Here is a 70,914-nt window from a genome sequence, read left to right on the forward strand (position 1 = left end):
TAGCCACTTTCAGACATATGTGCTGCCAGAGCACTTGGTTTCCATGGCAGCGGGAAATGGTTTAGGCACTGAACTTGTCTTTGGCCGTGAAGCTTGGAGCGCCTTGAGTGAGGAGCTCCATGTTCGTTTTGTGTGGGTGCTCAAGCTGCTTGATTCCATCCCCCTGGGCTCAATGGGCATGGGACCGGAAGTGACCCAACAGGGTTTCCTAGATAGCTGCCAGGACAGCTGATGCTATGTAAAGTTCATGAGGCAGGTGGAGTTGTTTTTGCACTGAAAGAGCTGTGCTGCTGCTTCGGGCAGTTGCCATTCACCACCACACTCCCTTCCCTAGGTTTCATAGCCACTTTCAGACATATGTGCTGCCAGAGCACTTGGTTTCCTTGGCAGCGGGAAATGGCTTGGGCACTGAACTTGTCTTTGGCCGTGAAGCTTGGAGCGCCTAGAGTGACGAGCTCCATGTTCGTTTTGTGTGGGTGCTCAAGCTGCTTGATTCCATCCCACTGGGCTCAATGGGCATGGGACCGGAAGTGACCCAACAGGGTTTCCTAGATAGCTGCCAGGACAGCTGATGGTATGTGAAGTTCATGAGGCAGGTGGAGTTGTTTTTGCACTGAAAGAGCTGTGCTGCTGCTTCGGGCAGTTGCCATTCACCACCACACTCCCTTCCCTAGGTGTCATAGCCACTTTCAGACATATGTGCTGCCAGAGCACTTGGTTTCCATGGCAGCGGGAAATTTCTTGGGCACTGAACTTGTCTTTGGCCGTGAAGTTTGGAGCACCTTGAGTGAGGAGCTCCATGTTAGTTTTGTGTGGGTGCTCAAGCTGCTTGATTCCATCCCACTGGGCTGAATGGGCATGGGACCGGAAGTGACCCAACAGGGTTTCCTAGATAGCTGCCAGGACAGCTGATGGTATGTGAAGTTCATGAGGCAGGTGGAGTTGTTTTTGCACTGAACGAGCTGTGCTGCTGCTTCGGGCAGTTGCCATTCACCAGCACACTCCCTTCCCTAGGTGTCATAGCCACTTTCAGATATATGTGCTGCCAGAGCACTTGGTTTCCATGGCAGCGGGAAATGGCTTGGGCACTGAACTTGTCTTTGGCTGTGAAGTTTTGAGCGCCTTGAGTGAGGAGCTCCATGTTAGTTTTGTGTGGGTGCTGAAGCTTCTTGTTTCCATCCCACTGGGCTCAATGGGCATGGGACCGGAAGTGACCCAACAGGGTTTCCTAGATAGCTGCCAGGACAGCTGATGGTATGTGAAGTTCATGAGGCAGGTGGAGTTGTTTTTGCACAAAAAAAGCTGTGCTGCTGCTTCGGACAGTTGCCATTCACCACCACACTCCCTTCCCTAGGTGTCATAGCCACTTTCAGACATATGTGCTGCCAGAGCACTTGGTTTCCATGGCAGCGGGAAATGGCTTGGGCACTGAACTTGTCTTTGGCCGTGAATTGTGGAGTGCCTTGAGTGAGGAGCTCCATGTTAGTTTTGTGTGGGTGCTCAAGCTGCTTGATTCCATCCCCCTGGGCTCAATGGGCATGGGACCGGAAGTGACCCAACAGGGTTTCCTAGATAGCTGCCAGGACAGCTGATGGTATGTGAAGTTCATGAGGCAGGTGGAGTTGTTTTTGCACTGAAAGAGCTGTGCTGCTGCTTCGGGCAGTTGCCATTCACCACCACACTCCCTTCCCTAGGTGTCATATCCACTTTCAGGCATATGTGCTGCCAGAGCACTTGGTTTCCATGGCAGCGGGAAATGGCTTGGGCACTGAACTTGTCTTTGGCCGTGAATTGTGGAGTGCCTTGAGTGAGGAGCTCCATGTTCGTTTTTTGTGGGTGCTCAAGCTGCTTGATTCCATCCCCCTGGGCTCAATGGGCATGGGACCGGAAGTGACCCAACAGGGTTTCCTAGATAGCTGCCAGGACAGCTGATGGTATGTAAAGTTCATGAGGCAGGTGGAGTTGTTTTTGCACTGAAAGAGCTGTGCTGCTGCTTCGGGCAGTTGCCATTCACCACCACACTCCCTTCCCTAGGTGTCATAGCCACTTTCAGACATATGTGCTGCCAGAGCACTTGGTTTCCATGGCAGCGGGAAATGGCTAAGGCACTGAACTTGTCTTTGGCCGTGAATTGTGGAGCGCCTTGAGTGAGGAGCTCCATGTTCGTTTTGTGTGGGTGCTCAAGCTGCTTGATTCCATCCCACTGGGCTCAAAGGGCATGGCACCGGAAGTGACCCAACAGGGTTTCCTAGATAGCTGCCAGGACAGCTGATGGTATGTAAAGTTCATGAGGCAGGTGGAGTTGTTTTTGCACTGAAAGAGCTGTGCTGCTGCTTCGGGCAGTTGCCATTCACCAACACACTCCCTTCCCTAGGTGTCATAGCCACTTTCAGACATATGTGCTGCCAGAGTACTTGGTTTCCATGGCAGCGGGAAATGGCTTGGGCACTGAACTTGTCTTTGGCTGTGGAGTTTTGAGCGCCTTGAGTGAGGAGCTCCATGTTCGTTTTGTGTGGGTGCTCAAGCTGCTTGATCCCATTCCCACTGGGCTCAATGGGCATGGGACCGGAAGTGACCCAACAGGGTTTCCTAGATATCTGCCAGGACAGCTGATGGTATGTGAAGTTCATGAGGCAGGTGGAGTTGTTTGTGCACTGAAAGAGCTGTGCTGCTGCTTCGGGCAGTTGCCATTCACCACCACACTCCCTTCCCTAGGTGTCATAGCCACTTTCAGACATATGTGCTGCCAGAGCACTTGGTTTCCATGGCAGCGGGAAATGGCTTGGGCACTGAACTTGTCTTTGGCCGTGAATTGTGGAGCGCCTTGAGTGAGGAGCTCCATGTTCGTTTTGTGTGGGTGCTCAAGCTGCTTGATTCCATCCCCCTGGGCTCAATGTTCATGGGCCTGGAAGTGACCCAACAGGGTTTCCTAGATAGCTGCCAGAACAGCTGATAGCATGCGAAGTTCATGAGGCAGGTGGAGTTGTTTTTGCACTGGAAGAGCTGTGCTGCTGCTTCGGGCAGTTGCCATTCACCACCACACTCCCTTCCCTAGGTGTCATAGCCACTTTCAGACATATGTGCTGCCAGAGCACTTGGTTTCCATGGCAGCGGGAAATGGCTTGGGCACTGAACTTGTCTTTGGCTGTGAAGTTTGGAGCGCCTTGAGTGAGGAGCTCCATGTTCGTTTTGTGTGGGTCCTCAAGCTGTTTGATTCCATCCCCCTGGGCTCACTCGGCATGGGACCGGAAGTGACCCAATAGGGTTTCCTAGATAGCTGCCAGGACAGCTGATGGCATGTGAAGTTCATGAGGCAGGTGGAGTTGTTTTTGCACTGGAAGAGTTGTGCTGCTGCTTCGGGCAGTTGCCATTCACCACCACACTCCCTTCCCTAGGTGTCATAGCTACTTTCAGACATATGTGCTGCCAGAGCACTTGGTTTCCATGGCAGCGGGAAATGGCTTGGGCACTGAACTTGTCTTTGGCCGTGAAGTTTTGAGCGCCTTGAGTGAGGAGCTCCATGTTAGTTTTGTGTGGGTGCTCAAGCTGCTTGATTCCATCCCCCTGGGCTCCAAGGGCATGGGACCGGAAGTGACCCAACAGGGTTTCCTAGATAGCTGCCAGGACAGCTGATGGTATGTGAAGTTCATGAGGCAGGTGGAGTTGTTTTGGCACTGGAAGAGCTGTGCTGCTGCTTCGGGCAGTTGCCATTCACCACCACACTCCCTTCCCTAGGTGTCACAGCCACTTTCAGACATATGTGCTGCCAGAGCACTTGGTTTCCATGGCAGCGGGAAATGGCTTGGGCACTGAACTTGTCTTTCGCTGTGGAGATTTGAGCGCCTTGAGTGAGGAGCTCCATGTTCGTTTTGTGTGGGTGCTCAAGCTGCTTGATTCCATCCCCCTGGGCTCACTCGGCATGGCAAAGGAAGTGACCCAACAGGGTTTCCTAGATAGCTGCCAGGACAGCTGATGGTATGTGAAGTTCATGAGGCAGGTGGAGTTGTTTTTGCACTGAAAGAGCTGTGCTGCTGCTTCGGGCAGTTGCCATTCCCCAGCACACTTCCTTCCCTAGGTGTCATAGCCACTTTCAGACATATGTGCTGCCAGAGCACTTGGTTTCCATAGCAGCGGGAAATGGCTTGGGCACTGAACATGTCTGTGGCTGTGGAGTTTTGAGCGCCTTGAGTGAGGAGCTCCATGTTCGTTTTGTGTGGGTGCTCAAGCTGCTTGATTCCATCCCACTGGGCTCAATGGGCATGGGACCGGAAGTGACCCAACAGGGTTTCCTAGATAGCTGCCAGGACAGCTGATTGTATGTGAAGTTCATGAGGCAGGTGGAGTTGTTTTTGCACTGAAAGAGCTGTGCTGCTGCTTCGGGCAGTTGCCATTCACCACCACACTCCCTTCCCTAGGTGTCATAGCCACTTTCAGACATATGTGCTGCCAGAGCACTTGGTTTCCATGGCAGCGGGAAATGGCATGGGCACTGAACTTGTCTTTGGCCGTGAATTGTGGAGCGCCTTGAGTGAGGAGCTCCATGTTCGTTTTGTGTGGGTGCTCAAGCTGATTAATTCCATCCCCCTGGGCTCAATGGGCATGGGACCGGAAGTGACCCAACAGGGTTTCCTAGATAGCTGCCAGGAGAGCCGATGGTATGTGAAGTTCATGAGGCCGGTGAAGTTGATTTTGCACTGAAAGAGCTGTGCTGCTGCTTCGGGCAGTTGCCATTCACCAGCACACTCCGTTCCCTAGGTGTCATAGCCACTTTCAGACATATGTGCTGCCAGAGCACTTGGTTTCCATGGCAGCGGGAAATGGCTTGGGCACTGAATTTGTCTTTGGCTGTGGAGATTTGAGCGCCTTGAGTGAGGAGCTCCATGTTAGTTTTGTGTGGGTCCTCAAGCTGTTTGATTCCATCCCACTGGGCTCAATGGGCATGGGACCGGAAGTGACCCAACAGGGTTTCCTAGATAGCTGCCAGGACAGCTGATGGTATGTGAAGTTCATGAGGCAGGTGGAGCTGTTTGTGCACTGAAAGAGCTGTGCTGCTGCTTCGGGCAGTTGCCATTCACCACCACACTCCCTTCCCTAGGTGTCATAGCCACTTTCAGACATATGTGCTGCCAGAGCACTTGGTTTCCATGGCAGCGGGAAATGGCATGGGCACTGAACTTGTCTTTGGCCGTGAATTGTGGAGCGCCTTGAGTGAGGAGCTCCATGTTAGTTTTGTGTGGGTGCTCAAGCTGCTTAATTCCATCCCCCTGGGCTCACTCCGCATGGCACCGGAAGTGACCCAACAGGGTTTCCTAGATAGCTGCCAGGACAGCTGATGGTATGTGAAGTTCATGAGGCAGGTGGAGTTGTTTTTGCACTGAAAGAGCTGTGCTGCTGCTTCGGGCAGTTGCCATTCACCACCACACTCCCTTCCCTAGGTGTCATAGCCACTTTCAGACATATGTGCTGCCAGAGCACTTGGTTTCCATGGCAGCGGGAAATGGCTAGGGCACTGAACTTGTCTTTGGCCGTGAAGTTTGGAGCACCTTGAGTGAGGAGCTCCATGTTCGTTTTGTGTGGGTGCTCAAGCTGCTTGATTTCATCCCCCTGGGCTCAATGGGCATGGGACCGGAAGTGACCCAACAGGGTTTCCTAGATAGCTGCCAGGACAGCTGATGGTATGTGAAGTTCATGAGGCAGGTGGAGTTGTTTTAGCAGTGGAAGAGCTGTGCTGCTGCTTCGGGCAGTTGCCATTCACCACCACACTCCCTTCCCTAGGTGTCATAGCCACTTTCAGACATATGTGCTGCCAGAGCACTTGGTTTCCATGGCAGCGGGAAATGGCTTGGGCACTGAACTTGTCTTTGGCCGTGAATTGTGGAGCGCCTTGCGTGAAGAGCTCCATGTTAGTTTTATGTGGGTGCTCAAGCTGCTTGATTCCATCCCCCTGGGCTGAATGGGCATGGGACCGGAAGTGACCCAACAGGGTTTCCTAGATAGCTGCCAGGACAGCTGATGGTATGTGAAGTTCATGAGGCAGGTGGAGTTGTTTTTGCACTGAAAGAGCTGTGCTGCTGTTTCAGGCAGTTGCCATTCACCAGCACACTCCCTTCCCTAGGTGTCATAGCCACTTTCAGACATATGTGCTGCCAGAGCCCTTGGTTTCCATGGCAGCGGGAAATGGCTTGGGCACTGAACTTGTCTTTGGCCGTGAATTGTGGAGCGCCTTGAGTGAGGAGCTCCATGTTAGTTTTATGAGGGTGCTCAAGCTGCTTGATTCCATCCCCCTGGGCTGAATGGGCATGGGACCGGAAGTGACCCAACAGGGTTTCCTAGATAGCTGCCAGGACAGCTGATGGTATGTAAAGTTCATGAGGCAGGTGGAGTTGTTTTTGCACTGGAAGAGCTGTGCTGCTGCTTCGGGCAGTTGCCATTCACCACCACACTCCCTTCCCTAGGTGTCATAGCCACTTTCAGATATATGTGCTGCCAGAGCACTTGGTTTCCATGGCAGCGGGAAATGGCTTGGGCACTGAACTTGTCTTTGGCCGTGAATTGTGGAGCGCCTTGCGTGAGGAGCTCCATGTTCGTTTTGTGTGGGTGCTCAAGCTGCTTGATTCCATCCCCCTGGGCTCAATGGGCATGGGACCGGAAGTGACCCAACAGGGTTTCCTAGATAGCTGCCAGGACAGCTGATGGTATGTGAAGTTCATGAGGCAGGTGGAGTTGTTTTTGCACTGAAAGAGCTGTGCTGCTGCTTCGGGCAGTTGCCATTCACCACCACACTCCCTTCCCTAGGTGTCATAGCCACTTTCAGACATATGTGCTGCCAGAGCACTTGGTTTCCATGGCAGCGGGAAATGGCTTGGGCACTGAACTTGTCTTTGGCTGTACAGATTTGAGCGCCTTGAGTGAGGAGCTCCATGTTAGTTTTGTGTGGGTGCTCAAGCTGCTTGATCCCATTCCCACTGGGCTCAATGGGCATGGGACCGGAAGAAACCCAACAGGGTTTCCTAGATAGCTGCCAGGACAGCTGATGGTATGTGAAGTTCATGAGGCAGGTGGAGTTGTTTTGGCAGAGGAAGAGCTGTGCTGCTGCTTCGGGCAGTTGCCATTCACCACCACACTCCCTTCCCTAGGTGTCATAGCCACTTTCAGACATATGTGCTGCCAGAGCACTTGGTTTCCATGGCAGCGGGAAATGGCTTAGGCACTGAACTTGTCTTTGGCCGTGAATTGTGGAGCGCCTTGAGTGAGGAGCTCCATGTTCGTTTTGTGTGGGTGCTCAAGCTGCTTGATTCCATCCCACTGGGCTCAATGGGCATGGGACCGGAAGTGACCCAACAGGGTTTCCTAGATAGCTGCCAGGACAGCTGATGGTATGTAAAGTTCATGAGGCAGGTGGAGTTGTTTTTGCACTGAAAGAGCTGTGCTGCTGCTTCGGGCAGTTGCCATTCACCACCACACTCCCTTCCCTAGGTGTCATAGCCACTTTCAGACATATGTGCTGCCAGAGCACTTGGTTTCCATGGCAGCGGGAAATGGCTTGGGCACTGAACTTGTCTTTGGCTGTGGAGTTTTGAGCGCCTTGAGTGAGGAGCTCCATGTTCGTTTTGTGTGGGTGCTCAAGCTGCTTGATTCCATCCCACTGGGCTCAATGGGCATGGGACCGGAAGTGACCCAACAGGGTTTCCTAGATAGCTGCCAGGACAGCTGATGGTATGTGAAGTTCATGAGGCAGGTGGAGTTGTTTTTGCACTGAAAGAGCTGTGCTGCTGCTTCGGGCAGTTGCCATTCACCACCACACTCCCTTCCCTAGGTGTCATATCCACTTTCAGGCATATGTGCTGCCAGAGCACTTGGTTTCCATGGCAGCGGGAAATGGCTTGGGCACTGAACTTGTCTTTGGCTGTGGAGTTTTGAGCGCCTTGAGTGGGGAGCTCCATGTTAGTTTTGTGTGGGTGCTCAAGCTGCTTGATTCCATCCCCCTGGGCTCAATGGGCATGGGACCGGAAGTGACCCAACAGGGTTTCCTAGATATCTGCCAGGACAGATGATGGTATGTGAAGTTCATGAGGCAGGTGGAGTTGTTTTTCCACTGAAGGAGCTGTTCTGCTGCTTCGGGCAGTTGCCATTCACCACCACACTCCCTTCCCTAGGTGTTATAGCCACTTTCAGACATATGTGCTGCCAGAGCACTTGGTTTCCATGGCAGCGGGAAATGGCTTAGGCACTGAACTTGTCTTTGGCTGTGGAGTTTTGAGCGCCTTGAGTTAGGAGCTCCATGTTAGTTTTGTGTGGGTGCTCAAGCTGCTTGATTCCATCCCCCTGGGCTCAATGGGCATGGGACCGGAAGTGACCCAACAGGGTTTCCTAGATAGCTGGCAGGACAGCTGATGGTATGTGAAGTTCATGAGGCAGGTGGAGTTGTTTTTGGCACTGGAAGAGCTGTGCTGCTGCTTCGGGCAGTTGCCATTCACCACCACACTCCCTTCCCTAGGTGTCATAGCCACTTTCAGACATATGTGCTGCCAGAGCACTTGGTTTCCATGGCAGCGGGAAATGGTTTAGGCACTGAACTTGTCTTTGGCCGTGAAGCTTGGAGCGCCTTGAGTGAGGAGCTCCATGTTCATTTTGTGTGGGTGCTCAAGCTGCTTGATTCCATCCCCCTGGGCTCAAAGGGCATGGCACCGGAAGTGACCCAACAGGGTTTCCTAGATAGCTGCCAGGACAGCTGATGCTATGTAAAGTTCATGAGGCAGGTGGAGTTGTTTTTGCACTGAAAGAGCTGTGCTGCTGCTTCGGGCAGTTGCCATTCACCACCACACTCCCTTCCCTAGGTTTCATAGCCACTTTCAGACATATGTGCTGCCAGAGCACTTGGTTTCCTTGGCAGCGGGAAATGGCTTGGGCACTGAACTTGTCTTTGGCCGTGAAGCTTGGAGCGCCTAGAGTGACGAGCTCCATGTTCGTTTTGTGTGGGTGCTCAAGCTGCTTGATTCCATCCCACTGGGCTCAATGGGCATGGGACCGGAAGTGACCCAACAGGGTTTCCTAGATAGCTGCCAGGACAGCTGATGGTATGTGAAGTTCATGAGGCAGGTGGAGTTGTTTTTGCACTGAAAGAGCTGTGCTGCTGCTTCGGGCAGTTGCCATTCACCACCACACTCCCTTCCCTAGGTGTCATAGCCACTTTCAGACATATGTGCTGCCAGAGCACTTGGTTTCCATGGCAGCGGGAAATTTCTTGGGCACTGAACTTGTCTTTGGCCGTGAAGTTTGGAGCACCTTGAGTGAGGAGCTCCATGTTAGTTTTGTGTGGGTGCTCAAGCTGCTTGATTCCATCCCACTGGGCTGAATGGGCATGGGACCGGAAGTGACCCAACAGGGTTTCCTAGATAGCTGCCAGGACAGCTGATGGTATGTGAAGTTCATGAGGCAGGTGGAGTTGTTTTTGCACTGAACGAGCTGTGCTGCTGCTTCGGGCAGTTGCCATTCACCAGCACACTCCCTTCCCTAGGTGTCATAGCCACTTTCAGATATATGTGCTGCCAGAGCACTTGGTTTCCATGGCAGCAGGAAATGGCTTGGGCACTGAACTTGTCTTTGGCTGTGAAGTTTTGAGCGCCTTGAGTGAGGAGCTCCATGTTAGTTTTGTGTGGGTGCTGAAGCTTCTTGTTTCCATCCCACTGGGCTCAATGGGCATGGGACCGGAAGTGACCCAACAGGGTTTCCTAGATAGCTGCCAGGACAGCTGATGGTATGTGAAGTTCATGAGGCAGGTGGAGTTGTTTTTGCACAAAAAAAGCTGTGCTGCTGCTTCGGACAGTTGCCATTCACCACCACACTCCCTTCCCTAGGTGTCATAGCCACTTTCAGACATATGTGCTGCCAGAGCACTTGGTTTCCATGGCAGCGGGAAATGGCTTGGGCACTGAACTTGTCTTTGGCCGTGAATTGTGGAGTGCCTTGAGTGAGGAGCTCCATGTTAGTTTTGTGTGGGTGCTCAAGCTGCTTGATCCCATTCCCACTGGGCTCAATGGGCATGGGACCGGAAGTGACCCAACAGGGTTTCCTAGATATCTGCCAGGACAGCTGATGGTATGTGAAGTTCATGAGGCAGGTGGAGTTGTTTGTGCACTGAAAGAGCTGTGCTGCTGCTTCGGGCAGTTGCCATTCACCACCACACTCCCTTCCCTAGGTGTCATAGCCACTTTCAGACATATGTGCTGCCAGAGCACTTGGTTTCCATGGCAGCGGGAAATGGCTTGGGCACTGAACTTGTCTTTGGCCGTGAATTGTGGAGCGCCTTGAGTGAGGAGCTCCATGTTCGTTTTGTGTGGGTGCTCAAGCTGCTTGATTCCATCCCCCTGGGCTCAATGTTCATGGGCCTGGAAGTGACCCAACAGGGTTTCCTAGATAGCTGCCAGAACAGCTGATAGCATGCGAAGTTCATGAGGCAGGTGGAGTTGTTTTTGCACTGGAAGAGCTGTGCTGCTGCTTCGGGCAGTTGCCATTCACCACCACACTCCCTTCCCTAGGTGTCATAGCCACTTTCAGACATATGTGCTGCCAGAGCACTTGGTTTCCATGGCAGCGGGAAATGGCTTGGGCACTGAACTTGTCTTTGGCCGTGAAGTTTGGAGCGCCTTGAGTGAGGAGCTCCATGTTCGTTTTGTGTGGGTCCTCAAGCTGTTTGATTCCATCCCCCTGGGCTCACTCGGCATGGCACCGGAAGTGACCCAATAGGGTTTCCTAGATAGCTGCCAGGACAGCTGATGGCATGTGAAGTTCATGAGGCAGGTGGAGTTGTTTTTGCACTGGAAGAGTTGTGCTGCTGCTTCGGGCAGTTGCCATTCACCACCACACTCCCTTCCCTAGGTGTCATAGCTACTTTCAGACATATGTGCTGCCAGAGCACTTGGTTTCCATGGCAGCGGGAAATGGCTTGGGCACTGAACTTGTCTTTGGCCGTGAAGTTTTGAGCGCCTTGAGTGAGGAGCTCCATGTTAGTTTTGTGTGGGTGCTCAAGCTGCTTGATTCCATCCCCCTGGGCTCCAAGGGCATGGGACCGGAAGTGACCCAACAGGGTTTCCTAGATAGCTGCCAGGACAGCTGATGGTATGTGAAGTTCATGAGGCAGGTGGAGTTGTTTTGGCACTGGAAGAGCTGTGCTGCTGCTTCGGGCAGTTGCCATTCACCACCACACTCCCTTCCCTAGGTGTCACAGCCACTTTCAGACATATGTGCTGCCAGAGCACTTGGTTTCCATGGCAGCGGGAAATGGCTTGGGCACTGAACTTGTCTTTCGCTGTGGAGATTTGAGCGCCTTGAGTGAGGAGCTCCATGTTCGTTTTGTGTGGGTGCTCAAGCTGCTTGATTCCATCCCCCTGGGCTCACTCGGCATGGCAAAGGAAGTGACCCAACAGGGTTTCCTAGATAGCTGCCAGGACAGCTGATGGTATGTGAAGTTCATGAGGCAGGTGGAGTTGTTTTTGCACTGAAAGAGCTGTGCTGCTGCTTCGGGCAGTTGCCATTCCCCAGCACACTTCCTTCCCTAGGTGTCATAGCCACTTTCAGACATATGTGCTGCCAGAGCACTTGGTTTCCATAGCAGCGGGAAATGGCTTGGGCACTGAACATGTCTGTGGCTGTGGAGTTTTGAGCGCCTTGAGTGAGGAGCTCCATGTTCGTTTTGTGTGGGTGCTCAAGCTGCTTGATTCCATCCCACTGGGCTCAATGGGCATGGGACCGGAAGTGACCCAACAGGGTTTCCTAGATAGCTGCCAGGACAGCTGATTGTATGTGAAGTTCATGAGGCAGGTGGAGTTGTTTTTGCACTGAAAGAGCTGTGCTGCTGCTTCGGGCAGTTGCCATTCACCACCACACTCCCTTCCCTAGGTGTCATAGCCACTTTCAGACATATGTGCTGCCAGAGCACTTGGTTTCCATGGCAGCGGGAAATGGCATGGGCACTGAACTTGTCTTTGGCCGTGAATTGTGGAGCGCCTTGAGTGAGGAGCTCCATGTTCGTTTTGTGTGGGTGCTCAAGCTGATTAATTCCATCCCCCTGGGCTCAATGGGCATGGGACCGGAAGTGACCCAACAGGGTTTCCTAGATAGCTGCCAGGAGAGCCGATGGTATGTGAAGTTCATGAGGCCGGTGAAGTTGATTTTGCACTGAAAGAGCTGTGCTGCTGCTTCGGGCAGTTGCCATTCACCAGCACACTCCCTTCCCTAGGTGTCATAGCCACTTTCAGACATATGTGCTGCCAGAGCACTTGGTTTCCATGGCAGCGGGAAATGGCTTGGGCACTGAATTTGTCTTTGGCTGTGGAGATTTGAGCGCCTTGAGTGAGGAGCTCCATGTTAGTTTTGTGTGGGTCCTCAAGCTGTTTGATTCCATCCCACTGGGCTCAATGGGCATGGGACCGGAAGTGACCCAACAGGGTTTCCTAGATAGCTGCCAGGACAGCTGATGGTATGTGAAGTTCATGAGGCAGGTGGAGCTGTTTGTGCACTGAAAGAGCTGTGCTGCTGCTTCGGGCAGTTGCCATTCACCACCACACTCCCTTCCCTAGGTGTCATAGCCACTTTCAGACATATGTGCTGCCAGAGCACTTGGTTTCCATGGCAGCGGGAAATGGCATGGGCACTGAACTTGTCTTTGGCCGTGAATTGTGGAGCGCCTTGAGTGAGGAGCTCCATGTTAGTTTTGTGTGGGTGCTCAAGCTGCTTAATTCCATCCCCCTGGGCTCACTCCGCATGGCACCGGAAGTGACCCAACAGGGTTTCCTAGATAGCTGCCAGGACAGCTGATGGTATGTGAAGTTCATGAGGCAGGTGGAGTTGTTTTTGCACTGAAAGAGCTGTGCTGCTGCTTCGGGCAGTTGCCATTCACCACCACACTCCCTTCCCTAGGTGTCATAGCCACTTTCAGACATATGTGCTGCCAGAGCACTTGGTTTCCATGGCAGCGGGAAATGGCTAGGGCACTGAACTTGTCTTTGGCCGTGAAGTTTGGAGCACCTTGAGTGAGGAGCTCCATGTTCGTTTTGTGTGGGTGCTCAAGCTGCTTGATTTCATCCCCCTGGGCTCAATGGGCATGGGACCGGAAGTGACCCAACAGGGTTTCCTAGATAGCTGCCAGGACAGCTGATGGTATGTGAAGTTCATGAGGCAGGTGGAGTTGTTTTAGCAGTGGAAGAGCTGTGCTGCTGCTTCGGGCAGTTGCCATTCACCACCACACTCCCTTCCCTAGGTGTCATAGCCACTTTCAGACATATGTGCTGCCAGAGCACTTGGTTTCCATGGCAGCGGGAAATGGCTTGGGCACTGAACTTGTCTTTGGCCGTGAATTGTGGAGCGCCTTGCGTGAAGAGCTCCATGTTAGTTTTATGTGGGTGCTCAAGCTGCTTGATTCCATCCCCCTGGGCTGAATGGGCATGGGACCGGAAGTGACCCAACAGGGTTTCCTAGATAGCTGCCAGGACAGCTGATGGTATGTGAAGTTCATGAGGCAGGTGGAGTTGTTTTTGCACTGAAAGAGCTGTGCTGCTGTTTCAGGCAGTTGCCATTCACCAGCACACTCCCTTCCCTAGGTGTCATAGCCACTTTCAGACATATGTGCTGCCAGAGCCCTTGGTTTCCATGGCAGCGGGAAATGGCTTGGGCACTGAACTTGTCTTTGGCCGTGAATTGTGGAGCGCCTTGAGTGAGGAGCTCCATGTTAGTTTTATGAGGGTGCTCAAGCTGCTTGATTCCATCCCCCTGGGCTGAATGGGCATGGGACCGGAAGTGACCCAACAGGGTTTCCTAGATAGCTGCCAGGACAGCTGATGGTATGTAAAGTTCATGAGGCAGGTGGAGTTGTTTTTGCACTGGAAGAGCTGTGCTGCTGCTTCGGGCAGTTGCCATTCACCACCACACTCCCTTCCCTAGGTGTCATAGCCACTTTCAGATATATGTGCTGCCAGAGCACTTGGTTTCCATGGCAGCGGGAAATGGCTTGGGCACTGAACTTGTCTTTGGCCGTGAATTGTGGAGCGCCTTGCGTGAGGAGCTCCATGTTCGTTTTGTGTGGGTGCTCAAGCTGCTTGATTCCATCCCCCTGGGCTCAATGGGCATGGGACCGGAAGTGACCCAACAGGGTTTCCTAGATAGCTGCCAGGACAGCTGATGGTATGTGAAGTTCATGAGGCAGGTGGAGTTCTTTTTGCACTGAAAGAGCTGTGCTGCTGGTTCGGACAGTTGCCATTCACCACCACACTCCCTTCCCTAGGTGTCATATCCACTTTCAGACATATGTGCTGCCAGAGCACTTGGTTTCCATGGCAGCGGGAAATGGCTTGGGCACTGAACTTGTCTTTGGCTGTGGAGCTTTGAGCGCCTTGAGTGAGGAGCTCCATGTTAGTTTTGTGTGGGTGCTCAAGCTGCTTGATTTCATCCCCCTGGGCTCAATGGGCATGGGACCGGAAGTGACCCAACAGGGTTTCCTAGATAGCTGCCAGGACAGCTGATGGTTTGTGAAGTTCATGAGGCAGGTGGAGTTGTTTTTGCACTGAAAGAGCTGTGCTGCTGGTTCGGGCAGTTGCCATTCACCACCACACTCCCTTCCCTAGGTGTCATAGCCACTTTCAGGCATATGTGCTGCCAGAGCACTTGGTTTCCATGGCAGCGGGAAATGGCTTGGGCACTGAACTTGTCTTTGGCCGTGAAGTTTGCAGCGCCTTGAGTGAGGAGCTCCATGTTAGTTTTATGTGGGTGCTCAAGCTGCTTGATTCCATCCCACTGGGCTCAATGGGCATGGGACCGGAAGTGACCCAACAGGGTTTCCTAGATAGCTGCCAGGACAGCTGATGGTATGTGAAGTTCATGAGGCAGGTGGAGTTGTTTTGGCACTGGAAGAGCTGTGCTGCTGCTTCGGGCAGTTGCCATTCACCACCACACTCCCTTCCCTAGGTGTCATAGCCACTTTCAGACATATGTGCTGCCAGAGCACTTGGTTTCCATGGCAGCGGGAAATGGCTTGGGCACTGAACTTGTCTTTGGCTGTGAAGTTTGGAGCGCCTTGAGTGAGGAGCTCCATGTTAGTTTTGTGTGGGTGCTCAAGCTGCTTGATTCCATCCCCCTGGGCTCAATGGGCATGGGACCGGAAGTGACCCAACAGGGTTTCCTAGATAGCTGCCAGGACAGCTGATGGTATGTGAAGTTCATGAGGCAGGTGGAGTTGTTGTGGCACTGGAAGAGTGTGCTGCTGCTTCGGGCAGTTGCCATTCACCACCACACTCCCTTCCCTAGGTGTCATAGCCACTTTCAGACATATGTGCTGCCAGAGCACCTGGTTTCCATGGCAGCGGGAAATGGCTTGGGCACTGAACTTGTCTTTGGCCGTGAATTGTGGAGCGCCTTGAGTGAGGAGCTCCATGTTAGTTTTGTGTGGGTGCTCAAGCTGCTTGATCCCATTCACACTGGGCTCAATGGGCATGGGACCGGAAGTGACCCAACAGGGTTTCCTAGATAGCTGCCAGGACAGCTGATGCTATGTGAAGTTCATGAGGCAGGTGGAGTTGTTTTTGCACTGGAAGAGCTGTGCTGCTGCTTCGGGCAGTTGCCATTCACCACCACACTCCCTTCCCTAGGTGTCATAGCCACTTTCAGGCATATGTGCTGCCAGAGCACTTGGTTTCCATTGCAGCGGGAAATGGCTTGGGCACTGAACTTGTCTTTGGCCGTGAAGTTTGCAGCGCCTTGAGTGAGGAGCTCCATGTTAGTTTTGTGTGGGTGCTGAAGGTGCTTGATTTCATCCCCCTGGGCTCAATGGGCATGGGACCGGAAGTGACCCAACAGGGTTTCCTAGATAGCTGCCAGGACAGCTGATGGTATGTGAAGTTCATGAGGCAGGTGGAGTTGTTTTTGCACTGGAAGAGCTGTGCTGCTGCTTCGGGCAGTTGCCATTCACCACCACACTCCCTTCCCTAGGTGTCATAGCCACTTTCAGACATATGTGCTGCCAGAGCACTTGGTTTCTATGGCAGCGGGAAATGGCTTGGGCACTGAACTTGTCTTTGGCCGTGAAGTTTGGAGCGCCTTGAGTGAGGAGCTCCATGTTCGTTTTGTGTGGGTGCTCAAGCTGCTTGATTCCATCCCCCTGGGCTCAATGGGCATGGGACCGGAAGTGACCCAACAGGGTTTCCTAGATAGCTGCCAGGACAGCTGATGGTATGTGAAGTTCATGAGGCAGGTGGAGTTGTTTTGGCGGAGGAACAGCTGTGCTGCTGCTTCGGGCAGTTGCCATTCACCACCACACTCCCTTCCCTAAGTGTCATAGCCACTTTCAGACATATGTGCTGCCAGAGCACTTGGTTTCCATGGCAGCGGGAAATGGCTTGGGCACTGAACTTGTCTTTGGCTGTGGAGTTTTGAGCGCCTTGAGTGAGGAGCTCCATGTTCATTTTGTGTGGGTTCTCAAGCTGCTTGATTCCATCCCACTGGGCTCAATGGGCATGGGACAGGAAGTGACCCAACAGGGTTTCCTAGATAGCTGCCAGGACAGCTGATGGTATGTGAAGTTCATGAGGCAGGTGGAGTTGTTTTGGCACTGAAAGAGCTGTGCTGCTGGTTCGGGCAGTTGCCATTCACCAGCACACTCCGTTCCCTAGGTGTCATAGCCACTTTCAGACATATGTGCTGCCAGAGCACTTGGTTTCCATGGCAGCGGGAAATGGCTTGGGCACTGAACTTGTCTTTGGCCGTGAATTGTGGAGCGCCTTGAGTGAGGAGCTCCATGTTCGTTTTATGAGGGTGCTCAAGCTGCTTGATTCCATCCCCCTGGGCTCAATGGGCATGGGACCGGAAGTGACCCAACAGGGTTTCCTAGATAGCTGCCAGGACAGCTGATGGTATGTGAAGTTCATGAGGCAGGTGGAGTTCTTTTTGCACTGAAAGAGCTGTGCTGCTGGTTCGGACAGTTGCCATTCACCACCACACTCCCTTCCCTAGGTGTCATATCCACTTTCAGACATATGTGCTGCCAGAGCACTTGGTTTCCATGGCAGCGGGAAATGGCTTGGGCACTGAACTTGTCTTTGGCTGTGGAGCTTTGAGCGCCTTGAGTGAGGAGCTCCATGTTAGTTTTGTGTGGGTGCTCAAGCTGCTTGATTTCATCCCCCTGGGCTCAATGGGCATGGGACCGGAAGTGACCCAACAGGGTTTCCTAGATAGCTGCCAGGACAGCTGATGGTTTGTGAAGTTCATGAGGCAGGTGGAGTTGTTTTTGCACTGAAAGAGCTGTGCTGCTGGTTCGGGCAGTTGCCATTCACCACCACACTCCCTTCCCTAGGTGTCATAGCCACTTTCAGGCATATGTGCTGCCAGAGCACTTGGTTTCCATGGCAGCGGGAAATGGCTTGGGCACTGAACTTGTCTTTGGCCGTGAAGTTTGGAGCGCCTTGAGTGAGGAGCTCCATGTTAGTTTTATGTGGGTGCTCAAGCTGCTTGATTCCATCCCACTGGGCTCAATGGGCATGGGACCGGAAGTGACCCAACAGGGTTTCCTAGATAGCTGCCAGGACAGCTGATGGTATGTGAAGTTCATGAGGCAGGTGGAGTTGTTTTGGCACTGGAAGAGCTGTGCTGCTGCTTCGGGCAGTTGCCATTCACCACCACACTCCCTTCCCTAGGTGTCATAGCCACTTTCAGACATATGTGCTGCCAGAGCACTTGGTTTCCATGGCAGCGGGAAATGGCTTGGGCACTGAACTTGTCTTTGGCTGTGAAGTTTGGAGCGCCTTGAGTGAGGAGCTCCATGTTAGTTTTGTGTGGGTGCTCAAGCTGCTTGATTCCATCCCACTGGGCTCAATGGGCATGGGACCGGAAGTGACCCAACAGGGTTTCCTCGATAGCTGCCAGGACAGCTGATGGTATGTGAAGTTCATGAGGCAGGTGGAGTTGTTGTGGCACTGGAAGAGTGTGCTGCTGCTTCGGGCAGTTGCCATTCACCACCACACTCCCTTCCCTAGGTGTCATAGCCACTTTCAGACATATGTGCTGCCAGAGCACCTGGTTTCCATGGCAGCGGGAAATGGCTTGGGCACTGAACTTGTCTTTGGCCGTGAATTGTGGAGCGCCTTGAGTGAGGAGCTCCATGTTAGTTTTGTGTGGGTGCTCAAGCTGCTTGATCCCATTCACACTGGGCTCAATGGGCATGGGACCGGAAGTGACCCAACAGGGTTTCCTAGATAGCTGGCAGGACAGCTGATGCTATGTGAAGTTCATGAGGCAGGTGGAGTTGTTTTTGCACTGGAAGAGCTGTGCTGCTGCTTCGGGCAGTTGCCATTCACCACCACACTCCCTTCCCTAGGTGTCATAGCCACTTTCAGGCATATGTGCTGCCAGAGCACTTGGTTTCCATTGCAGCGGGAAATGGCTTGGGCACTGAACTTGTCTTTGGCCGTGAAGTTTGCAGCGCCTTGAGTGAGGAGCTCCATGTTAGTTTTGTGTGGGTGCTGAAGGTGCTTGATTCCATCCCCCTGGGCTCAATGGGCATGGGACCGGAAGTGACCCAACAGGGTTTCCTAGATAGCTGCCAGGACAGCTGATGGTATGTGAAGTTCATGAGGCAGGTGGAGTTGTTTTGGCAGTGGAAGAGCTGTGCTGCTGCTTCGGGCAGTTGCCATTCACCACCACACTCCCTTCCCTAAGTGTCATAGCCACTTTCAGACATATGTGCTGCCAGAGCACTTGGTTTCCATGGCAGCGGGAAATGGCTTGGGCACTGAACTTGTTTTTCGCCGTGAAGTCTGGAGCGCCTTGAGTGAGGAGCTCCATGTTCGTTTTGTGTGGGTGCTCAAGCTGCTTGATTTCATCCCTCTGGGCTCAATGGACATGGGACCGGAAGTGACCCAACAGGGTTTCCTTGATAGCTGCCAGGACAGCTGATGGTATGTGAAGTTCATGAGGCAGGTGGAGTTGTTTTGGCACTGGAAGAGCTGTGCTGCTGCTTCGGGCAGTTGCCATTCACCACCACACTCCCTTCCCTAGGTGTCATAGCCACTTTCAGACATATGTGCTGCCAGAGCACTTGGTTTCCATGGCAGCGGGAAATGGCTTGGGCACTGAACTTGTCTTTGGCCGTGAATTTTGGAGCGCCTTGAGTGAGGAGCTCCATGTTAGTTTTGTGTGGGTGCTCAAGCTGCTTGATTCCATCCCCCTGGGCTCAATGGGCATGGGACCGGAAGTGACCCAACAGGGTTTCCTAGATAGCTGCCAGGACAGCTGATGGTATGTGAAGTTCATGAGGCAGGAGGGGTTGTTTTTGCACTGGAAGATCTGTGCTGCTGCTTCGGGCAGTTGCCATTCACCACCACACTCCCTTCCCTAGGTGTCATAGCCACTTTCAGACATATGTGCTGCCAGAGCACTTGGTTTCCATGGCAGCGGGAAATGGCTTGGGCACTGAACTTGTCTTTGGCCGTGAAGTTTGGAGCTCCTTGAGTGAGGAGCTCCATGTTCGTATTGTGTCTGTACTCAAGCTGCTTGATTCCATCCCACTGGGCTCAATGGGCATGAGACCGGAAGTGACCCAACAGGGTTTCCTAGATAGCTGCCAGGACAGCTGATGGTATGTGAAGTTCATGAGGCAGGTGGAGTTGTTTTTGCACTGGAAGAGCTGTGCTGCTGCTTCGGGCAGTTGCCATTCACCACCACACTCCCTTCCCTAGGTGTCATAGCCACTTTCAGACATATGTGCTGCCAGAGCACTTGGTTTCCATGGCAGGGGGAAATGGCTTGGGCACTGAACTTGTTTTTCGCCGTGAAGCTTGGAGCGCCTTGAGTGAGGAGCTCCATGTTAGTTTTGTGTGGGTGCTCAAGCTGCTTGATTCCATCCCCCTGGGCTCAATGGGCATGGAACCGGAAGTGACCCAACAGGGTTTCCTAGATAGCTGCCAGGACAGCTGATGGTATGTGAAGTTCATGAGGCAGGTGGAGTTGTTTTTGCACTGAAAGAGCTGTGCTGCTGCTTCGGGCAGTTGCCATTCACCACCACACTCCCTTCCCTAGGTGTCATAGCCACTTTCAGACATATGTGCTGCCAGAGCACTTGGTTTCCATGGCAGCGGGAAATGGCTTGGGCACTGAACTTGTCTTTGGCTGTGGAGTTTTGAGCGCCTTGAGTGAGGAGCTCCATGTTCGTTTTGCGTGGGCGCTCAAGCTGTTTGATTCCATCCCATGGGGATCAATGGGCATGAGACCGGAAGTGACCCAACAGGGTTTCCTAGATAGCTGCCAGGACAGCTGATGGTATGTGAAGTTCATGAGGCAGGTGGAGTTGTTTTTGCACTGGAAGAGCTGTGCTGCTGCTTCGGGCAGTTGCCATTCACCACCACACTCCCTTCCCTAGGTGTCATAGCCACTTTCAGACATATGTGCTGCCAGAGCACTTGGTTTCCATGGCAGCGGGAAATGGCTTGGGCACTGAACTTGTCTTTGGCCGTGAATTGTGGAGCGCCTTGAGTGAGGAGCTCCATGTTAGTTTTGTGTTGGTGCTCAAGCTGCTTGATCCCATTCCCATTGGGCTCAATGGGCATGGGACCGGAAGTGACCCAACAGGGTTTCCTAGATAGCTGCCAGGACAGCTGATGGTATGTGAAGTTCATGAGGCAGGTGGAGTTGTTTTGGCACTGGAAGAGCTGTGCTGCTGCTTCGGGCATTTTCCATTCACCACCACACTTCCTTCCCTAGGTGTCATAGCCACTTTCAGACATATGTGCTGCCAGAGCACTTGGTTTCCATGGCAGCGGGAAATGGCTTGGGCACTGAACTTGTCATTGGCCGTGAAGTTTGGAGCACCTTGACTGAGGAGTTCCATGTTCGTTTTGTGTGGGTGCTCAAGCTGCTTGATTCCATCCCACTGGGCTCAATGGGCATGGGACCGAAAGTGACCCAACAGGGTTTCCTAGATAGCTGCCAGGACAGCTGATGGTATGTAAAGTTCATGAGGCAGGTGGAGTTGTTTTTGCACTGGAAGAGCTGTGCTGCTGCTTCGGGCAGTTGCCATTCACCACCACACTCCCTTCCCTAGGTGTCATATCCACTTTCAGACATATGTGCTGCCAGAGCACTTGGTTTCCTTGGCAGCGGGAAATGGCTTGGGCACTGAACTTGTCTTTGGCCGTGAAGTTTGGAGCGCCTTGACTGAGGAGCTCCATGTTAGTTTTGTGTGGGTGCTCAAGCTGCTTGATTCCATCCCCCTGGGCTCAATGGGCATGGGACCGGAAGTGACCCAACAGGGTTTCCTAGATAGCTGCCAGGACAGCTGATGGTATGTGAAGTTCATGAGGCAGGTGGAGTTGTTTTGGCAGTGAAAGAGCTGTGCTGCTGCTTCGGGCAGTTGCCATTCACCACCACACTCCCTTCCCTAGGTGTCATAGCCACTTTCAGACATATGTGCTGCCAGAGCACTTGGTTTCCATGGCAGCGGGAAATGGCTTGGGCACAGAACTTGTCTTTGGACGTGAAGTTTGGAGCGCCTTGAGTGAGGAGCTCCATGTTCGTTTTGTGTGGGTGCTCAAGCTGCTTGATCCCATTCCCATTGGGCTAAATGGGCAAGGGGCCGGAAGTGACCCAACAGGGTTTCCTAGATAGCTGCCAGGACAGCTGATGGTATGTGAAGTTCATGAGGCAGGTGGAGTTGTTTTGGCACTGGAAGAGCTGTGCTGCTGCTTCGGGCAGTTGCCATTCACCACCACACTCCCTTCCCTAGGTGTCACAGCCACTTTCAGACATATGTGCTGCCAGAGCACTTGGTTTCCATGGCAGCGGGAAATGGCTTGGGCACTGAACTTGTCTTTCGCTGTGGAGATTTGAGCGCCTTGAGTGAGGAGCTCCATGTTCGTTTTGTGTGGGTGCTCAAGCTGTTTGATTCCATCCCCCTGGGCTCACTCGGCATGGCAAAGGAAGTGACCCAACAGGGTTTCCTAGATAGCTGCCAGGACAGCTGATGGTATGTGAAGTTCATGAGGCAGGTGGAGTTGTTTTTGCACTGAAAGAGCTGTGCTGCTGCTTCGGGCAGTTGCCATTCACCAGCACACTCCATTCCCTAGGTGTCATAGCCACTTTCAGACATATGTGCTGCCAGAGCACTTGGTTTCCATGGCAGCGGGAAATGGCTTGGGCACTGAACATGTCTGTGGCTGTGGAGTTTTGAGCGCCTTGAGTGAGGAGCTCCATGTTCGTTTTGTGTGGGTGCTCAAGCTGCTTGATTCCATCCCACTGGGCTCAATGGGCATGGGACCGGAAGTGACCCAACAGGGTTTCCTAGATAGCTGCCAGGACAGCTGATTGTATGTGAAGTTCATGAGGCAGGTGGAGTTGTTTTTGCACTGAAAGAGCTGTGCTGCTGCTTCGGGCAGTTGCCATTCACCACCACACTCCCTTCCCTAGGTGTCATAGCCACTTTCAGACATATGTGCTGCCAGAGCACTTGGTTTCCATGGCAGCGGGAAATGGCATGGGCACTGAACTTGTCTTTGGCCGTGAATTGTGGAGCGCCTTGAGTGAGGAGCTCCATGTTCGTTTTGTGTGGGTGCTCAAGCTGATTAATTCCATCCCCCTGGGCTCAATGGGCATGGGACCGGAAGTGACCCAACAGGGTTTCCTAGATAGCTGCCAGGACAGCTGATGGTATGTGAAGTTCATGAGGCCGGTGAAGTTGATTTTGCACTGAAAGAGCTGTGCTGCTGCTTCGGGCAGTTGCCATTCACCAGCACACTCCCTTCCCTAGGTGTCATAGCCACTTTCAGACATATGTGCTGCCAGAGCACTTGGTTTCCATGGCAGCGGGAAATGGCTTGGGCACTGAATTTGTCTTTGGCTGTGGAGATTTGAGCGCCTTGAGTGAGGAGCTCCATGTTAGTTTTGTGTGGGTCCTCAAGCTGTTTGATTCCATCCCACTGGGCTCAATGGGCATGGGACCGGAAGTGACCCAACAGGGTTTCCTAGATAGCTGCCAGGACAGCTGATGGTATGTGAAGTTCATGAGGCAGGTGGAGCTGTTTGTGCACTGAAAGAGCTGTGCTGCTGCTTCGGGCAGTTGCCATTCACCACCACACTCCCTTCCCTAGGTGTCATAGCCACTTTCAGACATATGTGCTGCCAGAGCACTTGGTTTCCATGGCAGCGGGAAATGGCATGGGCACTGAACTTGTCTTTGGCCGTGAATTGTGGAGCGCCTTGAGTGAGGAGCTCCATGTTAGTTTTGTGTGGGTGCTCAAGCTGCTTAATTCCATCCCCCTGGGCTGAATGGGCATGGGACCGGAAGTGACCCAACAGGGTTTCCTAGATAGCTGCCAGGACAGCTGATGGTATGTGAAGTTCATGAGGCAGGTGGAGTTGTTTTTGCACTGAAAGAGCTGTGCTGCTGCTTCGGGCAGTTGCCATTCACCACCACACTCCCTTCCCTAGGTGTCATAGCCACTTTCAGACATATGTGCTGCCAGAGCACTTGGTTTCCATGGCAGCGGGAAATGGCTAGGGCACTGAACTTGTCTTTGGCCGTGAAGTTTGGAGCACCTTGAGTGAGGAGCTCCATGTTCGTTTTGTGTGGGTGCTCAAGCTGCTTGATTTCATCCCCCTGGGCTCAATGGGCATGGGACCGGAAGTGACCCAACAGGGTTTCCTAGATAGCTGCCAGGACAGCTGATGGTATGTGAAGTTCATGAGGCAGGTGGAGTTGTTTTAGCAGTGGAAGAGCTGTGCTGCTGCTTCGGGCAGTTGCCATTCACCACCACACTCCCTTCCCTAGGTGTCATAGCCACTTTCAGATATATGTGCTGCCAGAGCACTTGGTTTCCATGTCAGCGGGAAATGGCTTGGGCACTGAACTTGTCTTTGGCCGTGAATTGTGGAGCGCCTTGCGTGAAGAGCTCCATGTTAGTTTTATGTGGGTGCTCAAGCTGCTTGATTCCATCCCCCTGGGCTGAATGGGCATGGGACCGGAAGTGACCCAACAGGGTTTCCTAGATAGCTGCCAGGACAGCTGATGGTATGTGAAGTTCATGAGGCAGGTGGAGTTGTTTTTGCACTGAAAGAGCTGTGCTGCTGTTTCAGGCAGTTGCCATTCACCAGCACACTCCCTTCCCTAGGTGTCATAGCCACTTTCAGACATATGTGCTGCCAGAGCCCTTGGTTTCCATGGCAGCGGGAAATGGCTTGGGCACTGAACTTGTCTTTGGCCGTGAATTGTGGAGCGCCTTGAGTGAGGAGCTCCATGTTAGTTTTATGAGGGTGCTCAAGCTGCTTGATTCCATCCCCCTGGGCTGAATGGGCATGGGACCGGAAGTGACCCAACAGGGTTTCCTAGATAGCTGCCAGGACAGCTGATGGTATGTGAAGTTCATGAGGCAGGTGGAGTTGTTTTTGCACTGGAAGAGCTGTGCTGCTGCTTCGGGCAGTTGCCATTCACCACCACACTCCCTTCCCTAGGTGTCATAGCCACTTTCAGATATATGTGCTGCCAGAGCACTTGGTTTCCATGGCAGCGGGAAATGGCTTGGGCACTGAACTTGTCTTTGGCCGTGAATTGTGGAGCGCCTTGCGTGAAGAGCTCCATGTTCGTTTTATGTGGGTGCTCAAGCTGCTTGATTCCATCCCACTGGGCTGAATATGCATGGGACCGGAAGTGACCCAACAGGGTTTCCTAGATAGCTGCCAGGACAGCTGATGGTATGTGAAGTTCATGAGGCAGGTGGAGTTGTTTTGGCACTGGAAGAGCTGTGCTGCTGCTTCGGGCAGTTGCCATTCACCAGCACACTCCCTTCCCTAGGTGTCATAGCCACTTTCAGACATATGTGCTGCCAGAGCACTTGGTTTCCATGGCAGCGGGAAATGGCTTGGGCACTGAACTTGTCTTTGGCCGTGAATTGTGGAGCGCCTTGAGTGAGGAGCTCCATGTTCGTTTTGTGTGGGTGCTGAAGCTGCTTGATTCCATCCCACTGGGCTAATGGGCATGGGACCGGAAGTGACCCAACAGGGTTTCCTAGATAGCTGCCAGGACAGCTGATGGTATGTGAAGTTCATGAGGCAGGTGGAGTTGTTTTTGCACTGGAAGAGCTGTGCTGCTGGTTCGGGCAGTTGCCATTCACCACCACACTCCCTTCCCTAGGTGTCATAGCCACTTTCAGACATATGTGCTGCCAGAGCACTAGGTTTCCATGGCAGCGGGAAATGGCTTGGGCACTGAACTTGTCTTTGGACGTGAAATTTTGAGCGCCTTGAGTGAGGAGCTCCATGTTCGTTTTGTGTGGGTGCTCAAGGTGCTTGATGCCATTCCCACTGGGCTCAATGGGCATGGGACCAGAAGTGACCCAACAGGGTTTCCTAGATATCTGCCAGGACAACTGATGCTATGTGAAGTTCATGAGGCAGGTGGAGTTGTTTTTGTACTGAAAGAGCTGTGCTGCTGCTTCGGGCAGTTGCCATTCACCACCACACTCCCTTCCCTAGGTGTCATAGCCACTTTCAGACATATGTGCTGCCAGAGCACTTGGTTTCCATGGCAGCGGGAAATGGCTTGGGCACTGAACTTGTCTTTGGCCGTGAAGCTTGGAGCGCCTAGAGTGACGAGCTCCATGTTCGTTTTGTGTGGGTGCTCAAGCTGCTTGATTCCATCCCACTGGGCTCAATGGGCATGGGACCGGAAGTGACCCAACAGGGTTTCCTAGATAGCTGCCAGGACAGCTGATGGTATGTGAAGTTCATGAGGCAGGTGGAGTTGTTTTTGCACTGAAAGAGCTGTGCTGCTGGTTCAGGCAGTTGCCATTCACCACCACACTCCCTTCCCTAGGTGTCATAGCCACTTTCAGACATATGTGCTGCCAGAGCACTTGGTTTCCATGGCAGCGGGAAATGGCTTGGGCACTGAACTTGTCTTTGGCCGTGAATTGTGGAGCGCCTTGAGTGAGGAGCTCCATGTTCGTTTTATGAGGGTGCTCAAGCTGCTTGATTCCATCCCACTGGGCTCAATGGGCATGGGAACGGAAGTGACCCAACAGGGTTTCCTAGATAGCTGCCAGGACAGCTGATGGTATGTGAAGTTCATGAGGCAGGTGGAGTTGTTTTTGCACTGAAAGAGCTGTGCTGCTGGTTCGGGCAGTTGCCATTCACCACCACACTCCCTTCCCTAGGTGTCATAGCCACTTTCAGACATATGTGCTGCCAGAGCACTTGGTTTCCATGGCAGCGGGAAATGGCTTGGGCACTGAACTTGTCTTTGGCTGTGGAGTTTTGAGCGCCTTGAGTGAGTACCTCCATGTTAGTTTTGTGTGGGTGCTCAAGCTGCTTGATTTCATCCCCCTGGGCTCAATGGGCATGGGACCGTAAGTGACCCAACAGGGTTTCCTAGATAGCTGCCAGGACAGCTGATGGTATGTGAAGTTCATGAGGCAGGTGGAGTTGTTTTTGCACTGGAAGAGCTGTGCTGCTGCTTCGGGCAGTTGCCATTCACCACCACACTCCCTTCCCTAGGTGTCATAGCCACTTTCAGACATATGTGCTGCCAGAGCACTTGGTTTCTATGGCAGCGGGAAATGGCTTGGGCACTGAACTTGTCTTTGGCCGTGAAGTTTGGAGCGCCTTGAGTGAGGAGCTCCATGTTCGTTTTGTGTGGGTGCTCAAGCTGCTTGATTCCATCCCCCTGGGCTCAATGGGCATGGGACCGGAAGTGACCCAACAGGGTTTCCTAGATAGCTGCCAGGACAGCTGATGGTATGTGAAGTTCATGAGGCAGGTGGAGTTGTTTTGGCGGAGGAACAGCTGTGCTGCTGCTTCGGGCAGTTGCCATTCACCACCACACTCCCTTCCCTAGGTGTCATAGCCACTTTCAGACATATGTGCTGCCAGAGCACTTGGTTTCCATGGCAGCGGGAAATGGCTTGGGCACTGAACTTGTCTTTGGCTGTGGAGTTTTGAGCGCCTTGAGTGAGGAGCTCCATGTTCATTTTGTGTGGGTTCTCAAGCTGCTTGATTCCATCCCACTGGGCTCAATGGGCATGGGACAGGAAGTGACCCAACAGGGTTTCCTAGATAGCTGCCAGGACAGCTGATGGTATGTGAAGTTCATGAGGCAGGTGGAGTTGTTTTGGCACTGAAAGAGCTGTGCTGCTGGTTCGGGCAGTTGCCATTCACCAGCACACTCCGTTCCCTAGGTGTCATAGCCACTTTCAGACATATGTGCTGCCAGAGCACTTGGTTTCCATGGCAGCGGGAAATGGCTTGGGCACTGAACTTGTCTTTGGCCGTGAATTGTGGAGCGCCTTGAGTGAGGAGCTCCATGTTCGTTTTATGAGGGTGCTCAAGCTGCTTGATTCCATCCCCCTGGGCTCAATGGGCATGGGACCGGAAGTGACCCAACAGGGTTTCCTAGATAGCTGCCAGGACAGCTGATGGTATGTGAAGTTCATGAGGCAGGTGGAGTTCTTTTTGCACTGAAAGAGCTGTGCTGCTGGTTCGGACAGTTGCCATTCACCAGCACACTCCCTTCCCTAGGTGTCATATCCACTTTCAGACATATGTGCTGCCAGAGCACTTGGTTTCCATGGCAGCGGGAAATGGCTTGGGCACTGAACTTGTCTTTGGCTGTGGAGCTTTGAGCGCCTTGAGTGAGGAGCTCCATGTTAGTTTTGTGTGGGTGCTCAAGCTGCTTGATTTCATCCCCCTGGGCTCAATGGGCATGGGACCGGAAGTGACCCAACAGGGTTTCCTAGATAGCTGCCAGGACAGCTGATGGTTTGTGAAGTTCATGAGGCAGGTGGAGTTGTTTTTGCACTGAAAGAGCTGTGCTGCTGGTTCGGGCAGTTGCCATTCACCACCACACTCCCTTCCCTAGGTGTCATAGCCACTTTCAGGCATATGTGCTGCCAGAGCACTTGGTTTCCATGGCAGCGGGAAATGGCTTGGGCACTGAACTTGTCTTTGGCCGTGAAGTTTGGAGCGCCTTGAGTGAGGAGCTCCATGTTAGTTTTATGTGGGTGCTCAAGCTGCTTGATTCCATCCCACTGGGCTCAATGGGCATGGGACCGGAAGTGACCCAACAGGGTTTCCTAGATAGCTGCCAGGACAGCTGATGGTATGTGAAGTTCATGAGGCAGGTGGAGTTGTTTTGGCACTGGAAGAGCTGTGCTGCTGCTTCGGGCAGTTGCCATTCACCACCACACTCCCTTCCCTAGGTGTCATAGCCACTTTCAGACATATGTGCTGCCAGAGCACTTGGTTTCCATGGCAGCGGGAAATGGCTTGGGCACTGAACTTGTCTTTGGCTGTGAAGTTTGGAGCGCCTTGAGTGAGGAGCTCCATGTTAGTTTTGTGTGGGTGCTCAAGCTGCTTGATTCCATCCCCCTGGGCTCAATGGGCATGGGACCGGAAGTGACCCAACAGGGTTTCCTAGATAGCTGCCAGGACAGCTGATGGTATGTGAAGTTCATGAGGCAGGTGGAGTTGTTGTGGCACTGGAAGAGTGTGCTGCTGCTTCGGGCAGTTGCCATTCACCACCACACTCCCTTCCCTAGGTGTCATAGCCACTTTCAGACATATGTGCTGCCAGAGCACCTGGTTTCCATGGCAGCGGGAAATGGCTTGGGCACTGAACTTGTCTTTGGCCGTGAATTGTGGAGCGCCTTGAGTGAGGAGCTCCATGTTAGTTTTGTGTGGGTGCTCAAGCTGCTTGATCCCATTCACACTGGGCTCAATGGGCATGGGACCGGAAGTGACCCAACAGGGTTTCCTAGATAGCTGGCAGGACAGCTGATGCTATGTGAAGTTCATGAGGCAGGTGGAGTTGTTTTTGCACTGGAAGAGCTGTGCTGCTGCTTCGGGCAGTTGCCATTCACCACCACACTCCCTTCCCTAGGTGTCATAGCCACTTTCAGGCATATGTGCTGCCAGAGCACTTGGTTTCCATTGCAGCGGGAAATGGCTTGGGCACTGAACTTGTCTTTGGCCGTGAAGTTTGCAGCGCCTTGAGTGAGGAGCTCCATGTTAGTTTTGTGTGGGTGCTCAAGCTGCTTGATCCCATTCCCATTGGGCTAAATGGGCAAGGGGCCGGAAGTGACCCAACAGGGTTTCCTAGATAGCTGCCAGGACAGCTGATGGTATGTGAAGTTCATGAGGCAGGTGGAGTTGTTTTGGCACTGGAAGAGCTGTGCTGCTGCTTCGGGCAGTTGCCATTCACCACCACACTCCCTTCCCTAGGTGTCACAGCCACTTTCAGACATATGTGCTGCCAGAGCACTTGGTTTCCATGGCAGCGGGAAATGGCTTGGGCACTGAACTTGTCTTTCGCTGTGGAGATTTGAGCGCCTTGAGTGAGGAGCTCCATGTTCGTTTTGTGTGGGTGCTCAAGCTGTTTGATTCCATCCCCCTGGGCTCACTCGGCATGGCAAAGGAAGTGACCCAACAGGGTTTCCTAGATAGCTGCCAGGACAGCTGATGGTATGTGAAGTTCATGAGGCAGGTGGAGTTGTTTTTGCACTGAAAGAGCTGTGCTGCTGCTTCGGGCAGTTGCCATTCACCAGCACACTCCATTCCCTAGGTGTCATAGCCACTTTCAGACATATGTGCTGCCAGAGCACTTGGTTTCCATAGCAGCGGGAAATGGCTTGGGCACTGAACATGTCTGTGGCTGTGGAGTTTTGAGCGCCTTGAGTGAGGAGCTCCATGTTCGTTTTGTGTGGGTGCTCAAGCTGCTTGATTCCATCCCACTGGGCTCAATGGGCATGGGACCGGAAGTGACCCAACAGGGTTTCCTAGATAGCTGCCAGGACAGCTGATTGTATGTGAAGTTCATGAGGCAGGTGGAGTTGTTTTTGCACTGAAAGAGCTGTGCTGCTGCTTCGGGCAGTTGCCATTCACCACCACACTCCCTTCCCTAGGTGTCATAGCCACTTTCAGACATATGTGCTGCCAGAGCACTTGGTTTCCATGGCAGCGGGAAATGGCATGGGCACTGAACTTGTCTTTGGCCGTGAATTGTGGAGCGCCTTGAGTGAGGAGCTCCATGTTCGTTTTGTGTGGGTGCTCAAGCTGATTAATTCCATCCCCCTGGGCTCAATGGGCATGGGACCGGAAGTGACCCAACAGGGTTTCCTAGATAGCTGCCAGGACAGCTGATGGTATGTGAAGTTCATGAGGCCGGTGAAGTTGATTTTGCACTGAAAGAGCTGTGCTGCTGCTTCGGGCAGTTGCCATTCACCAGCACACTCCCTTCCCTAGGTGTCATAGCCACTTTCAGACATATGTGCTGCCAGAGCACTTGGTTTCCATGGCAGCGGGAAATGGCTTGGGCACTGAATTTGTCTTTGGCTGTGGAGATTTGAGCGCCTTGAGTGAGGAGCTCCATGTTAGTTTTGTGTGGGTCCTCAAGCTGTTTGATTCCATCCCACTGGGCTCAATGGGCATGGGACCGGAAGTGACCCAACAGGGTTTCCTAGATAGCTGCCAGGACAGCTGATGGTATGTGAAGTTCATGAGGCAGGTGGAGCTGTTTGTGCACTGAAAGAGCTGTGCTGCTGCTTCGGGCAGTTGCCATTCACCACCACACTCCCTTCCCTAGGTGTCATAGCCACTTTCAGACATATGTGCTGCCAGAGCACTTGGTTTCCATGGCAGCGGGAAATGGCATGGGCACTGAACTTGTCTTTGGCCGTGAATTGTGGAGCGCCTTGAGTGAGGAGCTCCATGTTAGTTTTGTGTGGGTGCTCAAGCTGCTTAATTCCATCCCCCTGGGCTGAATGGGCATGGGACCGGAAGTGACCCAACAGGGTTTCCTAGATAGCTGCCAGGACAGCTGATGGTATGTGAAGTTCATGAGGCAGGTGGAGTTGTTTTTGCACTGAAAGAGCTGTGCTGCTGCTTCGGGCAGTTGCCATTCACCACCACACTCCCTTCCCTAGGTGTCATAGCCACTTTCAGACATATGTGCTGCCAGAGCACTTGGTTTCCATGGCAGCGGGAAATGGCTAGGGCACTGAACTTGTCTTTGGCCGTGAATTTTGGAGCACCTTGAGTGAGGAGCTCCATGTTCGTTTTGTGTGGGTGCTCAAGCTGCTTGATTTCATCCCCCTGGGCTCAATGGGCATGGGACCGGAAGTGACCCAACAGGGTTTCCTAGATAGCTGCCAGGACAGCTGATGGTATGTGAAGTTCATGAGGCAGGTGGAGTTGTTTTAGCAGTGGAAGAGCTGTGCTGCTGCTTCGGGCAGTTGCCATTCACCACCACACTCCCTTCCCTAGGTGTCATAGCCACTTTCAGATATATGTGCTGCCAGAGCACTTGGTTTCCATGGCAGCGGGAAATGGCTTGGGCACTGAACTTGTCTTTGGCCGTGAATTGTGGAGCGCCTTGCGTGAAGAGCTCCATGTTAGTTTTATGTGGGTGCTCAAGCTGCTTGATTCCATCCCCCTGGGCTGAATGGGCATGGGACCGGAAGTGACCCAACAGGGTTTCCTAGATAGCTGCCAGGACAGCTGATGGTATGTGAAGTTCATGAGGCAGGTGGAGTTGTTTTTGCACTGAAAGAGCTGTGCTGCTGTTTCAGGCAGTTGCCATTCACCAGCACACTCCCTTCCCTAGGTGTCATAGCCACTTTCAGACATATGTGCTGCCAGAGCCCTTGGTTTCCATGGCAGCGGGAAATGGCTTGGGCACTGAACTTGTCTTTGGCCGTGAATTGTGGAGCGCCTTGAGTGAGGAGCTCCATGTTAGTTTTATGAGGGTGCTCAAGCTGCTTGATTCCATCCCCCTGGGCTGAATGGGCATGGGACCGGAAGTGACCCAACAGGGTTTCCTAGATAGCTGCCAGGACAGCTGATGGTATGTGAAGTTCATGAGGCAGGTGGAGTTGTTTTTGCACTGGAAGAGCTGTGCTGCTGCTTCGGGCAGTTGCCATTCACCACCACACTCCCTTCCCTAGGTGTCATAGCCACTTTCAGATATATGTGCTGCCAGAGCACTTGGTTTCCATGGCAGCGGGAAATGGCTTGGGCACTGAACTTGTCTTTGGCCGTGAATTGTGGAGCGCCTTGCGTAAAGAGCTCCATGTTCGTTTTATGTGGGTGCTCAAGCTGCTTGGTTCCATCCCACTGGGCTGAATATGCATGGGACCGGAAGTGACCCAACAGGGTTTCCTTGATAGCTGCCAGGACAGCTGATGGTATGTGAAGTTCATGAGGCAGGTGGAGTTGTTTTGGCACTGGAAGAGCTGTGCTGCTGCTTCGGGCAGTTGCCATTCACCACCACACTCCCTTCCCTAGGTGTCATAGCCACTTTCAGACATATGTGCTGCCAGAGCACTTGGTTTCCATGGCAGCGGGAAATGGCTTGGGCACTGAACTTGTCTTTGGCCGTGAATTGTGGAGCGCCTTGAGTGAGGAGCTCCATGTTCGTTTTGTGTGGGTGCTGAAGCTGCTTGATTCCATCCCACTGGGCTAATGGGCATGGGACCGGAAGTGACCCAACAGGGTTTCCTAGATAGCTGCCAGGACAGCTGATGGTATGTGAAGTTCATGAGGCAGGTGGAGTTGTTTTTGCACTGGAAGAGCTGTGCTGCTGGTTCGGGCAGTTGCCATTCACCACCACACTCCCTTCCCTAGGTGTCATAGCCACTTTCAGACATATGTGCTGCCAGAGCACTAGGTTTCCATGGCAGCGGGAAATGGCTTGGGCACTGAACTTGTCTTTGGACGTGAAATTTTGAGCGCCTTGAGTGAGGAGCTCCATGTTCGTTTTGTGTGGGTGCTCAAGGTGCTTGATGCCATTCCCACTGGGCTCAATGGGCATGGGACCGGAAGTGACCCAACAGGGTTTCCTAGATATCTGCCAGGACAACTGATGCTATGTGAAGTTCATGAGGCAGGTGGAGTTGTTTTTGTACTGAAAGAGCTGTGCTGCTGCTTCGGGCAGTTGCCATTCACCACCACACTCCCTTCCCTAGGTGTCATAGCCACTTTCAGACATATGTGCTGCCAGAGCACTTGGTTTCCATGGCAGCGGGAAATGGCTTGGGCACTGAACTTGTCTTTGGCCGTGAAGCTTGGAGCGCCTAGAGTGACGAGCTCCATGTTCGTTTTGTGTGGGTGCTCAAGCTGCTTGATTCCATCCCACTGGGCTCAATGGGCATGGGACCGGAAGTGACCCAACAGGGTTTCCTAGATAGCTGCCAGGACAGCTGATGGTGTGTGAAGTTCATGAGGCAGGTGGAGTTGTTTTTGCACTGAAAGAGCTGTGCTGCTGGTTCAGGCAGTTGCCATTCACCACCACACTCCCTTCCCTAGGTGTCATAGCCACTTTCAGACATATGTGCTGCCAGAGCACTTGGTTTCCATGGCAGCGGGAAATGGCTTGGGCACTGAACTTGTCTTTGGCCGTGAATTGTGGAGCGCCTTGAGTGAGGAGCTCCATGTTCGTTTTATGAGGGTGCTCAAGCTGCTTGATTCCATCCCACTGGGCTCAATGGGCATGGGAACGGAAGTGACCCAACAGGGTTTCCTAGATAGCTGCCAGGACAGCTGATGGTATGTGAAGTTCATGAGGCAGGTGGAGTTGTTTTTGCACTGAAAGAGCTGTGCTGCTGGTTCGGGCAGTTGCCATTCACCAGCACACTCCCTTCCCTAGGTGTCATAGCCACTTTCAGACATATGTGCTGCCAGAGCACTTGGTTTCCATGGCAGCGGGAAATGGCTTGGGCACTGAACTTGTCTTTGGCTGTGGAGTTTTGAGCGCCTTGAGTGAGTACCTCCATGTTAGTTTTGTGTGGGTGCTCAAGCTGCTTGATTTCATCCCCCTGGGCTCAATGGGCATGGGACCGTAAGTGACCCAACAGGGTTTCCTAGATAGCTGCCAGGACAGCTGATGGTATGTGAAGTTCATGAGGCAGGTGGAGTTGTTTTTGCACTGGAAGAGCTGTGCTGCTGCTTCGGGCAGTTGCCATTCACCACCACACTCCCTTCCCTAGGTGTCATAGCCACTTTCAGACATATGTGCTGCCAGAGCACTTGGTTTCTATGGCAGCGGGAAATGGCTTGGGCACTGAACTTGTCTTTGGCCGTGAAGTTTGGAGCGCCTTGAGTGAGGAGCTCCATGTTCGTTTTGTGTGGGTGCTCAAGCTGCTTGATTCCATCCCCCTGGGCTCAATGGGCATGGGACCGGAAGTGACCCAACAGGGTTTCCTAGATAGCTGCCAGGACAGCTGATGGTATGTGAAGTTCATGAGGCAGGTGGAGTTGTTTTGGCGGAGGAACAGCTGTGCTGCTGCTTCGGGCAGTTGCCATTCACCACCACACTCCCTTCCCTAGGTGTCATAGCCACTTTCAGACATATGTGCTGCCAGAGCACTTGGTTTCCATGGCAGCGGGAAATGGCTTGGGCACTGAACTTGTCTTTGGCTGTGGAGTTTTGAGCGCCTTGAGTGAGGAGCTCCATGTTCATTTTGTGTGGGTTCTCAAGCTGCTTGATTCCATCCCACTGGGCTCAATGGGCATGGGACAGGAAGTGACCCAACAGGGTTTCCTAGATAGCTGCCAGGACAGCTGATGGTATGTGAAGTTCATGAGGCAGGTGGAGTTGTTTTGGCACTGAAAGAGCTGTGCTGCTGGTTCGGGCAGTTGCCATTCACCAGCACACTCCCTTCCCTAGGTGTCATAGCCACTTTCAGACATATGTGCTGCCAGAGCACTTGGTTTCCATGGCAGCGGGAAATGGCTTGGGCACTGAACTTGTCTTTGGCCGTGAATTGTGGAGCGCCTTGAGTGAGGAGCTCCATGTTCGTTTTATGAGGGTGCTCAAGCTGCTTGATTCCATCCCCCTGGGCTCAATGGGCATGGGACCGGAAGTGACCCAACAGGGTTTCCTAGATAGCTGCCAGGACAGCTGATGGTATGTGAAGTTCATGAGGCAGGTGGAGTTCTTTTTGCACTGAAAGAGCTGTGCTGCTGGTTCGGACAGTTGCCATTCACCACCACACTCCCTTCCCTAGGTGTCATATCCACTTTCAGACATATGTGCTGCCAGAGCACTTGGTTTCCATGGCAGCGGGAAATGGCTTGGGCACTGAACTTGTCTTTGGCTGTGGAGCTTTGAGCGCCTTGAGTGAGGAGCTCCATGTTAGTTTTGTGTGGGTGCTCAAGCTGCTTGATTTCATCCCCCTGGGCTCAATGGGCATGGGACCGGAAGTGACCCAACAGGGTTTCCTAGATAGCTGCCAGGACAGCTGATGGTTTGTGAAGTTCATGAGGCAGGTGGAGTTGTTTTTGCACTGAAAGAGCTGTGCTGCTGGTTCGGGCAGTTGCCATTCACCACCACACTCCCTTCCCTAGGTGTCATAGCCACTTTCAGGCATATGTGCTGCCAGAGCACTTGGTTTCCATGGCAGCGGGAAATGGCTTGGGCACTGAACTTGTCTTTGGCCGTGAAGTTTGGAGCGCCTTGAGTGAGGAGCTCCATGTTAGTTTTATGTGGGTGCTCAAGCTGCTTGATTCCATCCCACTGGGCTCAATGGGCATGGGACCGGAAGTGACCCAACAGGGTTTCCTAGATAGCTGCCAGGACAGCTGATGGTATGTGAAGTTCATGAGGCAGGTGGAGTTGTTTTGGCACTGGAAGAGCTGTGCTGCTGCTTCGGGCAGTTGCCATTCACCACCACACTCCCTTCCCTAGGTGTCATAGCCACTTTCAGACATATGTGCTGCCAGAGCACTTGGTTTCCATGGCAGCGGGAAATGGCTTGGGCACTGAACTTGTCTTTGGCTGTGAAGTTTGGAGCGCCTTGAGTGAGGAGCTCCATGTTAGTTTTGTGTGGGTGCTCAAGCTGCTTGATTCCATCCCCCTGGGCTCAATGGGCATGGGACCGGAAGTGACCCAACAGGGTTTCCTAGATAGCTGCCAGGACAGCTGATGGTATGTGAAGTTCATGAGGCAGGTGGAGTTGTTGTGGCACTGGAAGAGTGTGCTGCTGCTTCGGGCAGTTGCCATTCACCACCACACTCCCTTCCCTAGGTGTCATAGCCACTTTCAGACATATGTGCTGCCAGAGCACCTGGTTTCCATGGCAGCGGGAAATGGCTTGGGCACTGAACTTGTCTTTGGCCGTGAATTGTGGAGCGCCTTGAGTGAGGAGCTCCATGTTAGTTTTGTGTGGGTGCTCAAGCTGCTTGATCCCATTCACACTGGGCTCAATGGGCATGGGACCGGAAGTGACCCAACAGGGTTTCCTAGATAGCTGGCAGGACAGCTGATGCTATGTGAAGTTCATGAGGCAGGTGGAGTTGTTTTTGCACTGGAAGAGCTGTGCTGCTGCTTCGGGCAGTTGCCATTCACCAGCACACTCCCTTCCCTAGGTGTCATAGCCACTTTCAGGCATATGTGCTGCCAGAGCACTTGGTTTCCATTGCAGCGGGAAATGGCTTGGGCACTGAACTTGTCTTTGGCCGTGAAGTTTGCAGCGCCTTGAGTGAGGAGCTCCATGTTAGTTTTGTGTGGGTGCTGAAGGTGCTTGATTCCATCCCCCTGGGCTCAATGGGCATGGGACCGGAAGTGACCCAACAGGGTTTCCTAGATAGCTGCCAGGACAGCTGATGGTATGTGAAGTTCATGAGGCAGGTGGAGTTGTTTTGGCAGTGGAAGAGCTGTGCTGCTGCTTCGGGCAGTTGCCATTCACCACCACACTCCCTTCCCTAAGTGTCATAGCCACTTTCAGACATATGTGCTGCCAGAGCACTTGGTTTCCATGGCAGCGGGAAATGGCTTGGGCACTGAACTTGTTTTTCGCCGTGAAGTCTGGAGCGCCTTGAGTGAGGAGCTCCATGTTCGTTTTGTGTGGGTGCTCAAGCTGCTTGATTTCATCCCTCTGGGCTCAATGGACATGGGACCGGAAGTGACCCAACAGGGTTTCCTTGATAGCTGCCAGGACAGCTGATGGTATGTGAAGTTCATGAGGCAGGTGGAGTTGTTTTGGCACTGGAAGAGCTGTGCTGCTGCTTCGGGCAGTTGCCATTCACCACCACACTCCCTTCCCTAGGTGTCATAGCCACTTTCAGACATATGTGCTGCCAGAGCACTTGGTTTCCATGGCAGCGGGAAATGGCTTGGGCACTGAACTTGTCTTTGGCCGTGAATTTTGGAGCGCCTTGAGTGAGGAGCTCCATGTTAGTTTTGTGTGGGTGCTCAAGCTGCTTGATTCCATCCCCCTGGGCTCAATGGGCATGGGACCGGAAGTGACCCAACAGGGTTTCCTAGATAGCTGCCAGGACAGCTGATGGTATGTGAAGTTCATGAGGCAGGAGGGGTTGTTTTTGCACTGGAAGATCTGTGCTGCTGCTTCGGGCAGTTGCCATTCACCACCACACTCCCTTCCCTAGGTGTCATAGCCACTTTCAGACATATGTGCTGCCAGAGCACTTGGTTTCCATGGCAGCGGGAAATGGCTTGGGCACTGAACTTGTCTTTGGCCGTGAAGTTTGGAGCTCCTTGAGTGAGGAGCTCCATGTTCGTATTGTGTCTGTGCTCAAGCTGCTTGATTCCATCCCACTGGGCTCAATGGGCATGAGACCGGAAGTGACCCAACAGGGTTTCCTAGATAGCTGTCAGGACAGCTGATGGTATGTGAAGTTCATGAGGCAGGTGGAGTTGTTTTTGCACTGGAAGAGCTGTGCTGCTGCTTCGGGCAGTTGCCATTCACCACCACACTCCCTTCCCTAGGTGTCATAGCCACTTTCAGACATATGTGCTGCCAGAGCACTTGGTTTCCATGGCAGGGGGAAATGGCTTGGGCACTGAACTTGTTTTTCGCCGTGAAGCTTGGAGCGCCTTGAGTGAGGAGCTCCATGTTAGTTTTGTGTGGGTGCTCAAGCTGCTTGATTCCATCCCCTGGGCTCAATGGGCATGGGACCGGAAGTGACCCAACAGGGTTTCCTAGATAGCTGCCAGGACAGCTGATGGTATGTGAAGTTCATGAGGCAGGTGGAGTTGTTTTTGCACTGAAAGAGCTGTGCTGCTGCTTCGGGCAGTTGCCATTCACCACCACACTCCCTTCCCTAGGTGTCATAGCCACTTTCAGACATATGTGCTGCCAGAGCACTTGGTTTCCATGGCAGCGGGAAATGGCTTGGGCACTGAACTTGTCTTTGGCTGTGGAGTTTTGAGCGCCTTGAGTGAGGAGCTCCATGTTCGTTTTGTGTGGGCGCTCAAGCTGTTTGATTCCATCCCATGGGGATCAATGGGCATGAGACCGGAAGTGACCCAACAGGGTTTCCTAGATAGCTGCCAGGACAGCTGATGGTATGTGAAGTTCATGAGGCAGGTGGAGTTGTTTTTGCACTGGAAGAGCTGTGCTGCTGCTTCGGGCAGTTGCCATTCACCACCACACTCCCTTCCCTAGGTGTCATAGCCACTTTCAGACATATGTGCTGCCAGAGCACTTGGTTTCCATGGCAGCGGGAAATGGCTTGGGCACTGAACTTGTCTTTGGCCGTGAAGTTTGGAGCGCCTTGAGTGAGGAGCTCCATGTTAGTTTTGTGTTGGTGCTCAAGCTGCTTGATCCCATTCCCATTGGGCTCAATGGGCATGGGACCGGAAGTGACCCAACAGGGTTTCCTAGATAGCTGCCAGGACAGCTGATGGTATGTGAAGTTCATGAGGCAGGTGGAGTTGTTTTTGCACTGGAAGAGCTGTGCTGCTGCTTCGGGCATTTTCCATTCACCACCACACTCCCTTCCCTAGGTGTCATAGCCACTTTCAGACATATGTGCTGCCAGAGCACTTGGTTTCCATGGCAGCGGGAAATGGCTTGGGCACAGAACTTGTCTTTGGACGTGAAGTTAAGAGCGCCTTGAGTGAGGAGCTCCATGTTCGTTTTGTGTGGGTGCTCAAGCTGCTTGATCCCATTCCCATTGGGCTAAATGGGCAAGGGGCCGGAAGTCACCCAACAGGGTTTCCTAGATAGCTGCCAGGACAGCTGATGGTATGTGAAGTTCATGAGGCAGGTGGAGTTGTTTTGGCAGTGGAAGAGCTGTGCTGCTGCTTCGGGCAGTTGCCATTCACCACCACACTCCCTTCCCTAGGTGTCATAGCCACTTTCAGATATATGTGCTGCCAGAGCACTTGGTTTCCATGCAGCGGGAAATGGCTTGGGCACTGAACTTGTCTTTGGCTGTACAGATTTGAGCGCCTTGAGTGAGGAGCTCCATGTTCATTTTGTGTGGGTGCTAAAGCTGCTTGATTCCATCCCCCTGGGCTCAATGGGCATGGGACAGGAAGTGACCCAACAGGGTTTCCTAGATAGCTGCCAGGACAGCTGATGGTATGTGAAGTTCATGAGGCAGGTGGAGTTGTTTTGGCGGAGGAAGAGCTGTGCTGCTGCTTCGGGCAGTTGCCATTCACCACCACACTCCCTTCCCTAGGTGTCATAGCCACTTTCAGACATATGTGCTGCCAGAGCACTTGGTTTCCATGCAGCGGGAAATGGCTTGGGCACTGAACTTGTCTTTGGCTGTGGAATAGTGGAGCGCCTTGAGTGAGGAGCTCCATGTTAGTTTTGTGTGGGTGCTCAAGCTGCTTGATTCCATCCCACTGGGCTCAATGGGCATGGGACCGGAAGTGACCCAACAGGGTTTCCTTGATAGCTGCCAGGACAGCTGATGGTATGTGAAGTTCATGAGGCAGGTGGAATTGTTTTTGCACTGAAAGAGCTGTGCTGCTGCTTCGGGCAGTTGCCATTCACCACCACACTCCCTTCCCTAGGTGTCATAGCCACTTTCAGGCATATGTGCTGCCAGAGCACTTGGTTTCCATGGCAGCGGGAAATGGCTTGGGCACTGAACTTGTCTTTGGCCGTGAAGTTTGGAGCGCCTTGAGTGAGGAGCTCCATGTTAGTTTTGTGTGGGTGCTCAAGCTGCTTGATCCCATTCACATTGGGCTAAATGGGCATGGGACCGGAAGTCACCCAACAGGGTTTCCTAGATAGCTGCCAGGACAGCTGATGGTATGTGAAGTTCATGAGGCAGGTGGAGTTGTTTTTGCACTGGAAGAGCTGTGCTGCTGCTTCGGGCAGTTGCCATTCACCACCACACTCCCTTCCCTAGGTGTCATAGCCACTTTCAGACATATGTGCTGCCAGAGCACTTGGTTTCCATGGCAGCGGGAAATGGCTTAGGCACTGAACTTGTCTTTGCCGTGAAGTTTGGAGCGCCTTGGATGAGTAGCTCCATGTTAGTTTTGTGTGGGTGCTCAAGCTGCTTGATTCCATCCCACTGGGCTCAATGGGCATGGGACTGGAAGTGACCCAACAGGGTTTCCTAGATAGCTGCCAGGACAGCTGATGGTATGTAAAGTTCATGAGGCAGGTGGAGTTGTTTTTGCACTGAAAGAGCTGTGCTGCTGGTTCGGGCAGTTGCCATTCACCACCACACTCCCTTCCCTAGGTGTCATAGCCACTTTCAGACATATGTGCTGCCAGAGCACTTGGTTTCCATGGCAGGGGTAAATGGCTTAGGCACTGAACTTGTCTTTGGCCGTGAAGTTTGGAGCGCCTTGAGTGAGGAGCTCCATGTTCGTTTTGTGTGGGTGCTCAAGCTGCTTGATTCCATCCCACTGGGCTCAATGGACATTGGACCGGAAGTGACCCAACAGGGTTTCCTAGATAGCTGCCAGGACAGCTGATGGTATGTGAAGTTCATGAGGCAGGTGGAGTTGTTTTTGCACTGGAAGAGCTGTGCTGCTGCTTCGGGCAGTTGCCATTCACCACCACACTCCCTTCCCTAGGTGTCATAGCCACTTTCAGACATATGTGCTGCCAGAGCACTTGGTTTCCTTGGCAGCGGGAAATGGCTTGGGCACTGAACTTGTCTTTGGCCGTGAAGTTTGGAGCGCCTTGACTGAGGAGCTCCATGTTAGTTTTGTGTGGGTGCTCAAGCTGCTTGATTCCATCCCCCTGGGCTCAATGGGCATGGGACCGGAAGTGACCCAACAGGGTTTCCTAGATAGCTGCCAGGACAGCTGATGGTATGTGAAGTTCATGAGGCAGGTGGAGTTGTTTTTGCACTGGAAGAGCTGTGCTGCTGCTTCGGGCAGTTGCCATTCACCACCACACTCCCTTCCCTTGGTGTCATAGCCACTTTCAGACATATGTGCTGCCAGAGCACTTGGTTTCCATGGCAGCGGGAAATGGCTTGGGCACAGAACTTGTCTTTGGACGTGAAGTTTGGAGCGCCTTGAGTGAGGAGCTCCATGTTCGTTTTGTGTGGGTGCTCAAGCTGCTTGATCCCATTCACATTGGGCTAAATGGGCAAGGGGCCGGAAGTCACCCAACAGGGTTTCCTAGATAGCTGCCAGGACAGCTGATGGTATGTGAAGTTCATGAGGCAGGTGGAGTTGTTTTGGCACTGGAAGAGCTGTGCTGCTGCTTCGGGCAGTTGCCATTCACCACCACACTCCCTTCCCTAGGTGTCATAGCCACTTTCAGATATATGTGCTGCCAGAGCACTTGGTTTCCATGCAGCGGGAAATGGCTTGGGCACTGAACTTGTCTTTGGCTGTGCAGATTGGAGCGCCTTGAGTGAGGCCTCCATGTTCGTTTTGTGTGGGTGCTAAAGCTGCTTGATTCCATCCCCCTGGGCTCAATGGGCATGGGACAGGAAGTGACCCAACAGGGTTTCCTAGATAGCTGCCAGGACAGCTGATGGTATGTGAAGTTCATGAGGCAGGTGGAGTTGTTTTGGCGGAGGAAGAGCTGTGCTGCTGCTTCGGGCAGTTGCCATTCACCACCACACTCCCTTCCCTAGGTGTCATAGCCACTTTCAGACATATGTGCTGCCAGAGCACTTGGTTTCCATGGCAGCGAGAAATGGCTTGGGCACTGAACTTGTCTTTGGCCGTGAAGTTTGGAGCGCCTTGAGTGAGGAGCTCCATGTTCGTTTTGTGTGGGTGCTCAAGCTGCTTGATTTCATCCCACTGGGCTCAATGGGCATGGGACCGGAAGTCACCCAACAGGGTTTCCTAGATAGCTGCCAGGACAGCTGATGGTATGTGAAGTTCATGAGGCAGGTGGAGTTGTTTTGGCGGAGGAAGAGCTGTGCTGCTGCTTCGGGCAGTTGCCATTCACCACCACACTCCCTTCCCTAGGTGTCATAGCCACTTTCAGACATATGTGCTGCCAGAGCACTTGGTTTCCATGGCAGCGGGAAATGGCTTGGGCACTGAACTTGTCTTTGGCCGTGAAGTTTGGAGCACCTTGATTGAGGAGCTCCATGTTAGTTTTGTGTGGGTGCTCAAGCTGCTTGATCCCATTCACATTGGGCTAAATGGGCAAGGGGCCGGAAGTCACCCAACAGGGTTTCCTAGATAGCTGCCAGGACAGCTGATGGTATGTGAAGTTCATGAGGCAGGTGGAGTTGTTTTTGCACTGAAAGAGCTGTGCTGCTGCTTCGGGCAGTTGCCATTCACCACCACACTCCCTTCCCTAGGTGTCATAGCCACTTTCAGACATATGTGCTGCCAGAGCACTTGGTTTCCATGGCAGCGGGAAATGGCTTGGGCACTGAACTTGTCTTTGGCCGTGAAGTTTGGAGCGCCTTGAGTGAGGAGCTCCATGTTCGTTTTGTGTGGGTCCTCAAGCTGCTTGATTCCATCCCACTGGGCTCATTGGGCATGGGACCGGAAGTGACCCAACAGGGTTTCCTAGATAGCTGCCAGGACAGCTGATGGTATGTAAAGTTCATGAGGCAGGTGGAGTTGTTTTTGCACTGAAAGAGCTGTGCTGCTGCTTCGGGCAGTTGCCATTCACCACCACACTCCCTTCCCTAGGTGTCCTATCCACTTTCAGACATATGTGCTGCCAGAGCACTTGGTTTCCATGGCAGCGGGAAATGCCTTGGGCACTGAACTTGTCTTTGGCTGTACAGATTTGAGCGCCTTGAGTGAGGAGCTCCATGTTCGTTTTGTGTGGGTGCTCAAGCTGCTTGATTCCATCCCACTGGGCTCAATGGGCATGGGACCGGAAGTGACCCAACAGGGTTTCCTTGATAGCTGCCAGGACAGCTGATGGTATGTGAAGTTCATGAGGCAGGTGGAATCGTTTTTGCACTGAAAGAGCTGTGCTGCTGGTTCGGGCAGTTGCCATTCACCACCACACTCCCTTCCCTAGGTGTCATAGCCACTTTCAGACATATGTGCTGCCAGAGCACTTGGTTTCCATGGCAGCGGGAAATGGCTTGGGCACAGAACTTGTCTTTGGACGTGAAGTTTGGAGTGCCTTGAGTGAGGAGCTCCATGTTCGTTTTGTGTGGGTGCTCAAGCTGCTTGATCCCATTCACATTGGGCTAAATGGGCAAGGGGCCGGAAGTCACCCAACAGGGTTTCCTAGATAGCTGCCAGGACAGCTGATGGTATGTGAAGTTCATGAGGCAGGTGGAGTTGTTTTGGCACTGGAAGAGCTGTGCTGCTGCTTCGGGCAGTTGCCATTCACCACCACACTCCCTTCCCTAGGTGTCATAGCCACTTTCAGATATATGTGCTGCCAGAGCACTTGGTTTCCATGCAGCGGGAAATGGCTTGGGCACTGAACTTGTCTTTGGCTGTACAGATTTGAGCGCCTTGAGTGAGGCCTCCATGTTCGTTTTGTGTGGGTGCTAAAGCTGCTTGATTCCATCCCCCTGGGCTCAATGGGCATGGGACAGGAAGTGACCCAACAGGGTTTCCTAGATAGCTGCCAGGACAGCTGATGGTATGTGAAGTTCATGAGGCAGGTGGAGTTGTTTTGCACTGGAAGAGCTGTGCTGCTGCTTCGGTCATTTGCCATTCACCACCACACTCCCTTCCCTAGGTGTCATAGCCACTTTCAGACATATGTGCTGCCAGAGCACTTGTTTTCCATGGCAGCGGGAAATGGCTTGGGCACTGAACTTGTCTTTGGCCGTGAAGTTTGGAGCACCTTGATTGAGGAGCTCCATGTTAGTTTTGTGTGGGTGCTCAAGCTGCTTGATCCCATTCACATTGGGCTAAATGGGCAAGGGGCCGGAAGTCACCCAACAGGGTTTCCTAGATAGCTGCCAGGACAGCTGATGGTATGTGAAGTTCATGAGGCAGGTGGAGTTGTTTTTGCACTGAAAGAGCTGTGCTGCTGGTTCGGGCAGTTGCCATTCACCACCACACTCCCTTCCCTAGGTGTCATAGCCACTTTCAGACATATGTGCTGCCAGAGCACTTGGTTTCCATGGCAGCGGGAAATGGCTTGGGCACTGAACTTGTCTTTGGCCGTGAAGTTTGGAGCGCCTTGACTGAGGAGCTCCATGTTAGTTTTGTGTGGGTGCTCAAGCTGCTTGATTCCATCCCACTGGGCTCATTGGGCATGGGACCGGAAGTGACCCAACAGGGTTTCCTAGATAGCTGCCAGGACAGCTGATGGTATGTAAAGTTCATGAGGCAGGTGGAGTTGTTTTTGCACTGAAAGAGCTGTGCTGCTGCTTCGGGCAGTTGCCATTCACCACCACACTCCCTTCCCTAGGTGTCCTATCCACTTTCAGACATATGTGCTGCCAGAGCACTTGGTTTCCATGGCAGCGGGAAATGCCTTGGGCACTGAACTTGTCTTTGGCTGTACAGATTTGAGCGCCTTGAGTGAGGAGCTCCATGTTCGTTTTGTGTGGGTGCTCAAGCTGCTTGATTCCATCCCACTGGGCTCAATGGGCATGGGACCGGAAGTGACCCAACAGGGTTTCCTTGATAGCTGCCAGGACAGCTGATGGTATGTGAAGTTCATGAGGCAGGTGGAGTTGTTTTGGCGGAGGAAGAGCTGTGCTGCTGGTTCGGGCAGTTGCCATTCACCACCACACTCCCTTCCCTAGGTGTCATAGCCACTTTCAGACATATGTGCTGCCAGAGCACTTGGTTTCCATGGCAGCGGGAAATGGCTTAGGCACTGAACTTGTCTTTGGCTGTGGAATAGTGGAGCGCCTTGAGTGAGGAGCTCCATGTTAGTTTTGTGTGGGTGCTCAAGCTGCTTGATTCCATCCCATGGGGATCAATGGGCATGGGACCGGAAGTGACCCAACAGGGTTTCCTAGATAGCTGCCAGGACAGCTGATGGTATGTGAAGTTCATGAGGCAGGTGGAGTTGTTTTGGCACTGGAAGAACTGTGCTGCTGCTTCGGGCAGTTGCCATTCACCACCACACTCCCTTCCCTAGGTGTCATAGCCACTTTCAGACATATGTGCTGCCAGAGCACTTGGTTTCCATGGCAGTGGGAAATGGCTTGGGCACTGAACTTGTCTTTGGCTATTAATTTGGAGCACCTTGAGTGAGGAGCTCCATGTTAGTTTTGTGTGGGTGCTCAAGCTGCTTGATTCCATCCCACTGGGCTCAATGGGCATGGGACCGGAAGTGACCCAACAGGGTTTCCTTGATAGCTGCCAGGACAGCTGATGGTATGTGAAGTTGATGAGGCAGGTGGAATTGTTTTTGCACTGAAAGAGCTGTGCTGCTGCTTCGGGCAGTTGCCATTCACCACCACACTCCCTTCCCTAGGTGTCATAGCCACTTTCAGGCATATGTGCTGCCAGAGCACTTGGTTTCCATGGCAGCGGGAAATGGCTTGGGCACTGAACTTGTCTTTGGCCGTGAAGTTTGGAGCGCCTTGAGTGAGGAGCTCCATGTTAGTTTTGTGTGGGTGCTCAAGCTGCTTGATCCCATTCACATTGGGCTAAATGGGCATGGGACCGGAAGTCACCCAACAGGGTTTCCTAGATAGCTGCCAGGACAGCTGATGGTATGTGAAGTTCATGAGGCAGGTGGAGTTGTTTTTGCACTGAAAGAGCTGTGCTGCTGCTTCGGGCAGTTGCCATTCACCACCACACTCCCTTCCCTAGGTGTCATAGCCACTTTCAGACATATGTGCTGCCAGAGCACTTGGTTTCCATGGCAGCGGGAAATGGCTTGGGCACTGAACTTGTCTTTGGCTGTACAGATTTGAGCGCCTTGAGTGAGGAGCTCCATGTTCTTTTTGTGTGGGTGCTCAAGCTGCTTGATTCCATCCCCCTGGGCTCAATGGGCATGGGACCGGAAGTGACCCAACAGGGTTTCCTTGATAGCTGGCAGGACAGCTGATGGTATGTGAAGTTCATGAGGCATTTGGAATTGTTTTTGCACTGAAAGAGCTGCGGTGCTGCTTCGGGCAGTTGCCATTCACCACCACACTCCCTTCCCTAGGTGTCATAGCCACGTTCAGACATATGTGCTGCCAGAGCACTTGGTTTCCATGGCAGCGGGAAATGGCTTAGGCACTGAACTTGTCTTTGCCGTGAAGTTTGGAGCGCCTTGACTGAGGAGCTCCATGTTAGTTTTGTGTGGGTGCTCAAGCTGCTTGATTCCATCCCACTGGGCTCAATGGGCATGGGACCGGAAGTGACCCAACAGGGTTTCCTAGATAGCTGCCAGGACAGCTGATGGTATGTAAAGTTCATGAGGCAGGTGGAGTTGTTTTTGCACTGAAAGAGCTGTGCTGCTGGTTCGGGCAGTTGCCATTCACCACCACACTCCCTTCCCTAGGTGTCATAGCCACTTTCAGACATATGTGCTGCCAGAGCACTTGTTTTCCATGGCAGCGGTAAATGGCTTAGGCACTGAACTTGTCTTTGGCCGTGAAGTTTGGAGCGCCTTGAGTGAGGAGCTCCATGTTCGTTTTGTGTGGGTGCTGAAGCTGCTTGATTCCATCCCCCTGGGCTCAATGGACATTGGACCGGAAGTGACCCAACAGGGTTTCCTAGATAGCTGCCAGGACAGCTGATGGTATGTGAAGTTCATGAGGCAGGTGGAGTTGTTTTGGCACTGGAAGAGCTGTGCTGCTGCTTCGGGCAGTTGCCATTCACCACCACACTCCCTTCCCTAGGTGTCATAGCCACTTTCAGACATATGTGCTGCCAGAACACTTGGTTTCCATGGCAGCGGGAAATGGCTTGGGCACTGAACTTGTCTTTGGCTGTGGAATAGTGGAGCGCCTTGAGTGAGGAGCTCCATGTTCGTTTTGTGTGGGTGCTCAAGCTGCTTGATTCCATCCCACTGGGCTCAATGGGCATGGGACCGGAAGTGACCCAACAGGGTTTCCTAGATAGCTGCCAGGACAGCTGATGGTATGTGAAGTTCATGAGGCAGGTGGAGTTGTTTTTGCACTGAAAGAGCTGTGCTGCTGCTTCGGGCAGTTGCCATTCACCACCACACTCCCTTCCCTAGGTGTCATAGCCACTTTCAGACATATGTGCTGCCAGAGCACTTGGTTTCCATGGCAGCGGGAACTGGCTTGGGCACTGAACTTGTCTTTGGCTGTGGAGTTTTGAGCGCCTTGAGTGAGGAGCTCCATGTTAGTTTTGCGTGGGCGCTCAAGCTGTTTGATTCCATCCCTTGGGGATCAATGGGCATGGGACCGGAAGTGACCCAACAGGGTTTCCTAGATAGCTGCCAGGACAGCTGATGGTATGTGAAGTTCATGAGGCAGGTGGAGTTGTTTTGGCACTGGAAGAGCTGTGCTGCTTCGGGCAGTTGCCATTCACCACCACACTCCCTTCCCTAGGTGTCATAGCCACTTTCAGACATATGTGCTGCCAGAGCACTTGGTTTCCTTGGCAGCGGGAAATGGCTTGGGCACTGAACTTGTCTTTGGCCGTGAAGTTTGGAGCGCCTTGAGTGAGGAGCTCCATGTTCGTTTTGTGTGGGTGCTCAAGCTGCTTGATTTCATCCCACTGGGCTCAATGGGCATGGGACCGGAAGTGACCCAACAGGGTTTCCTAGATAGCTGCCAGGACAGCTGATGGTATGTGAAGTTCATGAGGCAGGTGGAGTTGTTTTGGCACTGGAAGAGCTGTGCTGCTGCTTCGGGCATTTGCCATTCACCACCACACTCCCTTCCCTAGGTGTCATAGCCACTTTCAGACATATGTGCTGCCAGAGCACTTGGTTTCCATGGCAGCGGGAAATGGCTTGGGCACTGAACTTGTCTTTGGCCGTGAAGTTTGGAGCACCTTGATTGAGGAGCTCCATGTTAGTTTTGTGTGGGTGCTCAAGCTGCTCGATCCCATTCACATTGGGCTAAATGGGCAAGGGGCCGGAAGTCACCCAACAGGGTTTCCTAGATAGCTGCCAGGACAGCTGATGGTATGTGAAGTTCATGAGGCAGGTGGAGTTGTTTTTGCACTGAAAGAGCTGTGCTGCTGCTTCGGGCAGTTGCCATTCACCACCACACTCCCTTCCCTAGGTGTCATAGCCACTTTCAGACATATGTGCTGCCAGAGCACTTGGTTTCCATGGCAGCGGGAAATGGCTTGGGCACTGAACTTGTCTTTGGCCGTGAATTGTGGAGCGCCTTGAGTGAGGAGCTCCATGTTCGTTTTGTGTGGGTGCTCAAGCTGCTTGATTTCATCCCACTGGGCTGAATGGGCATGGGACCGGAAGTGACCCAACAGGGTTTCCTAGATAGCTGCCAGGACAGCTGATGGTATGTGAAGTTCATGAGGCAGGTGGAGTTGTTTTGGCACTGGAAGAGCTTTGCTGCTGCTTCGGGCAGTTGCCATTCACCACCACACTCCCTTCCCTAGGTGTCATAGCCACTTTCAGACATATGTGCTGCCAGAGCACTTGGTTTCCATGGCAGCGGGAAATGGCTTGGGCACTGAACTTGTCTTTGGCCGTGAAGTTTGGAGCACCTTGATTGAGGAGCTCCATGTTAGTTTTGTGTGGGTGCTCAAGCTGCTTGATCCCATTCACATTGGGCTAAATGGGCAAGGGGCCGGAAGTCACCCAACAGGGTTTCCTAGATAGCTGCCAGGACAGCTGATGGTATGTGAAGTTCATGAGGCAGGTGGAGTTGTTTTTGCACTGAAAGAGCTGTGCTGCTGCTTCGGGCAGTTGCCATTCACCACCACACTCCCTTCCCTAGGTGTCATAGCCACTTTCAGACATATGTGCTGCCAGAGCACTTGGTTTCCATGGCAGCGGGAAATGGCTTGGGCACTGAACTTGTCTTTGGCCGTGAAGTTTGGAGCACCTTGAGTGAGGAGCTCCATGTTCGTTTTGTGTGGGTGCTCAAGCTGCTTGATTCCATCCCACTGGGCTCATTGGGCATGGGACCGGAAGTGACCCAACAGGGTTTCCTAGATAGCTGCCAGGACAGCTGATGGTATGTAAAGTTCATGAGGCAGGTGGAGTTGTTTTTGCACTGAAAGAGCTGTGCTGCTGCTTCGGGCAGTTGCCATTCACCACCACACTCCCTTCCCTAGGTGTCCTATCCACTTTCAGACATATGTGCTGCCAGAGCACTTGGTTTCCATGGCAGCGGGAAATGCCTTGGGCACTGAACTTGTCTTTGGCTGTACAGATTTGAGCGCCTTGAGTGAGGAGCTCCATGTTCGTTTTGTGTGGGTGCTCAAGCTGCTTGATTCCATCCCCCTGGGCTCAATGGGCATGGGACCGGAAGTGACCCAACAGGGTTTCCTTGATAGCTGCCAGGAGAGCTGATGGTATGTGAAGTTCATGAGGCAGGTGGAATTGTTTTTGCACTGAAAGAGCTGTGCTGCTGCTTCGGGCAGTTGCCATTCACCACCACACTCCCTTCCCTAGGTGTCATAGCCACTTTCAGACATATGTGCTGCCAGAGCACTTGGTTTCCATGGCAGCAGGAAATGGCTTAGGCACTGAACTTGTCTTTGGACGTGAAATTTTGAGCGCCTTGAGTGAGGAGCTCCATGTTCGTTTTGTGTGGGTGCTCAAGCTGCTTGATTTCATCCCACTGGGCTCAATGGGCATGGGACCGGAAGTGACCCAACAGGGTTTCCTAGATAGCTGCCAGGACAGCTGATGGTATGTGAAGTTCATGAGGCAGGTGGAGTTGTTTTGGCACTGGAAGAGCTGTGCTGCTGCTTCGGGCATTTGCCATTCACCACCACACTCCCTTCCCTAGGTGTCATAGCCACTTTCAGACATATGTGCTGCCAGAGCACTTGGTTTCCATGGCAGCGGGAAATGGCTTGGGCACTGAACTTGTCTTTGGCCGTGAAGTTTGGAGCACCTTGATTGAGGAGCTCCATGTTAGTTTTGTGTGGGTGCTCAAGCTGCTTGATCCCATTCACATTGGGCTAAATGGGCAAGGGGCCGGAAGTCACCCAACAGGGTTTCCTAGATAGCTGCCAGGACAGCTGATGGTATGTGAAGTTCATGAGGCAGGTGGAGTTGTTTTTGCACTGAAAGAGCTGTGCTGCTGGTTCGGGCAGTTGCCATTCACCACCACACTCCCTTCCCTAGGTGTCATAGCCACTTTCAGACATATGTGCTGCCAGAGCACTTGGTTTCCATGGCAGCGGGAAATGGCTTGGGCACTGAACTTGTCTTTGGCCGTGAATTTTGGAGCGCCTTGAGTGAGGAGCTCCATGTTCGTTTTGTGTGGGTGCTCAAGCTGCTTGATTCCATCCCACTGGGCTCAATGGGCATGGGACCGGAAGTGACCCAACAGGGTTTCCTAGATAGCTGCCAGGACAGCTGATGGTATGTGAAGTTCATGAGGCAGGTGGAGTTGTTTTGGCACTGGAAGAGCTGTGCTGCTGCTTCGGGCATTTGCCATTCACCACCACACTCCCTTCCCTAGGTGTCATAGCCACTTTCAGACATATGTGCTGCCAGAGCACTTGGTTTCCATGGCAGCGGGAAATGGCTTGGGCACTGAACTTGTCTTTGGCCGTGAAGTTTGGAGCACCTTGATTGAGGAGCTCCATGTTAGTTTTGTGTGGGTGCTCAAGCTGCTTGATCCCATTCACATTGGGCTAAATGGGCAAGGGGCCGGAAGTCACCCAACAGGGTTTCCTAGATAGCTGCCAGGAGAGCTGATGGTATGTGAAGTTCATGAGGCAGGTGGAGTTGTTTTTGCACTGAAAGAGCTGTGCTGCTGGTTCGGGCAGTTGCAATTCACCACCACACTCCCTTCCCTAGGTGTCATAGCCACTTTCAGACATATGTGCTGCCAGAGCACTTGGTTTCCATGGCAGCGGGAAATGGCTTGGGCACTGAACTTGTCTTTGGCCGTGAAGTTTGGAGCGCCTTGAGTGAGGAGCTCCATGTTCGTTTTGTGTGGGTGCTCAAGCTGCTTGATTCCATCCCACTGGGCTCATTGGGCATGGGACCGGAAGTGACCCAACAGGGTTTCCTAGATAGCTGCCAGGACAGCTGATGGTATGTAAAGTTCATGAGGCAGGTGGAGTTGTTTTTGCACTGAAAGAGCTGTGCTGCTGCTTCGGGCAGTTGCCATTCACCACCACACTCCCTTCCCTAGGTGTCATAGCCACTTTCAGACATATGTGCTGCCAGAGCACTTGGTTTCCATGGCAGCGGGAAATGCCTTGGGCACTGAACTTGTCTTTGGCTGTACAGATTTGAGCGCCTTGAGTGAGGAGCTCCATGTTCTTTTTGTGTGGGTGCTCAAGCTGCTTGATTCCATCCCCCTGGGCTCAATCGGCATGGGACCGGAAGTGACCCAACAGGGTTTCCTTGATAGCTGCCAGGAGAGCTGATGGTATGTGAAGTTCATGAGGCAGGTGGAATTGTTTTTGCACTGAAAGAGCTGTGCTGCTGCTTCGGGCAGTTGCCATTCACCACCACACTCCCTTCCCTAGGTGTCATAGCCACTTTCAGACATATGTGCTGCCAGAGCACTTGGTTTCCATGGCAGCAGGAAATGGCTTAGGCACTGAACTTGTCTTTGGACGTGAAATTTTGAGCGCCTTGAGTGAGGAGCTCCATGTTCGTTTTGTGTGGGTGCTCAAGCTGCTTGATTCCATCCCATGGGGATCAATGTGCATGGGACCGGAAGTGACCCAACAGGGTTTCCTAGATAGCTGCCAGGACAGCTGATGGTATGTGAAGTTCATGAGGCAGGTGGAGTTGTTTTTGCACTGTAAGAGCTGTGCTGCTGCTTCGGGCAGTTGCCATTCACCACCACACTCCCTTCCCTAGGTGTCATAGCCACTTTCAGACATATGTGCTGCCAGAGCACTTGGTTTCCATGGCAGTGGGAAATGGCTTGGGCACTGAACTTGTCTTTGGCTATTAATTTGGAGCGCCTTGAGTGAGGAGCTCCATGTTAGTTTTGTGTGGGTGCTCAAGCTGCTTGATTCCATCCCACTGGGCTCAATGGGCATGGGACCGGAAGTGACCCAACAGGGTTTCCTTGATAGCTGCCAGGACAGCTGATGGTATGTGAAGTTCATGAGGCAGGTGGAATTGTTTTTGCACTGAAAGAGCTGTGCTGCTGCTTCGGGCAGTTGCCATTCACCACCACACTCCCTTCCCTAGGTGTCATAGCCACTTTCAGGCATATGTGCTGCCAGAGCACTTGGTTTCCATGGCAGCGGGAAATGGCTTGGGCACTGAACTTGTCTTTGGCCGTGAAGTTTGGAGCGCCTTGAGTGAGGAGCTCCATGTTCGTTTTGTGTGGGTGCTCAAGCTGCTTGATCCCATTCACATTGGGCTAAATGGGCATGGGACCGGAAGTCACCCAACAGGGTTTCCTAGATAGCTGCCAGGACAGCTGATGGTATGTGAAGTTCATGAGGCAGGTGGAGTTGTTTTGGCACTGAAAGAGCTGTGCTGCTGCTTCGGGCAGTTGCCATTCACCACCACACTCCCTTCCCTAGGTGTCATAGCCACTTTCAGACATATGTGCTGCCAGAGCACTTGGTTTCCATGGCAGCGGGAAATGGCTTGGGCACTGAACTTGTCTTTGGCTGTACAGATTTGAGCGCCTTGAGTGAGGAGCTCCATGTTCTTTTTGTGTGGGTGCTCAAGCTGCTTGATTCCATCCCCCTGGGCTCAATGAGCATGGGACCGGAAGTGACCCAACAGGGTTTCCTTGATAGCTGGCAGGACAGCTGATGGTATGTGAAGTTCATGAGGCATTTGGAATTGTTTTTGCACTGAAAGAGCTGTGCTGCTGCTTCGGGCAGTTGCCATTCACCACCACACTCCCTTCCCTAGGTGTCCTATCCACTTTCAGACATATGTGCTGCCAGAGCACTTGGTTTCCATGGCAGCGGGAAATGGCTTAGGCACTGAACTTGTCTTTGCCGTGAAGTTTGGAGCGCCTTGAGTAGCTCCATGTTAGTTTTGTGTGGGTGCTCAAGCTGCTTGATTCCATCCCACTGGGCTCAATGGGCATGGGACCGGAAGTGACCCAACAGGGTTTCCTAGATAGCTGCCAGGACAGCTGATGGTATGTAAAGTTCATGAGGCAGGTGGAGTTGTTTTTGCACTGAAAGAGCTGTGCTGCTGGTTCGGGCAGTTGCCATTCACCACCACACTCCCTTCCCTAGGTGTCATAGCCACTTTCAGACACATGTGCTGCCAGAGCACTTGGTTTCCATGGCAGCGGTAAATGGCTTAGGCACTGAACTTGTCTTTGGCCGTGAAGTTTGGAGAGCCTTGAGTGAGGAGCTCCATGTTCGTTTTGTGTGGGTCCTCAAGCTGCTTGATTCCATCACCCTGGGCTCAATGGGCATGGGACCGGAAGTGACCCAACAGGGTTTCCTAGATAGCTGCCAGGACAGCTGATGGTATGTGAAGTTCATGAGGCAGGTGGAGTTGTTTTTGCACTGGAAGAGCTGTGCTGCTGCTTCGGGCAGTTGCCATTCACCACCACACTCCCTTCCCTAGGTGTCATAGCCACTTTCAGACATATGTGCTGCCAGAGCACTTGGTTTCCATGGCAGCGGGAAATGGCTTGGGCACTGAACTTGTCTTTGGCCGTGAAGTTTGGAGCGCCTTGAGTGAGGAGCTCCATGTTCGTTTTGTGTGGGTGCTCAAGCTGCTTGGTTCCATCCCACTGGGCTCAATGTGCATGGGACCGGAAGTGACCCAACAGGGTTTCCTAGATAGCTGCCAGGACAGCTGATGGTATGTAAAGTTCATGAGGCAGGTGGAGTTGTTTTTGCACTGGAAGAGCTGTGCTGCTGCTTCGGGCAGTTGCCATTCACCACCACACTCCCTTCCCTAGGTGTCATAGCCACTTTCAGACATATGTGCTGCCAGAGCACTTGGTTTCCATGGCAGCGGGAAATGGCTTGGGCACTGAACTTGTCTTTGGCCGTGAAGTTTGGAGCGCCTTGAGTGAGGAGCTCCATGTTCGTTTTGTGTGGGTGCTCAAGCTGCTTGGTTCCATCCCACTGGGCTCAATGTGCATGGGACCGGAAGTGACCCAACAGGGTTTCCTAGATAGCTGCCAGGACAGCTGATGGTATGTAAAGTTCATGAGGCAGGTGGAGTTGTTTTTGCACTGAAAGAGCTGTGCTGCTGCTTCGGGCAGTTGCCATTCACCACCACACTCCCTTCCCTAGGTGTCATAGCCACTTTCAGACATATGTGCTGCCAGAGCACTTGGTTTCCATGGCAGTGGGAAATGGCTTGGGCACTGAACTTGTCTTTGGCTGTACAGATTTGAGCGCCTTGAGTGAGGAGCTCCATGTTCGTTTTGTGTGGGTGCTCAAGCTGCTTGATTCCATCCCCCTGGGCTCAATGGGCATGGGACCGGAAGTGACCCAACAGGGTTTCCTTGATAGCTGCCAGGACAGCTGATGGTATGTGAAGTTCATGAGGCAGGTGGAATTGTTTTTGCACTGAAAGAGCTGTGCTGCTGCTTCGGGCAGTTGCCATTCACCACCACACTCCCTTCCCTAGGTGTCATAGCCACTTTCAGACATATGTGCTGCCAGAGCACTTGGTTTCCATGGCAGCGGGAAATGGCTTGGGCACTGAACTTGTCTTTGGCTGTACAGATTTGAGCGCCTTGAGTGAGGAGCTCCATGTTCGTTTTGTGTGGGTGCTCAAGCTGTTTGATTCCATCCCCCTGGGCTCACTCATCATGGGACCTGAAGTAACCCAACAGGGTTTCCTAGATAGCTGCCAGGACAGCTGATGGTATGTGAAGTTCATGAGGCAGGTGGAATTGTTTTTGCACTGAAAGAGCTGTGCTGCTGCTTCGGGCAGTTGCCATTCACCACCACACTCCCTTCCCTAGGTGTCATAGCCACTTTCAGGCATATGTGCTGCCAGAGCACTTGGTTTCCATGGCAGCGGGAAATGGCTTGGGCACTGAACTTGTCTTTGGCTGTGAAGTTTGGAGCGCCTTGAGTGAGGAGCTCCATGTTCGTTTTGTGTGGGTGCTCAAGCTGCTTGATCCCATTCACATTGGGCTAAATGGGCATGGGACCGGAAGTCACCCAACAGGGTTTCCTAGATAGCTGCCAGGACAGCTGATGGTATGTGAAGTTCATGAGGCAGGTGGAGTTGTTTTTGCACTGAAAGAGCTGTGCTGCTGCTTCGGGCAGTTGCCATTCACCACCACACTCCCTTCCCTAGGTGTCATAGCCACTTTCAGACATATGTGCTGCCAGAGCACTTGGTTTCCATGGCAGCGGGAAATGGCTTGGGCACTGAACTTGTCTTTGGCTGTACAGATTTGAGCGCCTTGAGTGAGGAGCTCCATGTTCTTTTTGTGTGGGTGCTCAAGCTGCTTGATTCCATCCCACTGGGCTCAATGGGCATGGGACCGGAAGTGACCCAACAGGGTTTCCTTGATAGCTGGCAGGACAGCTGATGGTATGTGAAGTTCATGAGGCATTTGGAATTGTTTTTGCACTGAAAGAGCTGTGCTGCTGCTTCGGGCAGTTGCCATTCACCACCACACTCCCTTCCCTAGGTGTCCTATCCACTTTCAGACATATGTGCTGCCAGAGCACTTGGTTTCCATGGCAGCGGGAAATGGCTTAGGCACTGAACTTGTCTTTGCCGTGAAGTTTGGATCGCCTTGAGTAGCTCCATGTTAGTTTTGTGTGGGTGCTCAAGCTGCTTGATTCCATCCCACTGGGCTCAATGGGCATGGGACCGGAAGTGACCCAACAGGGTTTCCTAGATAGCTGCCAGGACAGCTGATGGTATGTAAAGTTCATGAGGCAGGTGGAGTTGTTTTTGCACTGAAAGAGCTGTGCTGCTGCTTCGGGCAGTTGCCATTCACCACCACACTCCCTTCCCTAGGTGTCATAGCCACTTTCAGACATATGTGCTGCCAGAGCACTTGGTTTCCATGGCAGTGGGAAATGGCTTGGGCACTGAACTTGTCTTTGGCTATTAATTTGGAGCGCCTTGAGTGAGGAGCTCCATGTTCGTTTTGTGTGGGTGCTCAAGCTGCTTGATTCCATCCCCCTGGGCTCAATGGGCATGGGACCGGAAGTGACCCAACAGGGTTTCCTAGATAGCTGCCAGGACAGCTGATGGTATGTGAAGTTCATGAGGCAGGTGGAATTGTTTTTGCACTGAAAGAGCTGTGCTGCTGCTTCGGGCAGTTGCCATTCACCACCACACTCCCTTCCCTAGGTGTCATAGCCACTTTCAGACATATGTGCTGCCAGAGCACTTGGTTTCCATGGCAGCGGGAAATGGCTTGGGCACTGAACTTGTCTTTGTCCGTGAAATTTTGAGCGCCTTGAGTGAGGAGCTCCATGTTCGTTTTGTGTGGGTCCTCAAGCTGCTTGATTCCATCCCACTGGGCTCAATGGGCATGGGACCAGAAGTGACCCAACAGGGTTTCCTAGATAGCTGCCAGGACAGCTGATGGTATGTGAAGTTCATGAGGCAGGTGGAGTTGTTTTTGCACTGGAAGAGCTGTGCTGCTGCTTGGGGCAGTTGCCATTCACCACCACACTCCCTTCCCTAGGTGTCATAGCCACTTTCAGACATATGTGCTGCCAGAGCACTTGATTTCCATGGCAGTGGGAAATGGCTTGGGCACTGAACTTGTGTTTGGCTATTAATTTGGAGCGCCTTGAGTGAGTAGCTCCATGTTAGTTTTGTGTGGGTGCTCAACATGCTTGATTCCATCCCACTGGGCTCAATGGGCATGGGACCGGAAGTGACCCAACAGGGTTTCCTAGATAGCTGCCAGGACAGCTGATGGTATGTGAAGTTCATGAGGCAGGTGGAGTTGTTTTTGCACTGAAAGAGCTGTGCTGCTGCTTCGGGCAGTTGCCATTCACCACCACACTCCCTTCCCTAGGTGTCATAGCCACTTTCAGGCATATGTGCTGCCAGAGCACTTGGTTTCCATGGCAGCGGGAAATGGCTTGGGCACTGAACTTGTCTTTGGCCGTGAAGTTTGGAGCGCCTTGAGTGAGGAGCTCCATGTTAGTTTTGTGTGGGTGCTCAAGCTGCTTGATCCCATTCCCATTGGGCTCAATGGGCAAGGGGCCGGAAGTCACCCAACAGGGTTTCCTAGATAGCTGCCAGGACAGCTGATGGCATGTGAAGTTCATGAGGCAGGTGGAGTTGTTTTTGCACTGAAAGAGCTGTGCTGCTGGTTCGGGCAGTTGCCATTCACCACCACACTCCCTTCCCTAGGTGTCATAGCCACTTTCAGACATATGTGCTGCCAGAGCACTTGGTTTCCATGGCAGCGGGAAATGGCTTGGGCACTGAACTTGTCTTTGGCCGTGAAGTTTGGAGCGCCTTGAGTGAGGAGCTCCATGTTAGTTTTGTTTGTGCTCAAGCTGCTTGGTTCCATCCCACTGGGCTCAATGGGCATGGGACCGGAAGTGACCCAACAGGGTTTCCTAGATAGCTGCCAGGACAGCTGATGGTATGTAAAGTTCATGAGGCAGGTGGAGTTGTTTTTGCACTGAAAGAGCTGTGCTGCTGCTTCGGGCAGTTGCCATTCACCACCACACTCCCTTCCCTAGGTGTCATAGCCACTTTCAGATATATGTGCTGCCAGAGCACTTGGTTTCCATGGCAGCGGGAAATGGCTTGGGCACTGAACTTGTCTTTGGCTGTACAGATTTGAGCGCCTTGAGTGAGGAGCTCCATGTTCGTTTTGTGTGGGTGCTAAAGCTGCTTGATTCCATCCCACTGGGCTCAATGGGCATGGGACAGGAAGTGACCCAACAGGGTTTCCTAGATAGCTGCCAGGACAGCTGATGGTATGTGAAGTTCATGAGGCAGGTGGAGTTGTTTTGGCGGAGGAAGAGCTGTGCTGCTGCTTCGGGCAGTTGCCATTCACCACCACACTCCCTTCCCTAGGTGTCATAGCCACTTTCAGACATATGTGCTGCCAGAGCACTTGGTTTCCATGGCAGCGGGAAATGGCTTGGGCACTGAACTTGTCTTTGGCTGTGGAATAGTGGAGCGCCTTGAGTGAGGAGCTCCATGTTAGTTTTGTGTGGGTGCTCAAGCTGCTTGATTCCATCCCACTGGGCTCAATGGGCATGGGACCGGAAGTGACCCAACAGGGTTTCCTAGATAGCTGCCAGGACAGCTGATGGTATGTGAAGTTCATGAGGCAGGTGGAGTTGTTTTTCACTGAAAGAGCTGTGCTGCTGCTTCGGGCAGTTGCCATTCACCACCACACTCCCTTCCCTAGGTGTCATATCCACTTTCAGACATATGTGCTGCCAGAGCACTTGGTTTCCATGGCAGCGGGAACTGGCTTGGGCACTGAACTTGTCTTTGGCTGTGGAGTTTTGAGCGCCTTGAGTGAGGAGCTCCATGTTCGTTTTGCGTGGGCGCTCAAGCTGTTTGATTCCATCCCTTGGGGATCAATGGGCATGGGACCGGAAGTGACCCAACAGGGTTTCCTAGATAGCTGCCAGGACAGCTGATGGTATGTGAAGTTCATGAGGCAGGTGGAGTTGTTTTGCACTGAAAGTGCTGTGCTGCTGCTTCGGGCAGTTGCCATTCACCACCACACTCCCTTCCCTAGGTGTCCTAGCCACTTTCAGACATATGTGCTGCCAGAGCACTTGGTTTCCATGGCAGCGGGAAATGGCTTGGGCACTGAACTTGTCTTTGGCTGTGAAGTTTGGAGCGCCTTGAGTGAGGAGCTCCATGTTCGTTTTGTGTGGGTGCTCAAGCTGCTTGATTTCATCCCACTGGGCTCAATGGGCATGGGACCGGAAGTGACCCAACAGGGTTTCCTAGATAGCTGCCAGGACAGCTGATGGTATGTGAAGTTCATGAGGCAGGTGGAGTTGTTTTGGCACTGGAAGAGCTGGGCTGCTGCTTCGGGCATTTGCCAATCACCACCACACTCCCTTCCCTAGGTGTCATAGCCACTTTCAGACATATGTGCTGCCAGAGCACTTGGTTTCCATGGCAGCGGGAAATGCCTTGGGCACTGAACTTGTCTTTGGCTGTACAGATTTGAGCGCCTTGAGTGAGGAGCTCCATGTTCGTTTTGTGTGGGTGCTCAAGCTGCTTGATTCCATCCCCCTGGGCTCAATGGGCATGGGACCGGAAGTGACCCAACAGGGTTTCCTAGATAGCTGCCAGGACAGCTGATGGTATGTGAAGTTCATGAGGCAGGTGGAATTGTTTTTGCACTGAAAGAGCTGTGCTGCTGCTTCGGGCAGTTGCCATTCACCACCACACTCCCTTCCCTAGGTGTCATAGCCACTTTCAGACATATGTGCTGCCAGAGCACTTGGTTTCCATGGCAGCAGGAAATGGCTTAGGCACTGAACTTGTCTTTGGACGTGAAATTTTGAGCGCCTTGAGTGAGGAGCTCCATGTTAGTTTTGTGTGGGTGCTCAAGCTGCTTGATTCCATCCCATGGGGATCAATGGGCATGGGACCGGAAGTGACCCAACAGGGTTTCCTAGATAGCTGCCAGGACAGCTGATGGTATGTGAAGTTCATGAGGCAGGTGGAGTTGTTTTGGCACTGAAAGAGCTGTGCTGCTGCTTCGGGCAGTTGCCATTCACCACCACACTCCCTTCCCTAGGTGTCATAGCCACTTTCAGACATATGTGCTGCCAGAGCACTTGGTTTCCATGGCAGTGGGAAATGGCTTGGGCACTGAACTTGTCTTTGGCTATTAATTTGGAGCGCCTTGAGTGAGGAGCTCCATGTTAGTTTTGTGTGGGTGCTCAAGCTGCTTGATTCCATCCCCCTGGGCTCAATGGGCATGGGACCGGAAGTGACCCAACAGGGTTTCCTAGATAGCTGCCAGGACAGCTGATGGTATGTGAAGTTCATGAGGCAGGTGGAGTTGTTTTGCACTGAAAGAGCTGTGCTGCTGCTTCGGGCAGTTGCCATTCACCACCACACTCCCTTCCCTAGGTGTCATAGCCACTTTCAGACATATGTGCTGCCAGAGCACTTGGTTTCCATGGCAGCGGGAAATGGCTTGGGCACTGAACTTGTCTTTGGCTGTGAAGTTTGGAGCGCCTTGAGTGAGGAGCTCCATGTTCGTTTTGTGTGGGTGCTCAAGCTGCTTGATTTCATCCCACTGGGCTCAATGGGCATGGGACCGGAAGTGACCCAACAGGGTTTCCTAGATAGCTGCCAGGACAGCTGATGGTATGTGAAGTTCATGAGGCAGGTGGAGTTGTTTTGGCACTGGAAGAGCTGTGCTGCTGCTTCGGGCATTTGCCAATCACCACCACACTCCCTTCCCTAGGTGTCATAGCCACTTTCAGACATATGTGCTGCCAGAGCACTTGGTTTCCATGGCAGCGGGAAATGCCTTGGGCACTGAACTTGTCTTTGGCTGTACAGATTTGAGCGCCTTGAGTGAGGAGCTCCATGTTCGTTTTGTGTGGGTGCTCAAGCTGCTTGATTCCATCCCCCTGGGCTCAATGGGCATGGGACCGGAAGTGACCCAACAGGGTTTCCTAGATAGCTGCCAGGACAGCTGATGGTATGTGAAGTTCATGAGGCAGGTGGAATTGTTTTTGCACTGAAAGAGCTGTGCTGCTGCTTCGGGCAGTTGCCATTCACCACCACACTCCCTTCCCTAGATGTCATAGCCACTTTCAGACATATGTGCTGCCAGAGCACTTGGTTTCCATGGCAGCAGGAAATGGCTTAGGCACTGAACTTGTCTTTGGACGTGAAATTTTGAGCGCCTTGAGTGAGGAGCTCCATGTTAGTTTTGTGTGGGTGCTCAAGCTGCTTGATTCCATCCCCCTGGGCTCAATGGGCATGGGACCGGAAGTGACCCAACAGGGTTTCCTAGATAGCTGCCAGGACAGCTGATGGTATGTGAAGTTCATGAGGCAGGTGGAGTTGTTTTGGCACTGAAAGAGCTGTGCTGCTGCTTCGGGCAGTTGCCATTCACCACCACACTCCCTTCCCTAGGTGTCATAGCCACTTTCAGACATATGTGCTGCCAGAGCACTTGGTTTCCATGGCAGTGGGAAATGGCTTGGGCACTGAACTTGTCTTTGGCTATTAATTTGGAGCGCCTTGAGTGAGGAGCTCCATGTTAGTTTTGTGTGGGTGCTCAAGCTGCTTGATTCCATCCCCCTGGGCTCAATGGACATGGGACCGGAAGTGACCCAACAGGGTTTCCTTGATAGCTGCCAGGACAGCTGATGGTATGTGAAGTTCATGAGGCAGGTGGAATTGTTTTTGCACTGAAAGAGCTGTGCTGCTGCTTCGGGCAGTTGCCATTCACCACCACACTCCCTTTCCTAGGTGTCATAGCCACTTTCAGGCATATGTGCTGCCAGAGCACTTGGTTTCCATGGCAGCGGGAAATGGCTTGGGCACTGAACTTGTCTTCGGCCGTGAAGTTTGGAGCGCCTTGAGTGAGGAGCTCCATGTTAGTTTTGTGTGGGTGCTCAAGCTGCTTGATCCCATTCACATTGGGCTCAATGGGCATGGGACCGGAAGTCACCCAACAGGGTTTCCTAGATAGCTGCCAGGACAGCTGATGCTATGTGAAGTTCATGAGGCAGGTGGAGTTGTTTTTGCACTGAAAGAGCTGTGCTGCTGCTTCGGGCAGTTGCCATTCACCACCACACTCCCTTCCCTAGGTGTCATAGCCACTTTCAGACATATGTGCTGCCAGAGCACTTGGTTTCCATGGCAGCGGGAAATGGCTTGGGCACTGAACTTGTCTTTGGCTGTACAGATTTGAGCGCCTTGAGTGAGGAGCTCCATGTTCTTTTTGTGTGGGTGCTCAAGCTGCTTGATTCCATCCCCCTGGGCTCACTGGGCATGGGACCGGAAGTGACCCAACAGGGTTTCCTTGATAGCTGGCAGGACAGCTGATGGTATGTGAAGTTCATGAGGCATTTGGAATTGTTTTTGCACTGAAAGAGCTGTGCTGCTGCTTCGGGCAGTTGCCATTCACCACCACACTCCCTTCCCTAGGTGTCATAGCCACTTTCAGACATATGTGCTGCCAGAGCACTTGGTTTCCATGGCAGCGGGAAATGGCTTGGGCACTGAACTTGTCTTTGCCGTGAAGTTTGGAGCGCCTTGGATGAGTAGCTCCATGTTAGTTTTGTGTGGGTGCTCAAGCTGCTTGATTCCATCCCCCTGGGCTCAATGGGCATGGGACCGGAAGTGACCCAACAGGGTTTCCTAGATAGCTGCCAGGACAGCTGATGGTATGTAAAGTTCATGAGGCAGGTGGAGTTGTTTTTGCACTGAAAGAGCTGTGCTGCTGCTTCGGGCAGTTGCCATTCACCACCACACTCCCTTCCCTAGGTGTCATATCCACTTTCAGACATATGTGCTGCCAGAGCACTTGGTTTCCATGGCAGCGGAAAATGGCTTAGGCACTGAACTTGTCTTTGGCTGTGAAGTTTGGAGCGCCTTGAGTGAGGAGCTCCATGTTCGTTTTGTGTGGGTGCTCAAGCTGCTTGATTTCATCCCACTGGGCTCAATGGGCATGGGACCGGAAGTGACCCAACAGGGTTTCCTAGATAGCTGCCAGGACAGCTGATGGTATGTGAAGTTCATGAGGCAGGTGGAGTTGTTTTGGCACTGGAAGAGCTGTGCTGCTGCTTCGGGCATTTGCCAATCACCACCACACTCCCTTCCCTAGGTGTCATAGCCACTTTCAGACATATGTGCTGCCAGAGCACTTGGTTTCCATGGCAGCGGGAAATGCCTTGGGCACTGAACTTGTCTTTGGCTGTACAGATTTGAGCGCCTTGAGTGAGGAGCTCCATGTTCGTTTTGTGTGGGTGCTCAAGCTGCTTGATTCCATCCCCCTGGGCTCAATGGGCATGGGACCGGAAGTGACCCAACAGGGTTTCCTAGATAGCTGCCAGGACAGCTGATGGTATGTGAAGTTCATGAGGCAGGTGGAATTGTTTTTGCACTGAAAGAGCTGTGCTGCTGCTTCGGGCAGTTGCCATTCACCACCACACTCCCTTCCCTAGATGTCATAGCCACTTTCAGACATATGTGCTGCCAGAGCACTTGGTTTCCATGGCAGCAGGAAATGGCTTAGGCACTGAACTTGTCTTTGGACGTGAAATTTTGAGCGCCTTGAGTGAGGAGCTCCATGTTAGTTTTGTGTGGGTGCTCAAGCTGCTTGATTCCATCCCCCTGGGCTCAATGGGCATGGGACCGGAAGTGACCCAACAGGGTTTCCTAGATAGCTGCCAGGACAGCTGATGGTATGTGAAGTTCATGAGGCAGGTGGAGTTGTTTTGGCACTGAAAGAGCTGTGCTGCTGCTTCGGGCAGTTGCCATTCACCACCACACTCCCTTCCCTAGGTGTCATAGCCACTTTCAGACATATGTGCTGCCAGAGCACTTGGTTTCCATGGCAGTGGGAAATGGCTTGGGCACTGAACTTGTCTTTGGCTATTAATTTGGAGCGCCTTGAGTGAGGAGCTCCATGTTAGTTTTGTGTGGGTGCTCAAGCTGCTTGATTCCATCCCCCTGGGCTCAATGGACATGGGACCGGAAGTGACCCAACAGGGTTTCCTTGATAGCTGCCAGGACAGCTGATGGTATGTGAAGTTCATGAGGCAGGTGGAATTGTTTTTGCACTGAAAGAGCTGTGCTGCTGCTTCGGGCAGTTGCCATTCACCACCACACTCCCTTTCCTAGGTGTCATAGCCACTTTCAGGCATATGTGCTGCCAGAGCACTTGGTTTCCATGGCAGCGGGAAATGGCTTGGGCACTGAACTTGTCTTCGGCCGTGAAGTTTGGAGCGCCTTGAGTGAGGAGCTCCATGTTAGTTTTGTGTGGGTGCTCAAGCTGCTTGATCCCATTCACATTGGGCTCAATGGGCATGGGACCGGAAGTCACCCAACAGGGTTTCCTAGATAGCTGCCAGGACAGCTGATGCTATGTGAAGTTCATGAGGCAGGTGGAGTTGTTTTTGCACTGAAAGAGCTGTGCTGCTGCTTCGGGCAGTTGCCATTCACCACCACACTCCCTTCCCTAGGTGTCATAGCCACTTTCAGACATATGTGCTGCCAGAGCACTTGGTTTCCATGGCAGCGGGAAATGGCTTGGGCACTGAACTTGTCTTTGGCTGTACAGATTTGAGCGCCTTGAGTGAGGAGCTCCATGTTCTTTTTGTGTGGGTGCTCAAGCTGCTTGATTCCATCCCCCTGGGCTCACTGGGCATGGGACCGGAAGTGACCCAACAGGGTTTCCTTGATAGCTGGCAGGACAGCTGATGGTATGTGAAGTTCATGAGGCATTTGGAATTGTTTTTGCACTGAAAGAGCTGTGCTGCTGCTTCGGGCAGTTGCCATTCACCACCACACTCCCTTCCCTAGGTGTCATAGCCACTTTCAGACATATGTGCTGCCAGAGCACTTGGTTTCCATGGCAGCGGGAAATGGCTTGGGCACTGAACTTGTCTTTGCCGTGAAGTTTGGAGCGCCTTGGATGAGTAGCTCCATGTTAGTTTTGTGTGGGTGCTCAAGCTGCTTGATTCCATCCCCCTGGGCTCAATGGGCATGGGACCGGAAGTGACCCAACAGGGTTTCCTAGATAGCTGCCAGGACAGCTGATGGTATGTAAAGTTCATGAGGCAGGTGGAGTTGTTTTTGCACTGAAAGAGCTGTGCTGCTGCTTCGGGCAGTTGCCATTCACCACCACACTCCCTTCCCTAGGTGTCATATCCACTTTCAGACATATGTGCTGCCAGAGCACTTGGTTTCCATGGCAGCGGAAAATGGCTTAGGCACTGAACTTGTCTTTGGCCGTGTAGTTTGGAGCGCCTTGAGTGAGGAGCTCCATGTTCGTTTTGTGTGGGTGCTCAAGCTGCTTGATTCCATCCCCCTGGGCTCAATGGGCACGGGACCGGAATCGACCCAACAGGGTTTCCTAGATAGCTGCCAGGACAGCTGATGCTATGTGAAGTTCATGAGGCAGGTGGAGTTGTTTTTGCACTGAAAGAGCTGTGCTGCTGGTTCGGGCAGTTGCCATTCACCACCACACTCCCTTCCCTAGGTGTCATAGCCACTTTCAGACATATGTGCTGCCAGAGCACTTGGTTTCCATGGCAGCGGGAAATGGCTTGGGCACTGAACTTGTCTTTGGCCGTGAAGTTTGGAGCGCCTTGAGTGAGGAGCTCCATGTTAGTTTTGTGTGGGTGCTCAAGCTGCTTGGTTCCATCCCACTGGGCTCAATGGGCATGGGACCGGAAGTGACCCAACAGGGTTTCCTAGATAGCTGCCAGGACAGCTGATGGTATGTAAAGTTCATGAGGCAGGTGGAGTTGTTTTTGCACTGAAAGAGCTGTGCTGCTGCTTCGGGCAGTTGCCATTCACCACCACACTCCCTTCCCTAGGTGTCATAGCCACTTTCAGACATATGTGCTGCCAGAGCACTTGGTTTCCATGGCAGTGGGAAATGGCTTGGGCACTGAACTTGTCTTTGGCTGTACAGATTTGAGCGCCTTGAGTGAGGAGCTCCATGTTCGTTTTGTGTGGGTCCTCAAGCTGCTTGATTCCATCCCCCTGGGCTCAATGGGCATGGGACCGGAAGTGACCCAACAGGGTTTCCTTGATAGCTGCCAGGACAGCTGATGGTATGTGAAGTTCATGAGGCAGGTGGAATTGTTTTTGCACTGAAAGAGCTGTGCTGCTGCTTCGGGCAGTTGCCATTCACCACCACACTCCCTTCCCTAGGTGTCATAGCCACTTTCAGACATATGTGCTGCCAGAGCACTTGGTTTCCATGGCAGCGGGAAATGGCTTGGGCATTGAACTTGTCTTTGGACGTGAAATTTTGAGCGCCTTGAGTGAGGAGCTCCATGTTCGTTTTGTGTGGGTGCTCAAGCTGCTTGATTCCATCCCACTGGGCTCAATGGGCATGGGACCGGAAGTGACCCAACAGGGTTTCCTAGATAGCTGCCAGGACAGCTGATGGTATGTGAAGTTCATGAGGCAGGTGGAGTTGTTTTGGCACTGGAAGAGCTGTGCTGCTGCTTCGGGCAGTTGCCATTCACCACCACACTCCCTTCCCTAGGTGTCATAGCCACTTTCAGACATATGTGCTGCCAGAGCACTTGGTTTCCATGGCAGTGGGAAATGGCTTGGGCACTGAACTTGTCTTTGGCTATTAATTTGGAGCGCCTTGAGTGAGTAGCTCCATGTTAGTTTTGTGTGGGTGCTCAAGCTGCTTGGTTCCATCCCACTGGGCTGAATGGGCATGGGACCGGAAGTGACCCAACAGGGTTTCCTAGATAGCTGCCAGGACAGCTGGTGGTATGTGAAGTTCATGAGGCAGGTGGAGTTGTTTTTGCACTGAAAGAGCTGTGCTGCTGCTTCGGGCATTTGGCATTCACCACCACACTCCCTTCCCTAGGTGTCCTATCCACTTTCAGGCATATGTGCTGCCAGAGCACTTGGTTTCCATGGCAGCGGGAAATGGCTTGGGCACTGAACTTGTCTTTGGCCGTGAAGTTTGGAGCGCCTTGAGTGAGGAGCTCCATGTTAGTTTTGTGTGGGTGCTCAAGCTGCTTGGTTCCATCCCACTGGGCTCAATGGGCATGGGACCGGAAGTGACCCAACAGGGTTTCCTAGATAGCTGCCAGGACAGCTGATGGTATGTAAAGTTCATGAGGCAGGTGGAGTTGTTTTTGCACTGAAAGAGCTGTGCTGCTGCTTCGGGCAGTTGCCATTCACCACCACACTCCCTTCCCTAGGTGTCATAGCCACTTTCAGACATATGTGCTGCCAGAGCACTTGGTTTCCATGGCAGTTGGAAATGGCTTGGGCACTGAACTTGTCTTTGGCTGTACAGATTTGAGCGCCTTGAGTGAGGAGCTCCATGTTCGTTTTGTGTGGGTGCTCAAGCTGCTTGATTCCATCCCCCTGGGCTCAATGGGCATGGGACCGGAAGTGACCCAACAGGGTTTCCTTGATAGCTGCCAGGACAGCTGATGGTATGTGAAGTTCATGAGGCAGGTGGAATTGTTTTTGCACTGAAAGAGCTGTGCTGCTGCTTTGGGCAGTTGCCATTCACCACCACACTCCCTTCCCTAGGTGTCATAGCCACTTTCAGACATATGTGCTGCCAGAGCACTTGGTTTCCATGGCAGCGGGAAATGGCTTGGGCATTGAACTTGTCTTTGGACGTGAAATTTTGAGCGCCTTGAGTGAGGAGCTCCATGTTCGTTTTGTGTGGGTGCTCAAGCTGCTTGATTCCATCCCACTGGGCTCAATGGGCATGGGACCGGAAGTGACCCAACAGGGTTTCCTAGATAGCTGCCAGGACAGCTGATGGTATGTGAAGTTCATGAGGCAGGTGGAGTTGTTTTTGCACTGGAAGAGCTGTGCTGCTGCTTCGGGCAGTTGCCATTCACCACCACACTCCCTTCCCTAGGTGTCATAGCCACTTTCAGACATATGTGCTGCCAGAGCACTTGGTTTCCATGGCAGTGGGAAATGGCTTGGGCACTGAACTTGTCTTTGGCTATTAATTTGGAGCGCCTTGAGTGAGTAGCTCCATGTTAGTTTTGTGTGGGTGCTCAAGCTGCTTGATTCCATCCCACTGGGCTGAATGGGCATGGGACCGGAAGTGACCCAACAGGGTTTCCTAGATAGCTGCCAGGACAGCTGATGGTATGTGAAGTTCATGAGGCAGGTGGAGTTGTTTTTGCACTGAAAGAGCTGTGCTGCTGCTTCGGGCAGTTGCCATTCACCACCACACTCCCTTCCCTAGGTGTCATAGCCACTTTCAGACATATGTGCTGCCAGAGCACTTGGTTTCCATAGCAGCGGGAAAAGGCTTGGGCACTGAACTTGTCTTTGGCTATTAATTTGGAGCTCCTTGAGTGAGGAGCTCCATGTTAGTTTTGTGTGGGTGCTCAAGCTGCTTGATTCCATCCCACTGGGCTCAATGGGCATGGGACCGGAAGTGACCCAACAGGGTTTCCTAGATAGCTGCCAGGACAGCTGGTGGTATGTGAAGTTCATGAGGCAGGTGGAGTTGTTTTTGCACTGAAAGAGCTGTGCTGCTGCTTCGGGCATTTGCCATTCACCACCACACTCCCTTCCCTAGGTGTCCTATCCACTTTCAGGCATATGTGCTGCCAGAGCACTTGGTTTCCATGGCAGCGGGAAATGGCTTGGGCACTGAACTTGTTTTTGGCCGGGAAGTTTGGAGCGCCTTGAGTGAGGAGCTCCATGTTGGTTTTGTGTGGGTGCTCAATCTGCTTGTTTCCATCCCACTGGGCTGAATGGGCATGGGACCGGAAGTGACCCAACAGGGTTTCCTTGATAGCTGCCAGGACAGCTGATGGTATGTGAAGTTCATGAGGCAGGTGGAGTTGTTTTGGCAGTGGAAGAGCTGTGCTGCTGCTTCGGGCAGTTGCCATTCACCACCACACTCCCTTCCCTAGGTGTCATATCCACTTTCAGACATATGTGCTGCCAGAGCACTTGGTTTCCATGGCAGTGGGAAATGGCTTGGGCACTGAACTTGTCTTTGGCCGTGAAGTTTGGAGCGCCTTGAGTGAGGAGCTCCATGTTAGTTTTGTGTGGGTGCTCAAGCTGCTTGATTCCATCCCACTGGGCTCAATGGGCATGGGACCGGAAGTGACCCAACAGGGTTTCCTAGATAGCTGCCAGGACAGCTGATGGTATGTGAAGTTCATGAGGCAGGTGGAGTTGCTTTTGCACTGAAAGAGCTGTGCTGCTGCTTCGGGCAGTTGCCATTCACCACCACACTCCCTTCCCTAGGTGTCATAGCCACTTTCAGACATATGTGCTGCCAGAGCACTTGGTTTCCATGGCAGCGGGAAATGGCTTGGGCACTGAACTTGTCTTTGGCTATTAATTTGGAGCGCCTTGAGTGAGGAGCTCCATGTTCGTTTTGTGTGGGTGCTCAAGCTGCTTGATTCCATCCCCCTGGGCTGAATGGGCATGGGACCGGAAGTGACCCAACAGGGTTTCCTAGATAGCTGCCAGGACAGCTGATGGTATGTGAAGTTCATGAGGCTGGTGGAGTTGTTTTTGCACTGGAAGAGCTGTGCTGCTGCTTCGGGCAGTTGCCATTCACCACCACACTCCCTTCCCTAGGTGACATAGAAACTTTCAGGCATATGTGCTGCCAGAGCACTTGGTTTCCATGGCAGCGGGAAATGGCTTGGGCACTGAACTTGTCTTTGGCCGTGAATTGTGGAGCGCCTTGAGTGAGTAGCTCCATGTTAGTTTTGTGTGGGTGCTCAAGCTGCTTGATTCCATCCCACTGGGCTGAATGGGCATGGGACTGAAAGTGACCCAACAGGGTTTCCTAGATAGCTGCCAGGACAGCTGATGGTATGTGAAGTTCATGAGGCAGGTGGAGTTGTTTTTGCACTGAAAGAGCTGTGCTGCTGCTTCGGGCAGTTGTCATTCACCACCACACTCCCTTCCCTAGGTGTCATATCCACTTTCAGACATATGTGCTGCCAGAGCACTTGGTTTCCATGGCAGCGGGAAATGGCTTGGGCACTGAACTTGTCTTTGGCTGTACAAATTTGAGCGCCTTGAGTGAGGAGCTCCATGTTAGTTTTGTGTGGGTGCTGAAGGTGCTTGATTCCATCCCCCTGGGCTCAATGGGCATGGGACCGGAAGTGACCCAACAGGGTTTCCTAGATAGCTGCCAGGACAGCTGATGGTATGTGAAGTTCATGAGGCAGGTGGAGTTGTTTTTTGCACTGGAAGAGCTGTGCTGCTGCTTCGGGCAGTTGCCATTCACCACCACACTCCCTTCCCTAGGTGTCCTATCCACTTTCAGACATATGTGCTGCCAGAGCACTTGGTTTCCATGGCAGCGGGAAATGGCTTGGGCACTGAACTTGTCTTTGGCCGTGAAGTTTGGAGGGCCTTGAGTGAGGAGCTCCATGTTCGTTTTGTGTGGGTGCTCAAGCTGCTTGATTCCATCCCCCTGGGCTCAATGGGCATGGGACCGGAAGTGACCCAACAGGGTTTCCTAGATAGCTGCCAGGACAGCTGATGGTATGTGAAGTTCATGAGGCAGGTGGAGTTGTTTTTGCACTGAAAGAGCTGTGCTGCTGCTTCGGGCAGTTTCCATTCACCACCACACTCCCTTCCCTAGGTGTCATAGCCACTTTCAGACATATGTGCTGCCAGAGCACTTGGTTTCCATGGCAGCGGGAAATGGCTTGGGCACTGAACTTGTCTTTGGCTGTACAGATTTGAGCGCCTTGAGTGAGTAGCTCCATGTTCGTTTTGTGTGGGTGCTCAAGCTGCTTGATTCCATCCCCCTGGGCTCAATGGGCATGGGACCGAAAGTGACCCAACAGGGTTTCCTAGATAGCTGCCAGGACAGCTGATGGTATGTGAAGTTCATGAGGCAGGTGGAGTTGTTTTTGCACTGAAAGAGCTGTGCTGCTGCTTCGGGCAGTTGCCATTCACCACCACACTCCCTTCCCTAGGTGTCATAGCCACTTTCAGGCATATGTGCTGCCAGAGCACTTGGTTTCCATGGCAGCGGGAAATGGCTTGGGCACTGAACTTGTCTTTGGCCGTGAATTGTGGAGCGCCTTGAGTGAGTAGCTCCATGTTCGTTTTGTGTGGGTGATCAAGCTGCTTGATTCCATCCCCCTGGGCTCAATGGGCATGGGACCGGAAGTGACCCAACAGGGTT

Source organism: Ochotona princeps, chromosome 9 (assembly GCF_030435755.1).
Source record: "Ochotona princeps isolate mOchPri1 chromosome 9, mOchPri1.hap1, whole genome shotgun sequence".
Classification (NCBI taxonomy): Eukaryota; Metazoa; Chordata; class Mammalia; order Lagomorpha; family Ochotonidae; genus Ochotona; species Ochotona princeps.